The 62,647-nt window shown below is 36.0% G+C and overlaps 1 protein-coding gene across 2 annotated transcripts; it reads left to right on the top strand.

Moving 5' to 3' along the window:
* Positions 1–27,961: 27,961 nt before the first annotated feature.
* Positions 27,962–38,533, top strand: LOC131055449 (uncharacterized). Of its 2 annotated transcripts, XM_057989937.2 has the most exons (6): positions 27,962–28,203; positions 28,288–28,389; positions 28,560–28,867; positions 28,974–29,191; positions 35,620–36,625; positions 36,801–36,935. In XM_057989937.2, exons 1-5 carry the CDS (start codon positions 28,066–28,068, stop codon positions 35,709–35,711), a joined length of 858 nt encoding a protein of 285 aa, XP_057845920.1. In that variant the 5' UTR covers positions 27,962–28,065; the 3' UTR covers positions 35,712–36,625; positions 36,801–36,935. The 2 variants fall into 2 exon arrangements, with proteins under 2 accessions (XP_057845920.1, XP_057845919.1); XM_057989936.2 differs by lacking the exons at positions 27,962–28,203; positions 28,288–28,389; positions 28,560–28,867; positions 28,974–29,191 and adding exons at positions 37,167–37,778; positions 37,870–38,533 and having other exon boundaries at positions 35,710–36,625; positions 36,801–37,047.
* Positions 38,534–62,647: the final 24,114 nt, after the last annotated feature.

Genomic DNA, 62,647 nt, shown 5'->3' with positions numbered 1-62,647 from the left:
TTCTTCTTGTAGGGTTTCCTCATCTATGATACCGCAAATTATAGGAACCAATCGAAAACACTTTCATGCCTTAGGACATCTAAGAGTTTTGTTCCATCCACTAAGCACATTTTTACAATATTGCAACTTATTATTCTCTCTCATTCAATGAAATCAACACTTGTATCTTAATATTCTTTATTATTTAGTTAGTATTTTTCATTATGCACAATATATCCATCAAATTGCTATGACCTCCCCAATCATAAATGACAAACATCCGTTAACATACTATCACAAAACCTCACTATGAAATGAACCTATTTTGAATTTCACCAAACATTATTCTTTTACCAAAATCTCATGTTCTTTTTTTAACCAAGCAATCTTATATGGACAAGGATGTTCTCGCCTTATCAACATTAATTGATCAATTATTTTCTTTTGGAACTAAATTATCTATAGTACTATTATTAATGACAACTTTACAACACTTACCTCTTGATTGGCATATTGTCTTAAACAAATTCTTCATTCTTATTGGTTTTGCTTCATCAAATTTCAACAAAACACTTTTCTAACAATGACTCGTCTTTCTTTGGTTCATTTATTTATTTATATATATATTATCATCTAGATTTTTCATCTACAAATACAATTACTATGCCATCTTCACCTATACATGCTTCCTTGTTTTTGGTAGCATTCAAATGCTTCATGTCCTCTCACACACTCGAGACAAGTTGTTTTCAAAACTTTCCCATTTCTAAACCACCATGTCTTCTTCTATCTCTTTGATATGCATCAATTATATAATTGCAATAGTGAAGTATTGCTTCTTCCTTCATTGTAGCATGTGGTGTGAACTATTGTCATCATAGTTGTTCTTTCAGTCTTGGGGCCTTATACTAGGGTCCTCCTTCACCACATTGAGATATTTTCCCCTTTGGAATCTTCCTCTTCTACCTCTTTGTCAATTTTGACTACTTTGAAGCCTTGTTCAATTTCTCTACCTTTAATGCAAACTAATAATGCTTTTATTGTTGCCAACCATACTGGAGTCCTTTGAAATACTTTTTCTTAGTCCATTGATTCATCTTGCAAGCTTCTCTTTACTTGTTTCATTATGTCAAATTTGTAATAATCATATTGAAAAATTATTCAATATATTCTTTCATGTTACTGTATTTCTATCTCAATTTTTTTATCCTCTTTAATAACTCTAACTCATAGTCAACTAGTATGATTTGATTTTTCAACTTTTCTACCGTCTTATCCCATTTTGTTATCTTTCTTTCCCTCTTCCGTTTCTTCCTAATTTTACTTTTTTCCACCAAACATGTCCTTTATGCTTAGTTTTAGTAAACCCAAGCCTATGAAAATCTACAATTTCCTCATATTTAGAATATTCTTTGACATCATTTAACTAATGAATTGACTATTCATGATTAAAACCACTAGAATAATTAATATTTTTAATTGAAGGTCTCTTATCAATTTACAAAATAACCTTTAACATCTTCCCATGGTTTGGTTCTTCCTTTTGATCTTCATCTTCATCACTTTCATTGCCATTTCTATGATTTCGATATTCACTTTTTCAATTGCCTCATAATTAACACTTTGTTGACAAGATTCTTGAAGATCACCTCAAAGTTGGCAATTTTCTTACAAGTGGAATATCTCCTAAGGATTCAAAAACAAATGAATTATAATCTAATACAATGGGCTTTAGACATACTAGGTTGTAGATATTTAATTATATATGGCCGAATTATAGATTTTGAAAGATATTTGAAGAAAATGATAGTGATGAGCTATCACTATTGAACTACAACAAGGTGCTTATTTATCAATGAACAACAAGGTCTTTGAATGATATTGAGAAATGATTATGTATCAACATCCAACCTTAGGAACAATCTTGGTCAACAACAACAAGGTGCAAATATTAATGCCAAGTGTATCATGTTAATCAAACTCAAAGATGATTCTTCTAGAACAAATGAGATGGTAATAGTTTCATGAAATTTGATGCAACACATACCTTAAGTTCTCTTGGGTCTAAATAATTTTAAAATATGTTCCTTATGTTGTACACCTTAGAAATATTTTCCACACCTCAAATAGTGAGACTTGTTGCTTTATTAGACCAGTAATGAGTTTGGAATTGAATTATACATTTGTGTTGATAAAAAACTCTTAGAATTTGAATGAAATCGTAGATTCTATTGGGATTTAAATCCATTGTGTTAATTTTGCTCGATTCCCTTCCCGAGTTTCTATTTTTTTAGCTCAGGTTTATAACTGATTTGAGATAATTTATGTTGGTATATATGCTTATGTGCCTTTTTCTCTTGTTTTGCCTTTTTTTTTTCACTTCACTCAATAGTCCAAGTATATAAAATAAAAAATGGCTATTTTGTTGAATTTTTTGAGAGGCTTTGAAACATATAAAGATTCAAATAGGTTCTCCTAACCTTGTTAGTACTCATTGTTATTTCTCTAACCTCTTTAGAAAAGTATATGTCTTTTTTATCTTTGTTTCATTGAGGTTTTGAAACCACTATTAGGAGTTGACAAGGTTTTCGCCTTGTTAGATTTTTACAAAGGTTTAATAACTTCTTTACATTACCCCGAAAGTTTAAGTGATGTTGTTTATGTTTTGTTGACATTAAGAAGCCTCTATCTAGAGTCGACAAGGTTTTCACAACCTCATCAGAGTTTGACATTAATTTTCCAACTTCTTTAAGGGGAAAAATGTTTTTAAGTGTTTATTAGCCTTTTGAAGATTATAACCTTTGTTATGAGTCAAAATTATGTTTTGAACCTCATCAAAACTTGAATGTCTTTTTTCTAATTTCTCTTTGTTTGGGAACAATGCTAAAGTGAAGTGCTGACAATAATATGTGATGGTTTGAAACTGGTGTTAACTTTTGACAAGGTTCTTTTAACCTTGTTAAGGCCAATAGTAGTTTTGAAAATTTTGAAGGATCTTGTAAATGTGTTGATGTGTCATCAAGTTGGGGATATTTCAAAACTGTTGTCATCTTTTTAAAAGTCATAACCTTGTTAGTACTTGAAGAACTATTGTAGCTTTTGTGGTAGGCTAGTGAATGAATTGAAGATGTGGGTGTTGGTATATGGAGGAGGTTTAGGAACCTATGTCATCTCCTAACAAGGTTCTCATAACCTTGTTAGAGTCTGACATGCTCTTTGAAACTTGTTAAAAAGCGCTTTTGGAATTTGTTCTTTTGTGACATAATTTTGTGGTGGTTTTAGAATCAATTGATGTTACCGAAATAGTTTTGAATTTTAACTAGGTTTCCTTGACAAGAGAATAAAGAAGGAAAAAATAAAGAGGTATTTTGGTGTAGGTTGGAAGTGGTTTGAGAACCACCCCAGGTTGTTGATGTGGGTTTGATCATGAATGCCAAGCATCATTGAGTAGTTTGAAATGGATAAAAGGCCATGTTTTGGTTTTTGAAGGTTTGGGGTAGTTTCATAATCACTTCCAAATGTTGATAAGGTTCTAAAGTTCCAACTAAGTGTTGAAAATCAAAGAAAAGGCCAAAGAAGTAAAGAGGAGACATGTAGCATGCTTTAGAGACTTGGTTTAAGATGTGAATCTTGTCCATAGTATCAGTGACATAATAAATCAAATCACATGGGTAAAATATTCTAATACTAAAGGATACTTGGAGAAGGGTGTTCCATATCATTTTTGAGAATTTTCAAAAGGGTTTTGAGTGCCAAATGAGGGGGTGTTATACTTTGACTTGTCACATACTTAGCTTAATAGTGACAATTCATTCACCTACTAGAATTCAATGCCATGCCATTGTTGAATTTGAGACACCCATTTTGGGTGGGGGTGCATCTAAATCATGGATTGTGAGGACTTTATAGTGAAGTGATTAGGGTTCGACGTCTTGCAACTATTCACAAATTATTTTGGGAGATTCTTTCAAAGCAGAGGTTGGTTTTTCCATGGTATTCAAAAGCCTATAGGTGTAATATGTTATAGGGTAGCTATGAATGCTAGGTCTAGTTCATTTCTTGGATCATAAAGTTGTAATTTATCATAAGATGTTGATATTGTAGGTAATTTTTGATGTTAGAATGTCAACATGATGCATGCAAATTATACAAAATTTTGTACAACTAGGATTTCTCTTGCCATATTTGTTGGTAGTATTGTAAATATTAAATATGTGAATGTAACAATATTAAAAGCATTATAAGATTTGTAATATAACTTTTGGACACTTTATATGATATTTTCCTATATGTTATTGATGAATAAGTATGCTTTATCATTTAATATTACTATCTATGGTGTATGAAAGCTACTTTGAGACCATACACATGGATTTCCCTTTTGATTATGTACATAGTGTTTTAAATTTATGGATATCTAATATTTTACATTTTTTAGAAGCATTGATTTCATCCAATATTGGTTGGAAGGTTTGGTTTGTAACAAAACATATGGTCTAATATACTACAATCCTTACGTGAAAGAGGTGAAGCCAATATAGAAACAACCCCCTTTCTAACACATTGTTTATTGGTTTGGGATGAATATGTTTTCTTGCTTAGACTCTTCTCTTTTATAACTATAAATACATAAAAACCCCTTTCAATAAGTTTATAAAAAGTGTCTTTGGCCTAGTCTTCAAATTTTGTGATGGTTATGAAATAAATTTTGTCTAATTCGATTAAGTGATTTTGCATATTCTAAATATATAAATTTGAAAGAATTGACACATGTTAAAACAGCTCAAGTTGCATACAACATAATTGCAAATGGGATTTAAACATATTTTTACAAATATATTCCATTCCATTTGTACCTTAGATTCTAATCATCAGTACTTATTGATTCATACCTTCTCATTGTATTATGAAAGATTGACCTCACACTAGAAAAGAATTAGAGAAAACAATAAATTTTAATAAAAAAATATGGTACATTCAACATGTTCATGATATTCCTTAGAAAGTTCCATGATAAGCATCAAGTAACCTCAAGAAAAGATTATCTAGATAGAGTATGTCTGTAGAAAGAGAGGCTTAAAGGTACTAGTGCAAAAAGATCGCACTTATTTGTTACAACTCTTACACAATCAAAATGAATAGAAGATTTTTTTTTTAATCTTGAAATCATGTGCCCCAACTTGGAATGGTTTAGCCTAATTTTGAGCAACCATTTCACATATTTTTCATCTTTATTGGATCCATAAGATGCAATAAAACTACAAGAGATTACATCATTGAAAAATATATTTGGAATGAGTATATCAAAATAAGGATATAAATATTAGGGGCATTTTTGTAGGAGTTGGTTGTGATGGACTTGTAAAGCACTGAGAGGGGGGGGGGGGGTTTGAATCAGTGACACCAAAAATAATGCTACTTTAAACACTGATCGGTAGATAAACTTAACAAGTTTGTTAAACAATATGCATGCAATCCAAAATGATATAACAACGTCCACAATAAGTAAAACATCCACCATAACACAAGTGTTTATACGTGGAAAACCCAAATAGGTAAAAACCATGGTGACATGAGACTCACAAGTTAATTATCTGCAATAATAGATAACTGACCGGTTAAGGTCTACAAAGTGCTTTGCTAGGAGCGAATCCTGTTAAATATCCCAAAGCTTAGTTAAAAGGTAGTACCCTGTAAGGAGTAACCTTGGTGGAGGATTTCTAAATCCAAACTAATGGATTACCTGGTTAGAGGATTTGAACAATGAAGCTTGTTAGAGCTTACTCGGTTAGGGGATTTGACTATTGCAGTGATTAGAAAACAACATATGGGGTGATCTAGTAGTAGCACAACTTGCTTGTATAGATCCTCTTCTGCACACTCAACACTTCTTTACCAACATACTCTGCAACTTAACACTTCTGCCTTCGCACATAACATATCACTTTCGCTCATACAAAATAATTCATTGTGATGTCAATATATAGACATTTAGATTTCATGTCATCCTCAAGAAATCATAACACAATTTCCTAGGTGCACTGTATCTAGTCAAACAATTATAACTCATCACAAAAATACCGCTAAAAATTGTCGATAAGGATAACTCATCACGACTAGTGATAACTCATCACATGATCAATGAGTACTGGTTGGAACAACAATATAAATCATTTATCCTTTGATGCTCCTGTGATAATCTCCGCTGGATCTTAATGTTGATGCCGAGTTATGTATATCCACTGGTTGTCTCCATGTATATACCGGTTATCACCATGTACCGATTAGATATAAATCTCTAGTATACTGGTTGTAGTATAAACAGCTTTAAAGTCACACCGGTAGACAATAAGAACATATGTGTGTGTATGTGTTTCATCAATGACAACATATGATGAAGTTATTCATTACAATCATCATCAAGCCAACAGGTTGGTGACTCCTCAACACCCCCAAAATCCCTACAAGACCAAAACAACTTCCACAAGAGAGAAAAATGAAATAATAGCTTTCTTCATTATATAAGATTAAATGATTAAATATGAAATATACAATGCGTGCTTTACTTATAGAGGATAAAACCGACTGGGACAAAAATCCTCTCCAAAACAAAGAAAATATATAATGAAATGATGATGCATGGAGGAATCAATCATACTCCTCAAGGACTACATCCATCATGAAATTACAATCAATCATCCCCCATAAGAAGGAAATAGAGAGACTATATAGTCCCCACACAATGTGTAATGTTCTTTAAAAATGGTGAGTGTATGAAGAAAAAACATATTCTAATGCCTACAAACAACATTTCTCCCATTGTGAAGAAGATACACTAAGTGTAGATGTAGGAATGCTCCCCATTCCAGATAGAAATTGGTAGGAAGTGAAATCCAAATGTAGGGTGATGTATTTGAAAGCTACTCATGTGTTGCTAAGTCTTTGGTTGATGAAGATGATGTCACAAACCAATTAAGTACATGCCCAATCACAATAGAATGTGAATAAAAATGAACAAATGGGAACTAGTTTTGAACAAGCTCCAAACATAAGGATGAAGTGACAATTTTTCATGAATGTCATCAAATAAGAGAGGTAAACCCTCGAATTGATCTTCAAATATGAAATTTGAGGCTCCAAAAAAAAGAAGCAATGTCTACAAATACGAAGATCAATCAGGAAGACAATGCAATACTTGTTGCAATAAATTATTGGAAGTTCTCAATGAATCGCTAGGAAAATATGAATCCTTGATCTAAATAGGAGAAGTAGGAGTTGTAGGAGAAGCCTCTAGATCATCAAGATGCTCAAGTTTTTCATCATATTCAAACTCCTCTAAGGTATCATCATCAAAGGGAATATTTTTAACATCATCAAGTGTAATGGGGCAATTTGATGCAGGATCATCCAAGAATGGAGGATTGCATGGTTCTTCAAAAATATCCCAAATCTTGGTTGAAACTATGCGTGAGCACTTGATCCCTAAAATATGAGTGTAGGTCTCCCTGAAGATAATTGCACTAAAACTACAACCAATGAATCTTATGATAGGCATCATTCTTATTACCCCAAATAATTTATTCCATTATGATTTTGACTCAAGAATGAGTTCATAAATATGAGTTAATAGATTAAGCGACCTACAATGGGTTAGAATTCCCTTTTGCCAAGACTTGTAGTTGTGCTTAGTCAAAGAGATTACAGAAGGAGTTGCATAACCCATGATTAGAACAATGACAAACTTCTCAAATGACAAAATAAGAGATCAATACATAAAATGGGGCTGAAATGAAATGATTAAATTAAACGCGTCCCCAATTGTCAAAATATCTTAAGTAATCCTCTAGGATAAAAATATAACAAAAATTGAATAACAAATACTCGAGATAGAATCTTAATAAAATGTATGAATTTCTATGACAATCTCTTCAATACCTTTCCAATTTCATAAGAATCATAAACATCGAAGATCTTGGTAAAAAATTATGAACTCATGAACCAAAAAACTAAATCTAACTTCATAATAAAGACAACAAATATCTAGAAATAACCTACACCATTGGAATGTGGTGTAGACAAAAATAGCTTTCTTACAATATCTTTTTTTGAAAATTGATATTGTATGCCTAAGTTATTGAAAGAGAAAAAAGCTCCTTTAGGCACTAGGGGTCCAAAATAGGCTCCTTGGGGGCTTAATCCTAGTTACTCGTGTGACTGTGGGTAGAGAAAGATAAAAACTTAAAAACACTACAGTCGAGCGATGGGCTGGGCCCATAGATTATTATGACAAAATTAAAGAGTGTTGAGCACTTAATAAGCACCAACCATTCAAAATCATCACAAAAAACAAATAATTTGTAATACAATTTTTTATTGAAAAACTTGTAGAAAAAAGGTACTTCGTAGTTGATTGACCATATGATACGTTGACCATCCAACACATTGATACAAGTGCATCTGCAAAGGAGTACAAATATGATTCGGGCATTAGAAATCTATGCCAAAGATGATGTATAATATGCTCAAAATATTTCCAAATTGATGTAGGGGGATGATTTTTTTTTGTAGATTCCTATCTCTATAATATGGACAATACGATCAAGTATGGATTCATATTTTCAAAAAAACCTCTAATGCCCTCTTAAAAAATGTGTTAAAATTTGACAATTTGATAGTTGATGTATAGGTTTTTAGGGAGAGATGGTAGGGTCAAATTTGGTCCAAAGTTCTCTAAAATTTTATCTATCTCATGGATTTGGCAACTTCAAATCCTAATTGAAATTCTGATACATTTGACAAAAAATTACAAAATTTGATGAAATGAAAGGCACTTGGTTTTTTTGACGAATTGAATTCAATTGTGAGGTCCTTGAAACTCTAATCTACACCCAATAAATTATTCAAGCCTAATAATGTCCCTCAAATATTGGAAGGAATTTATAGTACTAAAGCTCTGATACCACATAAGAGTTGATTGGTGACTCCTTAGCACCCCACCCCTAGAATCCTTGCAATACCAAAACAACTTTCATAAGAGAGAAAATGGTAAGAATATCTTGCTTATTATGCACGATTGAATGATTGGATATGAAGTATAAAATGAGATGCCTTGCTTATAAAGGCAATGTGTGATGTAGTATGATTAACTATCATTCAACACAAACATTAATTTCCTAGGTAACTAAAATTAAATAAAAGTCATAACAATTAGATATGATATGCTTTATATAGACAATTGGGATTTCTAGAATGACACCTAGGACCTAAGTAAACTTAAGTCATGTGAACAAGTCCCTTACAAGTTAAAACACCTTAGTAGGTACAAGACCTTATTCACACCAACAATTTTAAAAATTGAGACTAACACTTTATGGCCCGGTTGATTAGAGAGCTTCTAATAGAAAACCATGCAATTTTTTTATTCAATATTTTAAATGACACTCCACGATCTATCATGATGAGAGTAAGATATGGACTGAAGATAAAAGTTAAAATGATTGGGGGTGGGAAAAGGAGACACAACATGAGGGTCCATAGACATACATTGTCTTTTTTTCCAACCCCTATCTTTTAAATTTGTTTTGCAATCCATATATTACTCTTTCCTTGTCTTGATGACAGATCATAAAGTTTGATTCGAAATGTTTATTCAAAAAAATTACACAGTTTTCTACCAAAATCTTTGTACTCAATTCTAATCGAGTATGAAGATATTGCGTCTTAAGCTCTAAGGGGCTTTTGAAGTAGGTCAACTAGCTTTCCAAGGGAAGGGACTCTCTAGGGAACCAAATAGAGAGAATTGTTCCATACTTGGTGATAAAACTTGACATAATTGATCAAGGGGATATCACATGAAAATATCCTAAAGATTGTCTTATTATTATTATTTTTTTTAAAATTAAATGGTGATCAATTTTATTATTGGATATATAATAAGTGTTTACATCTGGGTCATCCTTTCCATATATATTTTCAAAAAATTAGAAAGTAGGGCTGATTATTGAGATGAAATCAGACAAATTTCCATATCTAGGAGAAATGTGAGGAGTGTAGGAACAAAGTTGCTACATTGTATGTTAAAACCAATTAACCATAAAAGGTGGTACCAATTAACCAAGGGGAGTCTAACTAAGCTCTAGGTTATAATGACAAAGAAAATGACAGTTTTTGATTAAGGGTAAAATAGGTTTTGAGGGGACCCAAAACCCCTTACAACAGGTTTGAAGGGACTTGAAACTCTGTACACAAACGAAACACTGCTAATAGATAACACTCAAACAACTAGTAGCCCAAACATAATAGAATAGAAGAATTAATACATTTAGAGAATCATTTACACAAGAAAGAAGGTCAAAGCCACTTAACAACTTATCTCAAGATGCTAGTGGGTTTTGAAGAAGCTCCCCAAACCCTCAATATGCTTCATTTATCTTCCAAAGATTCTATCTCAATAGGAAAGGAATTAAAGAAGCCCAAGAAACATGCATCATTAGCAACCATACAACCAATAGCCTGATAAAGGGCAACAACAACTCCCTTGCAACAACATGAACCTCTCCCACACAAACACTATCCACCTCAATAGGAAAGGTATGAGAGGAATTTGAGTGAAATAGAACCAAAACCTCAACCCATTCCACAAGAAAGAAACCCACCTTCATAGGATAACACTCCACCACAATAGAAGACACATGAGAGGGATCCACGATAAGAACAAAGTAGGCCCTCAACTAAAAATCAACAAGATATAAAAATAGGGTCCTCTGAGAAACAACAAAAGCAAAATTGTGTTCCACAATAACATAAGAGACACTTAACCAAAAACATAAAAACTTGTGGGAAAATCCAAAATCTCCCCTTATTGCAAATCTACAATAAATGAGCACCATAGGGGTAAAGAAAACCCCAATCCTACACCACCAAAAGGAATAAATAGAGGGGATGGGAATAAAGAAAAAATGAACAATAAGGCTCATACCCAACACAACCCAACCACCATATTGAAAAAACTAGTCTAGAGATAGGCACGAAAAGGGACTGCATCCACCTTGAGCCAAACAAGATAGAGGTCCAAAGATTACTACTCAGAAAACCTCTCTAATAGCTCTCTAAAAGAAGTAGGATCCTCAAAAGAAAAAGAAAACACATCAATGGCTAGCAACATCTCCAATAGAGTAGGAACACAATCGAAACTGGGGCAAGAGCATGACTAGTCAACATAAGAGCCAATAGAAGGCACAAATAGAAATAGAGGAACCGAGACACTCAGAGCCCCAAGAGATGATTCTTTTCCCATAGATCTAGATAAACCATCTAAACATGAGACGAGAAAGGAGAAAACAAACCCATAGCTAGAGCCATACCTCTACTCACAACATGACAAACACCTTTGCAAAAGCCAAAAGACTTTAAAACCTCATTGAGAACTCCCATCGTAACTGAGGACAACAACATTAGGATAACCCCATGAAACAAAATCCAAACACAAACAACAAATGAAAGCATGAGCGCTAGCAAAAAAGCACTGCCCAAATACAACAAATTATTTTTCATATAAGGAAAGCCATAAATGGGCAAGACCAATGAACCCACTCAAAATAGGGACAACAAAACCCACCAAGAAATGACACCAACAACATCAAACACCCAACCAACCATCCAATCATCATATGCATTTGCATCCCCCTCTCCATATGTGTCCCCTTCACCAAACAAAACCCTACCACTGCTTCCGCTCTTGCTCCCTCTCATTTCAAAAACTGGTTTGTAGATTTGGTGTTGATCAATGAAGAAAATGATAGTAAAACATGTAAGGAAATTGAATATATTCAATTACTATAGATATTTCATTAGTAATTTACCAATAAGAATCGTTGTAAAATCAACACCTTTATGTTATTTTTTTTTAAAACAAAAAAATTGTGTTAGAAATGATTTGTTTTATTGCCAAAATTATTGAACAATGCTTGAAACATGCAAAAATAAAAGAAGAACTAGAACACTACAAAGAGAGGCAAGGACCTAGATGGGGAGAGAGGGGTGAGATAGATAGAGGGGGATAGAGAGAGGTGGGTAATAAGACATGGATGGAGAGGTATATAATTGGAGAGGGAGGGAGGGAGAAACCTAGAGAGGGTGCAAAGGAAAGGTGACAAGCTTAATAATGGAGAGAGAGAATAAGAGAGGAAGAGAGAATAAGTGAGAGTGGATGAGGGAGATAGATATGGGGGTAAAGAGGAAGGGGGATAGAGATGGAGAGAGGAAGAAAGGGACATAGAGACCTAGATAGTGGAGAGAGAGAGGCAAGAGAAAGAAGAGAGGGAGAGATAGAGGGAAGTATCAATACAAGCAATGTATCCTCAACCTCATGTACCTTAAACCCTGTTCCATCAATTTTGTACCCTAAACCCCATACCAATGCCCTCAGTCCTAAACCATAAACCTTAAACCCTATATCCTACACCCTATTCCCTAAATCCTATATAAGGGAGGATATGTGATGATCAAGGGAGGGGAGGGTGAGATAAAATGAGAGAGAGAAGAACATAGAGAAAGAGAGGGATAAAGGGGGAGGGAGGGAGAGGTAGACATGGATTGACTGAGAGATCTAGAGAGGGGAGATGTAGAGAGCTCAGGGAAAGTGAGGAGGTCACAAGAGAGAAAGAGGGGTAAGGAGGTAGGGAGAGAGTTGGAGAAGGAGGGAAAGAGCTACAGAGGGGAGAGATATAGAGGTGAGAGGCGTATAACCTAGGAGAGAGGGCTGAGATACCTAGTGGTAGAGATATAGTTGAGAGCTAAGTAACTTTAAGTATTAAGAAGGAAAATATGAGTAGAGTGTATGCCCCCACGTTAAAGCGATCGTGCACGCCTTATCGGGAGCAATTTCTTTAAGGTAGGATACACCTAAGAAAGAGAAATAGAGGGAACACGTTATCGCAAGGATTTAGCCCCCAGTCGAGGAATAAACCCAAGGATAATGAACACAAAACACGAGGTAGTTTCGCTTTCCTCGGGGTTAGTATGTTGAATGATAACTCATGTATATCATATATGTATGTGCATATAATAATCGTCATTCCCTAAAGAAAGGAAACTTCCTTGGAAGAAAGGGAACACAAGAGTCTTTTGAGTCAACATGAAAGAGACCAAAAGAGATCTAAATGCTTTGCATCATCCTCAAATAGACATTAAGGGGAAAATAGAAGAACATGGATACAAATAGAAGAATAATCACAAAAGAGAAAGAGAGGAGAGAGGGAGGAGATCTATGACGCTAATGTTGCTAATCTAGCACGACATCCACCTCTCGATCTTGCTGATCAGTATTTCGGGAAGGCGAGAAACATGCCAGAGGAGCAACATAGAGAACATCAGATGGAGCTATCACAAGATCCAAACAAGGACTATGCTCTTGTAGTAAGTCACTTTGTTCGATTCTAGGAGCTAAGATTAGGGTTTTTGAAAATTTAGCTGATAAATGCTTGTCAACATCAACATATTCATAGTCATTGTTAGAAGCATTAGGAGTTATATTACCATCATGAATAACATTTTCACCTATTTCCTCATCAAGATTTATAGAAAGAGGAGCTTGTACATGAATAGAAGCAAAACCATCACATGTTTTTTGCAATTTACGATTTGGAGATTTAGGTTCAACATCTTGTTTAGGAGAAAAGGGAATCATGTCAACTGCTGGAGTTCTAGGAGATTGAATATTTTGAGGAACAACTTCACGAGCTCAATCACGATGTCTTCGGCGGCGTTCTCTCGCACAACGATTTCGTTGAGTCTTGACGGAAGGCTGAGAAGAAAGAGGAACATTTGTTGAAGGAGGGATATTCTCCTCTTTGATAGTTGAAGGTTTAGGTTGAGGTATTTTAGGTTGAACAAGAGGAGAGGCATGCCTCTTCTCTCTATAAGAGGAAGGAGGTGGAACTGCGCCATATAAAGGAGGAATATTGGGTGTAGGAAGGAGACCGGGTCCATCATGAGGAGGAGGCATAAGTATAACCTTAGAAGGAATATTGTTGTTCTTCTTAGGAGAAGGCATAGTCACGTCCATAGGAATAGGTAGAGGATCTTCCTTAGGAGGAAGACTAGTTCTATCCGTTAGGGGAAGAACTTCATCTTCAAGAAGGATAGGAGTGTCAAGTGTTGGGGATCTAGGTTGACTTAAGGATAAGATTATATCTTCCTTCCATTTTTGATAAGATTGGAAAAGAGCATCGCTCCTTGGTGGAAGAGACTGAAATTGTTTAGGCCAAAAGAAATCAATAGGAACACCAGGGCTTCTTTCGGAAGGTCGAAATAAGCTATGGTTCACGGTTATGATTTCTCCATTGTGGGGAAATTTCAAACACTTATGGATTGGAGAATAAATAACCTTCATGGAAGATAGCTTAGGGTATCCCAACTTCACACGGAATTGCTCAGAAGAAGGAATGATAACAAAATTGACATCCATAGATTTAGTGCAAACTTCAACAGGAAGGGTGATAGAACCAATGGTAGGACAAGAGAATCCATCAAATAAATTCACAACCACATTAGCATCATCATAAATTGGTTTATGCAATCGTAAAGTGAAAAGATACTCCTCAGTGATAACATTAACCATGCAAGAGGGATCAACAAGAGCGCCACGACAAGGTATATCCTTAACCTTCACAACTATGTATAAAGGGCCATCGGGTGCTCTAATGGTCTCACTAGGGTCAAATGTAATAAAAGGATCCTTATGTGTCTCTTGTTTCTCAACCATGTCCACCAAATTCGGAGCTGTCGAGATGAAGTCATCAGTAGAAAAGGAGGTATGTTCAATCTCAATCACATTAGAGGTATGAGAAGGCAAAGGATCAGTGAAAATCTTAAGATTTTGATTAGGAGGAGCCACTAATTTATTTCCCTTATCATTCACACCTACCACATATATAGTATTATTATCAATTAAATCTTGAATTGTACTTTTCAATGCAAAACATTTCTCAGTATCATGACCAGGTTGACGATGAAATTGACAAAAGGAATTGTTATCAAAATAAGGGGATGCAATCTTAGAAGGATCAACTGGTTTTATAGGAGGAAGTTTGATAGAATTTCTTTGTAATAATTGAGATATAATACTATGTAAAGATTCATTCAAAGGAGTAAATTATCTTTCTCTTTTAAAGAAGTTAGAAATAGGAGGCACACCTATTGTAGCATTCACATTGTTGTTGTTGACTGTGTCATTGAACTTGATGAAGCCTTTTGTTGGTTTGAACTTCGCAAACGGTTGTTCACTCTCCCACTTATCACTTGGAGCCATAGGAGTAGATTGCTCCATTTGACTCACAACCAGTTGATAATTGTGGAGTGTTGCGCACAACTGCGGAAAGGAAGTAAACTCAAACAAAAGAAGCTTTTCCTTAATATCTTTTTCCAAATCAGAAATGAAAATTATTTGAATATCATTATCAGGTACAAGAAAAGAAATTTGAGCACACAAATGCTTATATCTACCAATGAAATCAGTCACTTTTTCTTTAACACCTTGTTTACAATGCATTAAATCAGTCAAAGTGATTTAAGGACCAATGTTGTTTTGAAATTTTTGAATGAAAGCATTTGATAATTGTTGAAAAGAAGTGATAGAATAAGAAGGCAAAGAGAAATACCATTGTAAAGCCTTATCTCTTAGTGTTCTTGTAAATAGTTTTGCAAGCAATCTTTGATCATAAGCAAAATTAGTACACAAGGTTTGAAATGTTTTAAGATGCGTTAGAGGATAACTTTTTCCATTATAGAGTTCCAATGGAGGGACCTCAACATGTTTAGGTGGGACAAATTTAACAATATCAAGAGAAAGTGGGCTCACAACATCAAATGTAGGCATTCTAAACTTGGATTGACTCATGCAAGCAAGTTGTTGTAAGGAAGACACAGTTTGAGCAAGATTGTAAATGGTCGCTTCGGTAGAGAAATTGATGTTAGACATGTTTGATTGAGAAGGTGGTGTGATATTATTGAAGGAAGGCATGGAATAAGGTGGCGGGACATTATGATAAGTAGGCATAGGTGATGATTGAGTAGGAAATGGGACACTTAAAGGAGGAATAAAATTGTTGAAGAAATTGCCCCTTGTGTCACATTGATTGGCTGAGGGATAATAGGAATGTTTATTGAAGACATAGGTAAAGATGGAGGATTAAATGAAGAAGATGGATTTCCCCCATGAATAATTGTTGTAGGGATGATGTTTTGAGTTGAAGTAGCCATGATGTTCGAGGTAAAAGTAGGAACACTAGTCATAGGAGTAGTCAAAGGAATAGAAGGATTCAATTGTGTAAGAGGTTGTGAATAACCTAGGGTTTCGGCACAACTCTTTATAGGCATGCCATCAGAATCAACAATATGAGAAATGGCATGCAATATATCAATTCCATTCTTCTCACTTTGAATCATGCGCTTAAGGCCTTCAATTAAAGGAAGAGCTTCACTATTAGGGTATTCTTGGGACATCCATTGTTGAAAGTTGTCAAATTGATTGTCCAATTTTGAAAGTTGATCTATGCAAACTCTAGTCAAAGCTTCTTCTTCATCATGGGATTCATCAATTGGATAGATAGGGACATGATTAGGATGGGAAGAATTAGTATTATCCTCATTAAAGAAGTCACCCAAATTAGGCTCCATCTCCTCGGTAATTAAACCTTGGGAAGCCTTAATTCTAATGCTTCGTCTAACGGGGATAGTATAGGTAGGACTAATAGTGGTAAAACTCATGCACTAGAGTGAAAATTTGAATTTTTGAATTTAAATTATAGGAACAAAGTTTACAAAAATGAATAATGCAAAATTTGAGAAAATAATGATTAAACAATTTGAACTTTGTTGAAAGGGGAGAATGACGCAATTTCAAAAAATAATTTTATGATAAATGAAAGGAAATTGGAATTTTAAAATTAGGGCCAAGGGGATACCACTTAATTTTAAAATTGACAAAATCAAAATTTTTAAAATCAGGGCAGAGACTATAGTTAACCACTTAATTTAAAAATTTTCCTTGAAATTTGAAATGTTGAATTTTGGAGGTATTTTGGATTTTCGAGGGATAAAAAATCGACAAAATCAACCAATTTTTTGGATTTAGGCTGTTAATACAGTCATAACAGTCTCTCAAAATTTCGAGAAAAAAGTCGAGGATCGTGTTGAATGTGCACACGGTCCGACCAACTTTTTTCGAAATTTTCAGAGATGAAAGTTACGATGATTTTAAAGCTAACCCTGAAAAATTAGTGGACTTTATGATCTCTAGATAGAAAAAATTAAGGTTTGAAGTTTAAAATAGGACCCTATTAGGGTTTTGAAAAAAATGAGGGATTGAATTGCAAATTTGAAAAGGGTCAAACCTAATGGATAGGGACACCTTGAAATATGGTTAGAAAACCAAAATGGATTGAAACTAATTGAAATTTGCACAAAATCCAATTAAATTTGAAAATTAAGGTTTTATGACCTAACCACTTAATTTTTGAAATTTTTAATTTTGAAAAAGGAGGGAAATAGAAAATTTGAATTTGGAGAAAGAAGACAAGTCTGAAAACAGTCACAAATCTGAAAATTAAATGGAAATTCAAGTTTTGCACAAGTTCAATATGATTTTTGAAAATTAGGGTTTTGACAATTAACCTCTTAATTTTGTGAATTTGATTTGCAATTTGAACAAGACAATGAAGAAATTGAATTTGACAACTTATGCAATTTTCAAATCTAAGATAATAACAAGAAATTTTTCCAAAAACACAAGTTTAATTTCAATTTTAAAAACTAGGGTTTTGAATGAATTAACCACCAAGTTGGCAGAAAAATTAAACTTGTAAATGAAAAATATGCAACGATTTTCAAAGTAAAGCATGCAAGACGTCGGGTTCACCAAAATGTAATGTGGGGAAAAGTGAATGATGAGGAGATCAAGAGGAAAGCTTTTCTTCCCTCCAAGGAGAGACGGAAGTTTCACTATGGATTTCCCTTCAAACACTTTCTCCACATTACATTTAAAAGAGGGGGGAGAATTCACTAGATCTAATCTCTAAGGAGAGAGATTGAATAATAAATGAATTGATAGTGGTGTGAAAATGACAAGTTAACCCCTTTTTTAGAATGGAAGATGGTTGAAGTGTGTGTATTTTGAGACTAAGCGTAAAAGTGGCAAAGAACTGATTATAACTCGAGATAGAAGCATGGGATAAAGCTGTGCACCTGGATCTGGATATAATATGTTGAGACAAATCCACCCTGTGAATTTGAGGAAAAGTTACTGTTAGACACAATGCACCACTGAGAGGGGGAGGGGGTGAATCAGTGGTTCTCAAATCTCTTTCCCTTTTGCAATCCTATGTGAGCATACCGGTTGATAGATTTAACTCAATGTAGACTTACCGGTTAAGGAGGAGACTAACTTAAATGCAAACACACTCTCAAGGGGACATCACATAACACCAGCATATACGAGGAAAACCCAAGATGGGAAAAACCTCGATGAGCAATGTTGCTAGAGTCTATTGCTTGAATCCAACCTCACAATAAAACATAGTTACAAAGTTTAGGGCACCAACCCAAGGAGCACCAACCCCTGACTTTAGGGCACCAACCCAAGGAGCTACAACCCCTGCACCGAGCTACAACTCAATGTTCACAATGTAAGCATCAAATATATAAGTAGTTATCTTGTTACAAGTGAATCTTCCAGCCATTATATATATATCTTACTCTATCGGTGAGATTCTTTCTCTGCTTCACCGACTCACTTCTCTACTGCTCTTCACCTGCTGCTTCAATGCTGGTAAGCCCTACCAGTTTATCTCTCTTCTGTACTGCTCTCACTGAATCTTCTCCTCACTGCTCTACTCTTCACCGATTCTACTCTTTGTTGGTTGCTTGTTTATCTTCTCTGCAACCTCCTTCACTTCTGTTCTGCCGGTATGAACACTACTAATTCTTCTCTCCAATCGGTTGAATGCTTCAACCAGGTTATCTCTCACTCCCACTCTCTTCACAGATGCTCGTTGAGCACTTGGCTGATTTGCTCTTACTTGCAGAAGTCTTTCACTTCGCAATCGCACAATATTCTTCTATTTAGCAGCAACAAATAATCTCTTTGGCCTTCACACTTATACCCCAGACTTCCCCCCAAAAATCAATTCAAAATCTGGGCGGTTAGGGTTTCCTCACCATCCTTGAGGCAAACCAAATCCAATCAGATTATATTAGATCTTGTCAGATCCGATCTTTCAGACTGTCAATCTGCACGACTCTGCCATTTACGTATCTCCTAGATCACGCCTTTCGTCTTTGGCAACTTTCTTTTTACCCTAATAGCTGATCTCTTGGTCAAACATGAAACACCTGTCATGCTATTTCCTCCATTGCCTCGATCTTCTCAATTGCTCTTAGCTGACTCGTAGCTATCTTCCAGACCTCGAGCCTCAAATCCCTGCAATTGCTCTGCAAGATGTCCCGTGATTTGTGTGACCTTTCATTAAAGTCGACCGACCCTATAGCAACCCTGTCGATGTACATTCCATCTTTATCCAAATGCATTTTCGCCACGTTGACTCCATGTGGCATTCATATCGACCAACTACCAGCTTGGCACTTCATGTTGGTCTAAATAGGATCACCGACCAACCACTTTACTGGCTCCTCTTTCTTGCCAGTTTGCTAACCCTGTCGGTATCACACACTGTACCGGTAACCTCATCATGTCTGCATTCTACTGAACTGTGGGTGGAACACCTTGACCGGTCGTCAGACATGTCTTTCTTGAGAAATCTCATTTGCTCATTTTACCAAGGTGGAGAGTCGTCTGCATCTGCACCTTGCTCATATTATCGGTGGGCTTACGCATCGGTTATCACTCATGATGACATCAGTCATCAACCTTCACTAGACTCCTTCATTGGTCAGACCATTCTCCTCTGACTATATCTGCTCAGCTGGTTTGTCTGAATGAAAAACACATCACTCTTCTTCAGCATGCCTTCTCTGTCGGTCCAGTGCATAACCTTGATCTTATGCAATTAAGGCATTCCCTCAATTCACTGGTGGATCTAGTGTGATCCTTCAAGTCCTTACCTTTACCTCTTCACTCTTATCTCACAAAAATATAATGTACTCAATGCATATAGGAGATAAGCCCCACTTACTTGGTGGAGTAACATCTTGTCATCTGCTCATGTGAGTTCCCTGTTTGTGCAGCATATCTTCAAACAGGCACATGTGAACCGGTGTGGACACACTCACTGTTGGTCATTGCTTCTGAAGATGACTGCATCTTCATCCGGTGGGAGTCCTGTTCAATCTTCTCTTCCGGTGTGGATGTGATTCAGATAACATTCTGCCTCTTCATCACAAACAACCTCTCAAACACCTCTCTATCTCATCACACAAGTCAAGCACTAACTTGTGTACTGATGACTCCTGAGGTCATCTTCCTTACCTTTACCGGTGTTCTGCAACACAAGATGATAACCAAGATATCACATCCTGTACTCCTTCACAACAGTGTTGCACATACATCTCTTCTACCGGTGGTCATCCAATACCAGTTGACATCAATGACAACACAATGCCAACAATCTCCCCCTTTGGCATTGATGTCAACACATGTAGTATCCGGCATACTACATAGTCTTTCTTCCCCTTATTGTGATCCATGGATTCACACAAATGTTGTATGCTGTATACTACAAAATCCTTCTCCCCCTTTGACAACAATGGCAAAGGGCACTGTCAGGATGCCATTCCTCCTTGTCTTTACGAACACCGACCGAATACTTTCTCCCCCTTTGTCTTCATTGGATGTAACACTTCCTTTGATACCACTTGTTATCTTGTCACCGGTTGTTACATCTTCTCAAGTCACAACACTTGAGATGGGGAACTTAACCATCAACTCTAATACCAATTGTTGATGTGTTAGTGAATACTAATCACCTGCCGGTCATCTTGCAACACCTCTGCAATTTCCATCTCCTGCAGTTTGGGCAGTCAGTATCCTTGCAAGTTCAAGCAAGCCAGCTCTTCATCATGAGCACTTGAACTCCCCCTGAGTCATACATCTCAGATTCTTATCTTTGGTCAGGTGCAATACCGGGACTCCAATCTTCTCCATATACCGGTTTAGCTATGCATATGTGATCATCTGATGATCCTTCAATTCCATTGTGTCCACCACAGCCTATGACAGGATCTTGAAATTTCCCAATGCCATACAATGACATCATCATGCCAAGAGACAAACCGGTTAGCCCAAAAAAATGCAAGCCTGCAAGATCAACAACTGGGGCCAACATATGTCTTTCAAGTCTTCATCAACACCTCCTGAGACATAATTTCACTCCACACTACTGGGGCTAATGCAATTCTCTCCAACCACATTGTCTTACATAACTTGCAAGTACCTGTTAGCATACATGCTGGTAACATCCTACACATACCGGTTAACATTTGATGCCAATTGTTAACCTTCACTCTTTGAAACATGAAGTGGTGATCCATCATTGATCTGCAGATGTGTAGTCAAGGCAGCATTTACACACACTTATCTTTACATTTTCATCCTTAATACCAACAACAACATGTTCTTCCATGTTGCCTTCTTCACTGAGGGGGTGAATAATAAATTCAATGTGCCACTCCCCCTGAGGTCCAACATCTCCTTTAGGCCTTGGGAGATATCATCTGTGCATTGAGTGGACAGTGCCAGTCAATGGTCTTCTTCCTCCATACCTGCTTGGTCTTATTCTTCTTCTCATTTTCAGGCTTGGGAGCAAGTCTTTCCTTGTTCTGCAGATAGGTCTTTCCATCTCCTAATTTCCTATCACAGCCAGAAGTAGTGCTATAGTAGCACACAACATCCATCCCAACTTCATGATTTGGGAATCTCTTGATATACCGGTTTGACCATCTTCTCCTGGTCATGTTGCTTTGACTAGCAACTGGAACCGGTGGACCTCTTACTCCTGTAGGGACATTTCTCCTTTGGTTCCATGTAGGTCTGTTCCTTCCATATGCTCTATTTTCACTTATCTGCAGAGTATGGCCATTTTGTCGGCCTCCATGTGACTGTAGGTTCCTCTTCCTGCATTCAAACTCTCTATGGCCAGATCCATTGTAGTTATGGCAAACAATCTTTGCATAACCGGGAGAAAGGTCATGCATGTATCTACTTCTGGATACATCCTTCCCATAAGCATGATTTCTATGAGATCCTACATTATCCTTTCTAGATCTCTTTCTACATTCCCTTACCTTATGGCCATTATCATTACATGTAAAGCAGTAACCGATAAATGACGACATATGACTTACATATTTACTTTTCCATGCGCGAGGAGATCTTGCCGGTTTTGCATCCCTATCTTTTCCTTTTTGAGAATGGATCCTTGGTTGTCCATTCTAAGAACCTCTTTCATTTGATCTCTTCTTCTTCTCCCACACTTGCTTCCCCCTGTGGGTGGTAGAATTTTTCTATCCTCTGCCGATGGAGGGTCTCCTTTGCTGCTTCCTCAGCTTCTTGCTTCCGGTGAAGTTTTCTTCTCCCATCTTCCCCTTATCTTTGGGATCTGCATGATTCTTCCTTTTTGCAACATGGATCTTCACCCTTGTCTGCAAGTCCACACGAGTTGTGGTCAGATCAACTTTCTTTTGAGGAGCATATCTAACTGGGAAGGTATGGCCTTTGTTCTCTCCAAGCAACCACTGAAGTTTTTTGTCTTTTATCTCTAGTTGAGAGGCTATATCTTCACACTGATATTTCTTAGTGTCTTCTACCTGAGTCTTCAACTTTGAGATGCATTTCTCAGATTCTTCAAGGCTCTTGACTAACCAGTTCTGCTCCACAATAGAAGCATTCTTGAATAGCTTCTATTCCCTTCTAACTCTATTGAGTTCTTCAAGTGCATTTACAAGCTCTCCTTCAAGGTCAACTTTTGCTTCTTCTTTATTATCAAGAGGGTCTTGATGGCTAGATCTATCTACCATGACTTCCTCTTCATCATCATCAATAGCCAACACATCTTGTTGAGGGGAACTGTTTTCCTAGCCACTTTCAGTTTCTTGAGCCACACACAGTTGAGATCCTTCTTCATCACTGCTACAGCTGCTAGCAGATCTATCTTCATCATCCAGACAAATATAAGAGGTATTTCTCATATTTGCTTCAAAATCTGGTTCTATAGTTGAGGGTTCATTTCCATAGAGCTTCTTCAATCTTTCCCATAAGCTCTTTGCTATTTTACACCTATCCACCTGTGAGGAGACATCACTGGTGAGTCCACTAAATATAGCCTTCATGGATTCTTCATTGCACTGGTTTCTTCTTTCTTCTACAAATCCGGTAGGGAGACCATCAACTACTGACATCCATACATATAACCCTAAAGAGGATAGGAAAACTTCCATTTTGCAACTCCAAATAGAAAAGTTTGAACCATCAAATACAGGAGCATAGATTAACACTAAACAAACCATTGTGTCCTTAAGCCAGAATCTACCCAAGTTGGAGAACACTCTTCTAACTGGGAACCTAGGCTCTAATATCGATTGTTAGACACAATGCACCACTGAGAGGGGGAGGGGGTGAATCAGTGGTTCTCAAATCTCTTTCCCTTTTGCAATCCTATGTGAGCATATCGGTTGATAGATTTAACTCAATGCAGACTTACCAGTTAAGGAGGAGACTAACTTAAATGTAAACACACTCTCAAGGGGACATCACATAACACCAACATATATGAGGAAAAGCCAAGATGGGAAAAACCTCAGTGAGCAATGTTGTTGGAGTCTACTGCTCCAATCCAACCTCACAATAAAACACAGTTACAAAGTTTAGGGCACCAACCCAAGGAGCACCAACCCCTGACTTTAGGGAACCAACCCAAGGAGCATGAACCCCTAAATTTAGGGCACCAACCCAAGGAGCTACAACCCCTGCACCAAGCTACAACTCAGTGTTCACAATGTAAGCATCAAATACATAAGTAGTTATCTTGTTATGAGTGAATCTTGCAACCATTATATATATATATCTTACTCTGTCGGTGATATACCTTCTCTGCTTCACCGACTCACTTCTCTGCTGCTCTTCACCTGTTGCTTCAATGCTGGTAAGCCCTACCAATTTATCTCTCTTCTGTACTGCTCTCATTGAATCTTCTCCTCTCTTCTCTGCTCTTCACCGATTCTACTCTTTGCCGGTTGCCTATTTATCTTCTCTGCAGCCTCCTTCACTTCTGTTCTGTCGGTATGAACACAACCGATTCTTCTCTCCAATCGGTTGAATGCTTCAACCAGGTTATCTCTCACTCCCACTCTCTTCACAGATGCTCGTTGAGCACTTGGTTGATTTGCTCTTACTTGTAGAAGTCTTTCACTTTGCAATCACATAATATTCTTCTATTCAGCAACAACAGATAATCTCTTTGGCCTTCACACTTATACCCTAGACTTCCCCCCAAACATCAATTCAAAATCAGAGCGGTTAGGGTTTCCTCACCATCCTCGAGGCAAACCAAATCCAATAAGATTTTATCAGATCTTGTCTGATCCGATCTTTCAGACTGTCAATCTGCATGACTTCACCATTTACGCATCTTCTAGATCACGCCTTTTGTCTCTGGTGACTTTCTTTTTACCCTAATAGCTGATCTCTTGGTTAAACACGAAAGACTTGTCATGCTATTTCCTCCATTGCCTAGATCTTCTCAATCTCTCTTAGCTGACTCATAGCTGTCTTCCAGACCTCGAGCCTCAAACCCCTGCAATCGCTCTGCAACATGTCCCGTGATTTGTGTGACCTTTCATTAAAGTCGACCAACCTTGCAGCAACCCTGTCGATGTACATTCCATCTTTATCCAAACGCATGTTCGCCACGTTGAATCTATGTGGTATTCATATCGACCAACTGCCAGCTTGGCACTTCATGTTGGTCCAGATAGGATCACTGACCAACCACTTTATCAATTCCTCTTTCCTGCTAGTTTGCTAACCCTGCTGATATCACACACTATACCAGTAACCTCATCATGTCTGCATTCTACTGAACTGTGGGTGGAACAGCTTGACCGGTCGTCACACATGTCTTTCTTGAGCAAGCTCATTTGCTCATTTTCCCAAGGTGGAGAGTCATCTGCATCTGCACCTTGCTCATATTACCAGTGGGCTTATGCACTGGTTATCACTCATGATGACACTAGTCATCAACCTTCACTAAACTCCTTCATCGGTTAGACCATTCTCCTCTGACTGTATCTGCTTAGCCAGTTTGTTTGAATGACAAACACATCACTCTTCTTCAGTATGCCTTCTCTGTCGATCCAATGCATAACCCTAATCTCATGCATTTAAGGCATTCCCTCAATTCACCAATGGATCTAGTGTGATCCTTCAAGTCCATTCCTTTACCTCTTCACTCTTATCTCACAAAACTATAATGCACTCAATGCATATAGGAGATAAGCCCCACTTACTTGGTGGAGTAACACCTTGTCATCTGCTCATGTGAGTTCCCTGTTTGTGCAACATATCTTCAAACAGGCACATGTGAACCGGTGTGGACACACTCATTGTTGGTCATTGTTTCTGAAGATGACTGCATCTTCATCTAGTGGGAGTCCTGTTCAATCTTATTTTTTGGTGTGGATGTGATTTAGATAACATTCTGCCTCTTCATCACAAACAACCGCTTAAACACCTCTCTATCTCATCACACAAGTCAAGCACTAACTTGTGTACTGATGACTCCTGAGGTCATCTTCCTTACCTTTACCAGTGTTCTGCAACACAAGATGATATCCAAGATATAACATCATGTACTCCTTCACAATAGTGTTGCACATACATCTCTTCTACCGGTGGTCATCCCATACCGATTGACATCAATGACAAAACAATGCCAACAGTTACCGTGACCGTGTTTAAAGTGCACACGGTCCTCCGAAAAATCCGCGAAATGAAAAGGGTTTTTTTGCCTCTGTGAATGGAGTCCAAATCTGCAAATACAGCTGCGCACCTGCAACCTACACACAAAAAAGAGAGGAAAAGGGGTTGGGATTGGGGGTTTTTCTTCAGGTCAAACCCCACTTTTGGAATTAACCAAATGATGAATGAAAGTACTTTCAAGTAAATGTAAATGAAAGACTAAAATGTAAATCACCTCAAGAGAGGTTGTAATAGGAATGTAGATAGAATTGCTTGTGTGTAGTTGAATGTTGAAAGGGATTTCCTCTTCAATGGTTGAATCCTTGACTTGAATGCAACACCTAGCCTTGAAGGGAGAATCGAGATGCTCAATACTTGAAAGGGATGCTTGAATGCTTAACCTCATGTATCTGAATCTATCACTTGTTCAACTTCTACAAATGAGAGGAAAAAAGCAACTTATATATTCGTCACTTAGGGTTATTGGATTAATTTTTCGTCATAGGCTGACAGAGGGAAGGTTTTCGCGCCTTAAGCACAAAGTTCAATGAATTGTTTGAATGAAGGGGCCCTGAAATAGGGCAAGGACAGGGGCACCACGTCCCTGTCCTGTCATTTTCTTATGACAGGAAGTAGGTTCAGGGCATGGGGGGGGCATAAAAGGTGCAGTTTCGGGGATGAGCAACTCTTGGGTCTCAGATCAGGCTTGAGAATTCAGTTCACCAACGTGAGGACCCTAATGTGGTCGAAAATCGCAAGAGTCGCAATTTTATGACACTACAAAAATTAATCCCACAAGTGTAGATCTAGACCAAACTTTACTAAATTTATGATGCCTTGATGTTCTTAGTTTGATCTTTGCATAATTTTTTTACTTGTGTGCTTGATATTTTGCACATGATAAGGACAATTGACTCCATATCTCAAATTCTTGTAAGGATGTCAAGTTAGTGACTTTTTGAATAAGATTAGGCATAATAAGCAACTTGCATAATTCCTTGGGATGCCAATTTGGTATCATGAAATGAGGATTTTTAAATCTTTGTGACTATATGCTAGGAGTTTAATTTGGATAGATACACATATTAAGATTTGGCTATAAATACAACACCCTATTATGCAATTCAATTTACATCTTGTAACAATCACTTAAGAGGAAAATACCAAGATCATTTTTTAATTTTAATTTCAGAATTGAAAATTTATTTTTACAAGTGCATAAATGATTTAGGTTACTTTCATAATTATAAAATAAAGTCAAAAATAAAAAAATAATAATCTAATACAAATTTAAAACTTAAAAATAAAATTAAATCAAAACAATCTAAATTTGTATTATTTACTAGAATGTAAAAATTATCATATTTGCACACTAATTATTACATTAAAAATCTATAAATCAAAGTAAATGGAAAAAGAAAACTATTGCATAATAAAGATATGTATTGAGAGGTCAAATTTGTTATCATAAAAGATAAGTAACGAAAGATGTTGATATTCTCGATGTCTTCAACTGTAGCTCTCTTTTTAGAAAGAGATTTGATGGGAAGCATAAATAAATCTTACGTTTGGCATCTGTTTTTAAGAGATCCAAATAGTTTAAAATAATTTAATTCCTATGTTTAAGTTTTCCACAATTTCCTTAGATTGAAAGTAGCTTGCTTTTCAAATAGAGATTTGATGGATGGCATAAATAAAATCTTACGCTTCGAATATCCATATAAAAAAAACAACATTAATTCCAATTCAATCTGTTTTTTAGATGCTTGTCTTCAAAAGATTTGTCTGCCTAATTATTACCACTCACAGTGAAAGTGCAGAAGACGAGAGCTGCTTTTTCTTTACAGCCTAGCAGAATAATGTAACGTACCAAAAGAAGAAAACATATTCCCAGCTTCTTTTCTTTACAGCTTGCGCGCACAAAAAGAAACGAATGAAGTCCCATTTGATTTTCTTTTTGACTGTACCCATTTCTACATTCCAAAGCAATTCTCATTATAAGGAGACAAGGCTACCAATCTCGAAACACGCACACATTCTGAGCAATCTGTTCTGAGTCATATCTGTTCAATATCTTTTACCCGCTTAATTCCCTCTTTCAGAAGTTCAGTAACAGAATAATGGCCACCACTTCTTGCTGTCGCTCATCTTCTTCTTCCCAAGAAGATTATCAAAATATTATGAGTAATATAGTTGCGGTGGAAGCGATGAACCACATTGATGAATTGATTTCTTACATTGATCAGTTCTTAAAAGAGGTAATTAAGCACTAATTGAATCGCCCTTTGTTAAATTTAGTATTCTCTTACAGATTTACATCAATAGCAAATTGTTGAAAGCAGGAAAGAAAAGTTGGCAAGGTGGTTGCGGTGGATTCTTCTATCAAGTCTGCTGGTGTTTTACTGAACAAGGGCTTGAAGCGATCTAACAGACATCTATGCAAGGTGCTCAACAAATTGTTATTTTTTTAAATTTAATTGATGCAGCACATTTACTTATTAATGATCTTCTTGATCCAGGCATTTCAAGTATTATTAGAAAGAAAGTATTATTAATCGTGGAATGAACTTCTTGTTCCAATTCTGAAAGTATCTCTCAATGTTTTTGTCTGCAGAGTCACTTTAAGCGAAATCTTAACCGTGAAACCCGCAAATTAATTATTGATGTAACAAATCAAGCAGCTCAGATTAAGTGGCTGGGCGTAGCTCTGTCAGTTGTAGCTTTTGTGTTGGAACGAATTGAACAAGTCTCTTCCAACACAAAGGAATGCATTCCGCTTCTCAAATACATGTGTGAACTCGCAAAACACATCAAGCAGTTGGACGAGCATTTCCCTCAGGGGAAGTTGAATAGGGTTCTTCAATTCATTGTAGAAGGCTCCGCTCTCTGCATAACGCACATCAAATCTGATAGGTTTTCCAGGTAAAACAAATTCATGCAATTTGATTTTTTCTCTAGTCATGTGATATTCGTATTTCAAATCTTTGTTTAATGCTAAATCTTTATTTATTTTTTGATGGGTGAATAGATGTTTGGCTGCTCCGGTTACGGCTGGAGATTTGCTGAGCTTACGAGGAAACCTTGAACTGGAGTACGCAGATCTGTCATTGGTAGCGATCAACGCTGTTGCGAATAGGACTGAAGAAATTGCGAATAGGACTGAAGAAATTGTGAATAGGACTGAAGAAATATCTAGTAATATTCCAGTTGTGCTGCCTCCCTCGCAAGGAATACCTCCTCAAGCAGGTACTAATATTTCTTTTATTTGGAGTTTTGTTTATGCCAACAGGAAAATCTTGAAGTGAATTCAATTGGCTTGTTGTAGAAAAAGAAAGTCCAGTAGCTAGTTACCTTGAACGAAACTAGTAAGATTTGTCAAATCTTGATTTGAGAAGGCGCTTTTTTTCAGATGAATAAATTTAAGGATGATAAATTTGTAGTCAAACCGTACATCCAAATCTTGTTTCTCTCCCTCTATCACTTATATAATAGCATGGGCCGACTCCAAAGATTTACATAGGATATATTGCAAATTACATGACCACTCATTATGTGGCATTCACTACCATATCATATTCATGATGTGAAAATGGTCAAAATAGGTGCTTCAAATGTTATTATAAATTTTTAATGTTTTTATAAAAAATAGGTAATTTGTATAAATATTTTAAAATAAAATGTGTATTAGGAAATATATTATTTATAGGAAGGTTGAAATTAAAATAGAAGTACAATAATTTAGTATTTTATGTACAAATATGATAGGTCGTAGATATATGTATACTAAATTCTTTATGTCAATTATCAACTATGAACGCGCAAATAAAATATTTTTCTAGCCAAATGCTTACTCAAACTAATGTTGGACTCCAACTATTAGTTTATTAGGTTATGTTGTCATTTCTTTGAATAACCATACCAAAAAGATCAATACATAGGATATCTTATGTAGCTTGGTGGGGCTAATTAGACAAAATAGTGGATTAATTACTTAATCCTCAGGATTGATTATGCAACCACTAGGATTCATTCCACAACTTGAAGTCTGGTGACCCAATTTATTAGAGATAAGTGGAACAATATGCATATTTAAAATAGTTGCAAAACACACAAAACATGTAAGGTATATGTATTTTAGGCTTTTTCAACTCTCAATATTTCACATCCATAAGCTTTAATTTATTTTCATGTATGAATATATATCTACCTAAATAGGTATAGAATAATATACATATATACAAATTTATTTCAAATTAAATAGCCATACCAATAGTCTATCCATAATAAGTAGTAATCTACCATGATGCCTTCACATCTAAATATTATTCCCATATTCTATTTATTTTTATAATTTAATGTAATAACCAAACTAGTTTTGATTAATAAAAAATAGGTTAGGCCAGTACCATTACATATCCATATAGAAGCGCCACCTAGGGCACATGAGAAATGCACACCTAGTTAAAGACAAAACACCAAAAAATAGAAAGGAACCACAATGCAACTAGACAAAGACTAGGGACAAAACCAACAAACAAAAATAAAAAGAAAAACAGCCAACTGCCAAAGCCACAAAGAGATGGACTACTAGGCAAAGGCATTAACCTCTTGCTAATCTTTACATAGACCTAAACATTTATTAGAGAAAGAGATTTTTTTGTTGGAGTCCTTAGAAGAGTTCAAAATATCATAACCCAGAGTATCTTTAACCATAGAGGCAGTGGGCTCCATTGAAATAGAAGGGAACAAAACATGTCTCTTTTACTTAGCTTTCCTATGGACTATTACCTCCTGAATAGCTTGTAGGGAAGCTGAATTCTTCAAGACCATATCCTGGCTTCTCTTGGAAATCTCCTCAATTTTATGCTTAAGGATCTCTTGGATTTCCTTTAGCTCCATTACAACCTTGTTATCATTTCTTTGAGACACATTCTCATTAAAGTCATTCAACATGCCCTCAATTTTTATCTCAATTCTCTAACTACCAAACATGTTGCTCACAACTTCGTAGACTCGTTCGTCCTTCTCCTCCATCGCCCATTTTCCTGCCCTAGCATTGGCCTTAGCCACAACCTCGAGTTTTCTAATCTTCCTTATAGCCTCATTGAACTAAGAAAAAATCTATTTTATAACCAAATCCTGTAGCTCAACATTTCCTCTAGCTTTAATACCTTCGAGTCTAAATTATGAGAGCTAGTCATGGTGTTGGGAATCTTAGGTGACTAGGGGGAAAGGGGGCAATGCCCTCAGAAGTTGTAGGGGACTAGTATGATTTTGAATCATAGGAGGACTCAAAATCCTCGTACACTTCCTCTTTATCTAACTCTGACACCTGCACATCCTCAGGAGGGAGATTAGGAGAGGTCTTCTTTTTTCGTTTCTTTGATGAGATTAAAGAGGGTAGAAACAAGATTAGGTTTAGAAGAGGAGCCAATAGTGGGGTTGGGTTTTTCTATGGGGGCACTAGAAAGCTCAACCACCAAATTTGGGTCAAGCAAGGGGATAGGGGGATTTAACAAGGACCCACTAGAAGGGGTTAAAGCAAGGTGAAATTTATAGAGACAAAGAATTAACCCTTGATGGATGGAGAGGGAATTTTAAGACTTAGCTAGATAGAAAAAGATTGAGATAATGAAGAACAAACCTAGTAAGAAAAAATCATCCTTATACCATACCTAAGGTGTTTTAGCATCAAGAAAAGTTGGGAATGAAATATTTTGAATCAGCCATCTAGAGTGAATAATTTTATCAGTAAAATGGCAACAACTTTATAGATACCATGTAGCTCTTTTTTGTTATACCCACTTTTAAACCTAGAAACCCCTTCACCTGACTTGAAAAATCAATTAAATTCCTTTTTATAGGACCTTTTCGATTTATTGGGGAAGATTATTCCATCCCATGAAAGCCCAGTGATGGTAGAAATCAAATATAGAGTGACTCTAAAGGAAACCTTTCTAATTTTCACCTCCCCCTTCTGCTTGGCTTGGCCAAAATTCTTGGAGAGCTTCGGGTCAAAACCCTGCACCCCTTCAACATAGCTATGTAGGATCCCTTTAACCACTTTCTGCCATAACTTAGCATTACTTTTGAATTTCTCACATGAATCAAGTCCAATTTGTATTAGGTCTCCTCCCATCTCAATCACAAAGAGGTTCAGAGTAAGAACCAAGTGGTGAGAGAAAAATCCATTAGTTTGAGAACGTCAACACTTAAAAGAAAAGGGTGAAGTGACATTGCTTTTTGAAAGAGATGTCCACCACCAGACCAGAAAAGGACTAGCCAAAAGGGTAGCAAAAATAATGAAAAATTTGATCCTAGGATTATACTCCATCAATAATATTTATTACATGAATCTTCTCCTTTACGCAAATCATAATAGATAAGCCCTTAAGTACATCACAATGAATAAGAGAAATGTTAGTGCATCCTATACTATACCTTGGTTTCTATCCCTTTTACCAATTCATTATCATTTGTGATATCAATAAATCATTCTGAATTGCTTATTTTTGTCACTAGCAAGGGTATAAATTTAACAAAAAATAATACATAAGGTTATTTTTATAGAAGTACATAGTGATTAACACACAAATACATAGTGACCAATTAGCAATAGAAAACTTAGTTCACTAGCATTTACCCTTCAAGTACATCCCAACTAGAAAAATAATACTAACATGTTCCATATTATAGATCATGAGTCACATCATTTTCCTACTATGATAACAAGCAGACGTCTTGTACTACTTATGATCATCACCAAATAAGGTGTAAAGGTAAAAAGATATTTCATATGAGGCCATTAATTAGATTTATATGTACCTTGTTGAACCTTTCAATTTGATGGATCCCAATGCATCTATAACCCCCATGCCATTAGTCAATGTCAAACCAACTTTGTATGGGGTAGCTCCTAGCATCCGTCCCTTGCATGTTACTAGTGAAATCTAGTTAAGAATGATGATACACTAGGTAACTCCTAACATCTATCATATCCATTCTACAAGTGATAATTGACTCAATGATAGTAAATGGTGGATAACATTTAACTCATTTCAGTTGTACAATACTAGTAACATCTAGATAAAACACTTCTATATTCATATAGATTGATATATCTCCTAGCATCCTTCACCTCCATTCTAGTAGTGAAAGCTACAAAATCCTTTTAACACATGGTAGATTGCACTTCACATCTATCACATGAATGGTATTGGTGATAGTCAACTAGTGAAAATTTTCTTATATTTAGCTCTAACATGTGGGTCATCTTATAACTAGGAATGCAAATAATCTAGATATCCCAAGGGTCCCCAAACACAAGGTGGATTGACCGGGTTAGCTATAAGATAGAGTGATCCATAAGACAATACACATGGTCATGTAGGTCTTGAAGTCAAATTATCAACACACAAATAATACATTAAACCCATATGAGCTAGTCTCTATCCATGTTCACACACATATATAAATAAATACCACTCATAAAGGAACACATTCCATTTAGTTAATTCAATTATTATTCAAAAAAAATATTGGAAAGAAACTAAACCCATATATATAATATTCTTGTTTGGGTACATAACATTCTTCTATATTATTAATCATTAAGGTAATCATATATTTATCAGCCAAATAGATATGAAGGAAAAAAATCCATCTTAAGCAATATTGCTTAGATTTATTTATCATTTTTGGAAACTTTGGTCATAATCAAATTTGTTCTAAACTCAACACAAATCTAAGTGCATGTTTAGATTAGATAGACCATTCATGCTTAATAGTGTTGTTCACGCCGTTAGATCATAATGGCTAATACAACGTCAACATTATATACCAAGTTAGTAGGTTTCCTTAGCTTATTTATGGTTATCCCAAGGCTATTTTATCATGTCATTATTTCCTAGAAGAATAAACCTCACTAGTGTCTAGAGGATGACCTATACCTTTCTATACTTGTCATTGAGCCAAGACCAAAGTCACGATGTCACCTACAAAGTTGTTATTATTTTAGTTCCAAAAAGTCTAGAGGCATTATTTTAGTTCCTTCTTTCTTACATAATTTCATGTCTCCATCTCTAGCTTCCCTAGGAAAATAAATAGGATGATGTGATTGTAATAGAAATGCCATTAGAAGATCCACTAACAGTAGCAAAAAATACTTTGATTCAAAATTCTTATGTAGGATACTTGTAGACATTTCTATCAAGAGTAGCACCTATAAGAAATCCTTGTAGCATAGTGGTTTTTTTGTCCCAAAATAGAGACAACATCATGCAATGCTCACAATAAGGCATATTAAACTCTACCAACACACGTTTCTCAATGCTCAATCAACCTTAGAATTAAAATTGGAGGGACAAAGCAAAAGAACATTGCATGAGATCCCACATAAATATTATTTTCATATAGACCTCTATCACTTAGACCATTACCCACATCCATCTCCACTCCCATTGCGCTCTACAATTACCATTATTAGTCTTATTACTAGTGTTTTGGATTGGTGAGAGAAAATGGCATTATATATTTGTACTTCATAATGGAATGCAAACATATCAACTTGAGATTGTTTCAATCTTACACGTGCTCAAATATTTTATGTCTCCCACTATTCTCTCTCATTCCATGCTTCAAAAGAACTACCAATATGTATCTACAATCCCTCACCAAATGTTTTTCATTTCATTTCACGCAATAATGGATGTCTTTACCCTATTTTGGATCTCTCCATTTGTCACAACGTACTCCCTTCTCCTCCTACATTCCCTTCTTGCTACTTTCGATTTACTTTAAATGCTCCCATATCCCCTTAGTTTGTTGAGCAACAAATGTCTTTACTTCTTGCAACACCATCTTGATTGATATGCTAACACCCAACTAAATAAATTCCTCCCTTGTTTATGCTTTTATGGATAGTCATATGTTTGCTTGCCCCCACCAAACTTATGTTTGTCCAAAATAAGTATTACAAGTGACGATGCTTCTTGCAAATGGACACTATATACTTCTTCAGTGATGTTGCAAGTGATCCCTCTCTTTGACATGACATCCATACCTACAATATAGATGTTTTTAACTCTCCCCTAATTGTTGCCTCCTTTATCCCATACTCCTATTCAACTCCTATTATTATTATTTATATATGTTTATATTTATTTTAGAGTTCAAGTTAACTATTTATATTTGTTAAAATATATTATTTGAAATTTTTATTATCGTTAAATATTAATAATTTTAAGTAAGGTATTCTTTCACAATGTCATTTATATTTTCAATAAACTACCAAATTAGTACTATGTACAACTTTCCATTGACTAATCAATAAACATATTAATTAACAATACGATTTAATGAATACCCTAAAAAAATGTGACATTTACATTAAGAATATTTAATTATTTTATAAAAAATTAAATTCACAACATTTATATTAATCTTAATTAGAAAGAATAAGAAACAAATAAACTACTTTAATGAATTTTTCTTTAAAATAAAAAGTTTAATGTTAAATTAAGCTGAAAGAAACATGCCAAAATTTTGTAAAGTTGGAAATAAGATACATTTCACACAGTAAACTTAAAAAAAATACTGCAATCGTTATCTATTTTCTATAATGTTAAAGATGTGCATAAATCTGAATGTCTAATCTATTTATATTGGGCTTGTAGTTGGTACGGAGGGACCGAGAATGCGTGTGACTCAACTCCTCGACATGAAAAGCACATCAGAGTGGTGGTTATTTACGGGCAAGGTGGGATAGGAAAGACCACATTAGCCACTGCGGTCTTCAATAAACTTGACCTTCAAAACTACAAATTTTGTAGAGTCGATATGCAACAGGATTGTTCAGAGACTGATCTCAAATTGCTGCAACACCAAATTCTAAGAGATCTTTTTAGCCACAATGTTGACTTGAGGAGTTTGAATGAAGGTCGAGAAGAACTGTCGAAAAAATTTAAAGAACCCTCTTCTCGACCTCTCTTCATTTTCATTGACAACGCATTGAAAGGAAGTGACTTTGAAAAGCTTTTCCCCATAAATGACCTGGCTTCCCTTCCAGCCCAGAGCAAGATTCTTGTGACGACCAGAAATCTGAACGAGACTCGTATAATTTTGTAGGCAGGAATTGAACGCTGTTATTATCAGGTGCCTTTTCTTCCACCAGAAGAGGCACAAAAACTTTTGTGTGAGTTCGCTTTAGGCAGTCGCAAGGCAAGTTTTGACCCCACCATAGATATTGGTCACCTCCTCGAAATATGCCAAGGAGTTCCACTGGTTCTAAAATTGGGTGGAGCCAGATTACGTGAACATGCACAGAACGTTCCAGCTTGCAGGGAAGCAGTTGAATATCTCAAGACGTGGTTGGTAGCAGGAGAGGAGGGCGAATTGAGCGAACGTATGGTGGACTTTGTTTATAAACGCTTGGAACCCTCTTGTAAAGAGGCATTTCTGGATACAGTTTTCTTCTTTTGTAATTGGGAGCGGTGCAGAGTGGCCTATAGTGTCGGAGAGACAGAGCTTCAAGAGCTTGAAAGGGCTGCACTTGTAAATATCACGGATGAAGGCAGAGTGAATGTTCACGATATAGTGCAGGCTCGAGGGAGAAAGCTGTCGTCAGATGGGGATAGAATTATCGACCAACAGTCTCTCACTGATGTTCTGCAAAATGAAGAGGTATATGTTTTTTGTCCCGCCTTTACGAGAATTCTAGATTTTTATCTCAAATATATATAAACTCACTCTTTCAATTTTTTTTGAGATTCATGTGTAACCGGTTATAGGAAAATTTTGAAAATTGAACCAATGCTTTGTATTTGAATGCACATTTGAGCGATAGAAATTTTTGCAGAGGATTAAGAAAACGAAGGGGATTGCTCTTCCTGAAGATTTCAAGCTCGAAGCTCGTCATCTCAACTATGAACAGATGTTTAAGAGTCTTGATAACACCGGAAGATACAGGAATAGTAAACGGAGAATGCAAAGGAGCCTTCGAAAATCTAAGGTTGCTCAGCCTCAACAGTCATAATCACTCGCTGATGGAGCTCAGTAAACATCCGAGATTAGCAGTATTCATTGGGGAATTCAAAACTTTTAACGTAAACTTTACAAGCTTTGTCTGATTATCTATTTTATTTTTTCGAAAATTTTCTTTGCTTAATTTATAAATATTTTCCCGAGGACCTCGCTAATTCGAAACAGTGAAATTGTTTTGCAGTTGTCGGGGCTCGCATCTTCATCGAAATATCTTGCTTTACGATGGGCTACATTAGCTGAGCTTAGCACCACCTTTTCGCAACTTCAGTCTTTGCGTTTTCTAAAATTGTGGCATTGTGATGGGTTTGATAGCCTACCAGAAACCATTGTAAACCTATCTGCTTTAGAAAAGTTGGATATAAGTGATAGGAGTTCGGTGAGCCTCCCTGACAGCTTTGGCCAACTTCGTTCTTTACGCTATTTGACGTCAGAGTGCATATCTGCGTTGCCAGAAAGTTTCGGAAACCTCGCTTCTTTGGAGCTGCTAACGTTGAATTTCTGCAGAAGACTATCGAATCTACCTCAAAATTTTGGTCAGCTGAATCGTTTGAAATATTTGAACATATATTGTTGCGAAGGATTACAGAGCCTCTCTGGTGATTTTGAATGTTTGAGTTCGCTGCTTGCAATTAAGGCTTCAGGATGTTCTCGACTGGAGGGAAACACAATGGACAAGTTAGGGAAGATGAAGGGATTGCTGATTGTGGATATATATAAAAGTCCCTTTTTGCAAGAGCGGTGGGAACAAGTGAAGGGGCAATATTCTTTAGCAGTACTGCCGTACATATTTACGGTAATTCGCTTTGACTCACACTCTTGTATTTAACTAAGAATTTAATTTCACTCGTTATGCTCATCGTTGTTCTTAATTCGTTGCATTGCAGCTTCGAAGCGGTACTGGAGTGTACCCACATGCAGATGTAATGTGTAGAGCATTTTTCCACAGTGAGTCAAAATTCCTACATGTTGATGAAAATGGGCAGTTTGGGGAGTCGTCCTGTCCAGTAGGCGGCGTAAAGCTGTCTCTCTTGTTAACGATGTGCGATCTGTCAGCAGCAGCAAATAGAAGATATTTGGAAGCAGTGAGGAAGAGATGGGAGGAGGTTGGAGGTGGGGAGATGATGATGATGGTGTTTGTGGATATGGGAGGGTCATGCAGGGAGGAAAGCGAAAGACGTGTGAGGGGAATCCTCCCGTATTTACCGAGGGGCAGCACTGCCTGGATTGCTCCTGACAACAGGGCCAGGCTACTCTTCGCCCACTCTCTTTTCAAGGCTAATTCGCTTCCTGAATATGAGCCAACTGTTATCGTCAGCATATCGACAAGTATGGATGAAGAGGGAAAGAGGAATATGATGTTTCACGACTTCATAATTCCTGACTATACATCTGATTTTGAGTACGCGCGCATTTTCGACCAATTATTCTCCCCTATTTTGCAAGCCCATGCATCCCTCCAATTCCATCCCGTATGGGATAATTTCCGAGAGTTCTAAATTCTTTGAATTATGATATATATTGAAAAGGATTTCAAGTATTAAAATATAAGTTCATTTTAATATTTTTAATATAGTAACATGAAAATTTATTTTATATTAAATTATTTTATTAATTATTTGTAATTTTAAAAATGTTTTTTTGGATCATTATAAATTTACAATTAAATAGAATGATAAATAATTATATTATAATTATGAAACAAACATATAAAGAAAATCAACATTTGAATACATAAACAAAACAATGCTTAAATATTAGAAGGGATATTTGTGAACCAAAAGGAAAAATGAGATTTTAGTTGGAAGCTTGCTTAATAGCTAGAAAGTGGCATCACTAAGAAAGAATTTGATAGAACTAAAAAAAAGTATTTGGTACCTACCATTTTCAACCTATCTTAAGCTTAAAATAATGTTCTATTCAATTATTGACATTATTTATAAAGAATCATGATATTGATAGTAAATTTTAATTGTGAAACTTCATTTTTATTTTCACACCATAAAACAATTTTTAAATTTAATTTTTTAATATCTATTTAACAGATTTCTGAAATTGAATTTTGTTATAATTAATGAAGGCTACAATGGTCCAACAAACCTTTATTGGAACCTTTTCCTTAATTGCATTTGTTGGATATCATAGCCAAGTCATATGGCTTAGAAGTAGAAGAGAGAAGAAAGAGAGATTTATTCTCCACTACTGAAAGGTGGGTATTAAAGAATAAAATGTCAAAGGTTAATAGTGAAATAAGAGATGTGTAAACTAGTCAATTGGGTAGAAAATAAATTGTGTATAATACAAACTTTTACAACAAAAGAACTGGGTAGAGAATTAAAATTCTAAGTATGGGCTAGGTTGTAATTGAACATCCTTTGTTGAGAAAATAGTGGGCAGAGGATGTAGAGAGTTGTTTTCTATCTTATATAGATGGTTAAAGAATAAGAAGTGAAAGAAATATGGGTCATGAAAATTTAATTTTTCTCAAAGGGCTAGTAGGTAGTAGAGTACTAATGGGAGACCTAATAGAGAATTATTGAGGAGATAGGAGGCTTTGCATGCTACAATTCCACACGATGAATCTAAGGATAAAGTAGAGGTACAACGGAAGCTCTAATTAGGACTTATGATTCCATATACATTTTTATGTAAACTATAAATAAGGAGTAAATGTCAAGTCAAATGTATCAATATTTATAGAGAAATTAAAAATCAATCAATACTAGTTTACTAGTCTATTAGGAATTTATAATTTAATCCTTAAATTATAGATAAATTTTAATATCATTATTTGATCTAGTGAAAGTTCATAATTGTGTCACACTTTAATAAAGAAAATGGATAACACAAATATAAACTTTTAACTTGAACTGAACTTAAACATGAATATTTATGTTTTGAATTTTAGAATGTTACAAACTAATGAAATGTAGAACTGTTAGTTTCGAGTACATATGTTTATAATTTTCATTTTAATGGATATGTGTTTTTTATAAGTTTAATAGAATTATTTCAATTATTTAAAAAATTAAAAAATTCTAGTTTGATATATGTTCATTAATAAAAATTGGGTGAGGCTTGTACCATTACATATATATAGAAAAATGCCACCTAAGGGGCATGAGAAATGCACACCTAGATAAGAACAAAACACCAAAAAATAGCAAGGAACCACCAAGCACTAGACCAAGACTAGAGAAAAAAATAGCAAACAAAAACCAAAACTTAACCAACCAACCACCAAAAACATAGAAAGATAGTCTATTGGGTGGAGGTGTTATCCTCTTGCTAATCCTTACACAGACCTAAAATTTTATTAGAGGAGGAGATTTTTTTGTTAGAGTCCTTACTAGAGTTTGGCATACCAGTATCCAGAGTATCTTTAACAATAGAGGCAGGAGGCTCCATCGAAGTAGAGGGGGACAAAGCATGTCTCTTTTTCCTAGCTTTCTTGTGGTCGATTTCCTCTTGAATAGCCTTTAAGGAAGCCTAATTATTTAGAACCATCTCCTAGATCCTCTTGGACATCTCCTCGATTTTACTCTTAAGGAACCTTTGGCTTTCCTTGAGCTTCATAACAATCTTGTTCTCAATTCTTTGAGACACCTTCTCACTAAGATCTTTAAGCATCCCCTCAACTTTATCCCAGTTCCTCTAATTTACTAGCCATATTACTTGCAACTTGTCAGACCCATTCATCCTTCTCCTCCATAACCCATTTGTCTGCTCTAACATTGGCCTCAGCCGCAACCTCAAGTTTATTGATCTTCCTAATAGCCACATTGAATTGTAATAAAGGCCATATGAACACCAAGTCTTGCCACTCAACATTATCTTCCAACTTTAATACCTTTGATTCCAAATCAAGAGGGCCAACCTTGGTGTTAGGAATCTCCTATACAAGAGGAAAGGAGACAACCTCCTTAGAGACTACAAGGGACCAATTCGATTCTAAATCATATGAGGACTCATAAACCTCGTATGTGCTTCCTCTTCATAAAACTCCAGCACCTCAACGTCTTTTAGAGGTGGATCAAGGGAGATATTTTGTTTCACTTATCTGAATGGATTAAAGTGGGTTGGAACAAGCTTAGGTTTAGAAGAGGAACTGGTACAGTGGGGTTGGTTTTCACCATGGGGGAACCAAAGAGCTCAAACACTAAATTAGGGTGTGACAGGGGGCCAAGAGGACTTAATAGGGACCCATTAGGAGGGGTTAAAAGAAGGTAAAAGTTATATACTCTAATAATTAACCCTTGATGGAAGGGAAGAGAATTTTAGACTTAGTTGTTGTAATAGATTAAGATAATGAAGAACAAATCCAATAAGAGAAGTTCATTGGAATAACATACCTTGGGTGGTTTAACATTGAGAAAAGTTGGGTATTAATTCTTTTGTAGCCCTCATCAAGAGTGAGTAATTTCTTTGAAATAAGGGTAACGACTATCCAAATACTAGTTAAATCTTCTCTATTATACCCACTTTGTAGCCTAAAAACCCCTTCTCTTGCCTTGAAAAAATGCTTAAATTCCTCTTTATAAGACCCTTTCGACTTCTTGGGGAAATTTATTCCATTGTGCGGAAGCCCACTAATGGTGGAAATCAAATCTAGAGTGTCTCTAAAGGCAACCTTTCCAATTTTCATCTCCCCCTTCTACCATGCCCAGGCAAAAATCTTGGAGAGATCTAGGTCAAAACCTTGCAAAAGTTCAACATAACTATCTAGGTTCCCTTTAATCACTTTATGTGATAGCTTAGATTTACTTTTGAATTTGTCACATGAATCCAATTTATTTTGTAATAAGTCCCCTCCCATCTCAATCATAAAGAGCTTAAGAGTAAAAACCAAGTGGGTAGAACAAAAACCAAAAATTTGAACATGAGAACACTTTTGAGAAAAGGGGGAAGTGACATTATTTTCTAAAAGAGACATCCACCACCAAAGTATAAAATGAATAGCCAATAGGACAATAAAAATAATGAAAAATGTGATCCTTGGATTATACTCCATCATTAAACTTTATGTTCTTAGAAATTGAAACATGAATAAAATCTAGAATATCACAGATATTCCTCCGGATTTTTAAATTCTTGGAAAATAGTCCTAATGGGGCATTTTTAAATTCTTGGAAAATAGTCCTAATGGGGCTAGCATGTCCACAAATTTTCTACCTTCCCTTCTTGTATGACAAAGGTAGACATGGCTAATACCATGATTGTTGACAAGGTCTTCACACTACTAGTCTCGACTAGGTTTGTTCTTGAGGAAGATAATGTTTTTTGAAACATCTTCTATGAGGATTAAATTGTACCTTCTTTCATTAATAATAGAAAGGCCGTAATAAATATCTTGGACCACCTCCATAAAAATCAAATTTTGCATACCCAAATTGGCCATGTAGGCTAGAATAAAATTACCTCGATGGTCGTGGATGACACCACCCCCACCCGCTGGACCTAGGCTTCCTTTGAACGAGTTGTTGAAGTTCAAATTCAACCAAATAGTGTTGACGGGGTGGAGGGGAATTTGATATAGCTTTTGAAGCCAATAGGTGGGGACGTGAATGTGGCTAGAGAATCAGATAAGAACCAACTTTTAGCTACCTCTCAGTGCAGAGTCAAGGGAGGACTAGAGTGCTTGCATTTTTCAAAATTGATCATATTTTTCTTGACATTAATCATAATAGCCATTACCAGAGCCTCCCAACTATTCTTCTTGTCCCTAAAAATTTTATGGTTCCTTTCTTTCCATAGGCACCATCCAAAATTGAAAAATGCCCACCACCATAGTTCTTTAATAAGGGGATGATTTGAAGGGATAAACTATCTTGAAACACAATCCTTTAAGTCTCCATTCCAAACCCAATTAGCAAGGAAAAATGGGCATTTTTCATGTATTCCGAGAGTACTTGCAATGAAACATAATATGGTTGATACTTTCTTCTTCATTCTCACACAAAATGCATCTATTGACAAATTGAAAATCACATCTCCTGATATCTGAAATAGTGAGGATCTTACCATGGAAATCCATCCACTAGAAGCAAAAACCTTTGGAACCATGCTCATTCTCAAAATGATCAACCAATTAAATTAAGGGGGAGGGGATGGATAATCCACCTCAAACCTAGAAGAAATTGAATACTTTCCACCCAAATCAAGCTATCCTTAGCATCTACCATGGAGAACCTAAAATTGTTAAGTATCTTGAGGAGTTCCTCCACTACTATTTTCAAATGAGTATCAAAGTTAGATGCTTTAAATTTTCCATTTTTATAGGAAAGAGCTAGGAATCCAATGTTCACTTGCAAGAACTCTAAATCTTGTCGAAAGGATACCTTCAATGGTAGAACATACCGGATGGGAATCCAAAGGGACAAAAGACACCCAAGGATCTTTCTTGAACCTAACCTTATGACCATTACCAATTTACCATTGAATACCTTTCAAAAGGATGTCTTTAGTTCTTATCAAATTATTCCGGACATGAGATCTCCTAAGAAGGACCTCAGAGGACACAAGGGTATAGTTGTCTCTTATCTAAAGATACTTATAGTTCAAGGACTAGCAATCTTTGGTTGCATGCACAACCTGTTATTGGTAGTGTCATAACTTTCTTCATAGTTATCATAAACTAGGATTCATAAAAAATAAATCCTCTCTAAATAAATTACTTATATACAATCAAATAAAATATTTAATATTTAATTAATCCTAAAAAATATAAGCCCCTAATTTGTGAGAAAATAATTAAAATATTTAATTAATAAAATATATATTTTATTTTTTTTGAATTGTATATCAATTACAAATATCTTTATCATACAAGCATCAAAATGATATGAATAAATTATCCTTACAAAAACACACACTACAAATCACGTATGGAAGATCAAGAGTCACCACTTAGAAATCCAATTTTATTTAGAAACCCCCTACATATTAGAATTCAACTATGGAAATACACAACCCACAACTTATAATTTTACAATAGATATCCCAATGGAGAATTAAATTGGTCTCCACAATGAAAACCCAACATTTATAAACCCCTTGGACAAATATTTTTCTATTATTTTTCTTAGCTTGAAAAATAGGAATGGAATATTAAATATTTCAAATTAAATTTATTTGATAAGGGAGATGACAAGTTGCTTAGAATATTCAAAAATAAATTATTATATAAAACTATAGAAATAATTTATTCTCTTAAAATTTAGCACTACTGATACAATTTTATTTAGAAGATGGATAAATAATTTATTAAAATTGTAGATAACTTGTTTTCAATACATCTGTCTAAAAATCACCAAACATCAAGATATCATCATCTTTTAGACCAACATAGTGTTGGATTATTGGCATTGACAAAACCGGTCAATCCAGAGAACCAATATATGCGCTAAGATTTGTCATTGATGTCTAACACTAATTGGTGAAGACACTAACTGGTGTAGTGGTATTGGTAGAGTGATGTTTTCTCAGTAAGCAAAGGTGATGAATTACAAACACATGGAAACAACATTGGTAACAAATCACCAAAAGTTCAATCAGCTCAAGGAAAGATAGACTAAGCCAACCGGTCTGTCATTCAAGAAGATCAGTCACTTTGATGATGATGAAGGTGACTCGGGCAAGAAAACTTGAAGTTGTATACAAACTGGAACCTCATTGGAAAATAGGGAAAGAGACTTGATGCTAGCACAACAAACCGGCAATCAAAGGATGAACCGATAATATAGAAGTACAGTGGCATACCGGTACAACAGAAGGAAGACAAGTGATCACCATAAATCTCAGAGCGGTGATCAATTATTCTATTGCGGTGGTAAAAGATGAGTTGGTGAGCTTGTGTCTATGCCAAATCACATGTTGGTAAAGTCAACTTCAGTTATCATGTAGTCAAGCATGATTACCTACAGATTTTCTCGTTTGTACTTAATTGACTGAACACGACCCATAAGTTACTATCTTTGGGAGATGAGGTGGAAGAATTTGTTGAACACTTGACAAAATTGTTGTAAGGTGCACAGAGAAAGAGTGGGAGATTTTGAATAGGAAATCTTCCAAAATCCATGATTGCTTTGATTGAGGGAACACCTGAAAGTGCCAGTAGAAAATGTATAGAGTGCTTTTGAGTTCATTCAGAAAGATTTGATCGTGAACTTGCAACAAGCAAATCTTGTTGAAGGCAATCCAAAGTGAAGAGTAGAGCTCGACAGGTAGTGCTAAAAGGATTTAGCAGAGTAGAGGATGTTTGAGGTAGACCGACAGAGTGCATAGATGAGAGACAGAGAACCGATAGAGTGCAAAGCCAAAGGTCAAAGGATCGACAAAGTGCAGAGCCGAGAGATAGAGGACCGACTGAGTGAAGAGCCGAAGGTGGAAGAAGAAAACCAGTGCTGTGCAGAGTAGACACAACCGGTGTGGATAGAGTGTGATTCATATTGAGATCTAATCAAGCTATCAGTAGCTAATTCAATAGATCATCTATTTGTTGCTTTCTAACCATTGCAACTTAAATCCCTTAACCAGGTGGACTTTAACAGGTCCCTTTTGTAAAATCCCTTAACCGGGTGACATCTTAATTGATGTTCTTAAGTCCTTTAATCAGGATACCTTTAACAAGGTAAAGGCACTAACCGGCCTTAAAAAAAATCCCTTAATAGGGTGGCACCTAACAGTGTCTTTGTAATATCTAAATAGGGATGGCTCCTCATAGGGCGTGCTCCAGAAGAGTACAAATTTTGTGAGTTCCTACTCACACCGTGGTTTTCTCCCATTTGGGTTTCCACGAGATAAATCTTGGTGTCACTGTCAACTTTTCATGCTTGCATATTTTACTTCAGTGATTAAGTATATTGATGAATATTAGATAAATGCAGATTAGAGTTAAAAGTTCTAACTGTGAAAAATTGATCAAGTGTTGATTCACCCCTCCCCTCTCAGCACGAATTGGGACTAATACATAGTATAGTTAATTTTGTTTATTAAAATAAAAAATAAAACTAACAAATTGTAGAAACATAATTATAACTTAAAACTAGAAATATATGATATTTACAAGTAATGATAAAAACAAAAATGTTATTGGAATAAGGTATGGTGGTTTGTTTAAAATAAAATAGTTCTTTTTAAAAATGTTAAAAAATAAAATAACTCTAAATAAAACACTCTTAAAATAAATAAAAATAGTCTTAATAATGTAAAAACTATTTTTTCAAAATGGGTTTAAAGTAAAATTAGAACTTTTGAGCAGATAAAATAAAATTTCTTTCAGAAAAATGAATTTTAAAATAAAACAATTCAAGATTGATATCAATTAGGGATTCTTAAATAGATTAATTTGATTTATTATTATGTTCAAGGTATATTAACAAAAAATGTTGAATAAAATAATCAATAATCGATAAATAAAAATAAAATAAAAACTATTAAATAAAGAAATAAAGTCTACAAATACAACATCAAAATTGATGAATTACGAAAGAAAAAGAAATAAAAAATTAAAATCAAAATGTATGAATTTAACAAGAAAATATTAAAATCTCAAATTTGAATTTAAATATTGTGAGTAACAATGAAAATAATTTTTTTTTTTTTTTCCAGCTTGAATATTTTTTATTTGTAAAGTAAAATTAAAATGTAGGTTTTTTTCACTTTTATTTAATATTTATCCAATTAATACGTGTTTTATAATAATAATAAATCATGAAATTTTAGTGTGACCAATAGAAAATATAATATTGATATAGATATATATGTTTAAATTAAGATTATAAAGTTAAAATATAATTGAAATAATTGAATATAAAAATAAAATATCATATAAAATAAATATATATTTTTAAAAATATTTTTATTTTCTTCTTTTCCTATCTCAGATAAGATTGTTTGTACTCCACCTTGCTCTTCTATTGGTGTTAAATGTCAAGTTCATTTTGAGTAGGATTCTAGATCCCCTCTTGTTTGAAGGATTTAGTTTTTGTTAATGACTATCCTTAGATAGTGGTATAAACGAGGAAGAAATGTCCTCCTAAGATGGACTTTGTCTCACATGCAAAGCATTTTGATGCTAAGTTGCCTCAATTGTGATCAAGCTCTAGTTTGGCTTGAGTTGCTCCAACCTCGTTTTGTTATTTTCTAATGTTTTCGTGCTTCTAATATTTTGCACTATTAGTTCAAGGTTGTAAGTCCTTTCAAAACCATTCTTACTTATTTCCAGTACTTTCAAAACCTTGGTTACTAATTTCTTGGCAATTTCTTGGCAATTTCATGCCTTGTGAAACCATATATGTTTCCTCTATGACTATTATGTTTTAAAGTTTCATATTGTTTGCCACTTTACCTAATCAAAACAATAAAAAAAATTAATTAGTTTACTATATTTAATAAAATAGCATAAGTATCTTAAATACATCTATTTACAAGATTTTGAAAGATATCATTCTCAAGACATCTACATTGAAATTGTTATTAAGAGTAGGAGGGTGTTTCTATGGCCTTAATAGATCATGGAATGTAATGACATGAACATGTTAATAGAATTTTCATATTTAATTTTTTTTCTTTTTTAGACTGTAGGAATTGGGTATAGCACAATTTCCATATTTAAACTTGATGATAATTTACATGTCAAAATATTAATATTAATAATAAGCATAATATTTAATAATAAGGATCATGCGAAATGGCTCGACAAATTTTTTCGCGAAAATATCCAAACATCGAGCGATAGAAATGGTTCTTTGGGCAAACAAAATATGCGGTTTCGGTTTGCAATTCGGGGAAATGGGCTCCCCTTCCTCAGATGAAATCAAAATGGCAGATGGTGAAATCTAGGAGATATCAAAGGGCGGTGAGGAAGGGCTTATTGTTTTCTAGGGCTGGAAGAAGTTTCAATGGTAAATAGAATACCCTTCACCTGGAAGGCTCTTTTAGGCCGACCATCTCCAATAGATTCACCCATTTGAAGAATCTCGAGGGAGGTTTTTCCAAAACCGGTTCCCCAGAACAAGCCAAAAAAAAAAATTGTGAACTTGGATAGCTGGAGATCGGGTGTTAATAATGCTAGACCTAAGATATCTGAGGAGGGATGTAAGAAACCCAGATCTCTGCTTCCTTCCAAATCCATGGAGGTGAAGTCGAATTTGGAAACAAACCCTAAATCAGAAAAGAAAAATGTATTGGAAATCAATGATAGTCTAGTTGAAAGGATTCAACAAACATGCAAAACATTTGGGGTTTTTGCTAGATGGTGTGGACTTGGAGTCCCGATAGAGGTAATTGCAGACTGGTTCAAATCTTCCTTCAACTGAATAGCGAGTATTGTTATCTTGTCTAAGGGTTTTATTTATATTGATTGCGGAAATGCTAAGCACAAGAATGAATTCTTAACAGGTAAATCTCTGATTTTTAAAGGCTTTGGTTTTAAATTTTTAGATTGGCAACTTGCTTTCAATCCAAGTAAATTGGAATCATTAAAGTAGATAGACCGGTTTTGATCCCTAACTTACTAGTAGAATTAATGGATAAAGAAATTATTAGGAAAATAAGTAATCATTTATGAACATTCGTAGAGATTAGTGACAAAGGCCTGATGTATTCAAAATGTGTATTGATAGTTAATATGGATATTAATTTTAATTCACTTAGCCCTATTGAAATTAGAACTAGGGAGTCGACTTTCCTAATTTACCCTGAAATTTATAGAGTAATTTTAGATCTAGATTTGCGTTCAAACATGTTTCAGGGGTTTTACCCTTTCAAAAAAACCCTAGGGAAGACCCTAAGCTGGATATTTGTTTCAATATGGAAAAAGGGAGAGTTTGTGATCAAGGATGGTGGTGCAGGGGCACCTAGTTGAGTAAAACTCCCATTTTTCGAGTTTTTAATACTTTCATGTTTGTAATGTCTTGTGATAGGTTTTTTATGTTGTAATAGATTGTTATGAGTCATGTGTAGTGGTTTTGATCTCATTTTGGGCTTAAGAGATCAAATCTTGCATTTTAGGCTTTGAGTTGACAATTTTTGGCAAAAATGTGCAAAATTGCCAAAAAGGTCTTCTAATGCTTTCCAAAGCATTGGAACAAGTTTTTTAGGTGTTTTTAGGCATGTATAAGTTTATTAGACAAGTTGACAAGGTTAGATTGTCAAAAATGCCTTTTTGAGCAAGAAATATTGTCATTTGGCTCAAAAAGTTGTCAAAATTGTCAATTTTTTGTGTTTTCTTGCAAAACGTGGTTATGGCAGCTTCGAGTCCATAATGATCTTGATAAAAGACTTGGTGGACTATAAAAACACCTCTCTTTTCTTTGAAAAGGGTTGGTGATTGTTAAAACCAAAGTTTCTTCAATAAAATCATAAAACAATGGCGTTATGACTGGTTTTTTGTATCTTTTAGCGAAATGGTCCATATTGTACCTTCTTAATCCATACTATACCTTTGGGAAAGTGTTCATGGTACTTGTATAATTCTTTTTAGTTTTTTGTGGCATTGGCTTCTTCAAAAAGTTTGATTTTACAAAATTATTTCTAAAACTGGGTGCTTGTTGCCCTGTCAAGGGTTTGAAGCTCCAAAAATGACTCCACTTGACTAATCCATGCTTGGGATCCCACAATATGGATTCGTTCAAGTTGGAATTCATGTATATACCATAAATATGCTCTATTTTGTGCCAAGAGTGTGGTTGGAAGAAGAACTTGAGTGAATACTAGGCAAATATTGGTTATTTGGCTAGTAGCATGAACAAAAACTCAAGATTTGCACCCAAAAGCAATTTGGAGTGAATGAATGAATGAGGTAGAGCTTTGGACATGTGACCAAGGGTGTTGAGAATCATTTTTTTTGGTTAGAGTAGCTTGTTCCTTTTAAAAATATTCTCAATTTGTAAGCAAACAGTGAGTTCACTATTTTTGCAACTATGTTTGTCAAAATCCTAAATGGAATGCTTAAAAAGCATTATCCAAGCCTTGTAAATCTCAAGGAAATGTAATAGGAAGATTGATTATTTTTTTTCAGACCTCATTGAGGTATATCTCTAGTACAAACTCCTTGATATGCAGGTCTAAAGAAGTGGCAGCAACAGACTGGTAAAAGGGCAGTTTTTTACAGTGAAAGTGTCATTTTTTTTCTACTTCCTCAAAGGTTTGCCAAGTGTTTGGAAAAATGACAAAAGGAAAGGAATTGTATAGTGGTCTCTAGGTTGGGGTAGACCTACTTAGTCAATTTTAGGCCTTGATACATCAAGGAGTTGGCAACACAAGCCTTACATCCTCAAAACCCTCATGAAACCCTATGCTTATGCCTAAAATAGTGGACAATCACTAAAATAGGTTGAGGAAGCCTAAAACCACAAAAATATCTTAGCCTAGACTTATTCCACACCATCCAAATCATCTCCCATGGTCAAGAAGCCCATTGTTGTGGCAGGGTGAGCAAAACTAGGCTAATTAGGCCTCTACGGGCTAGTAGCCCTTTTTGTTGCATAACACACATTTTTCTAGAACCCGATTGCAAAGAGGAGTTTGGGCTCTTGAGACTTGGTGTGAACTTTTTAAAATAGTAAATCAAATGACCAATAGGACCTTGGAGAGTACATGGCCTCAGTTGGAGTTTTGACCCTTGGTTGTTGAGTTGAGTAGGCTAAGGCTATGGGCCTTCAACTGAATTGTGAACATCTAAACTTGAACAAAATTTTGCTGCCCCTACATGTACATGTAAAAGAATCCTAAAGAACTTTGAAATAGAGGGTTGCATGCCAAAGAACAGAGATTGAGGGTGTGTATATGGATGGAGTGAGCAATTTTGAGTAGATTTGGAGCATGGGTGTGAGCCAACACCAATAGGGGAGTTTGTTAGTGAAGACTTGGAGAGAGACCTATCAAGTAGGACTAAACTAGATGTTTGCAAACATAAGGAGAAGACACAAACTATACATCTTGTTTCCTTTTATGGACTATTGAGCAAATTGGCCTTTTGAGCACTTTCCTAGCAATCTCCCTATCATAGTGGTATCAGAGCCAACAAAAGATTCAGGAGGAAAGGAACATTAGGAAAACATAGTGACTAATGCAGAATTGGCCAAGAAGGTTGAAGATCAAGAAGAGGAAAATAGGGATCTCAGAGAGAGATTAGATCAACTAGTAATGAAACTAGTTGAAGTAGAAGTCAAAATTGAAGAAGTCCATGATAAGGTTGGAGATCGGGGTAAAATGATGGCAATAGAGGATGAAGTCCCCATGCCTGACCCTGTCATTGAGCAAGAAACATTCTTGAAAGCCTTGAGAGCTATGAGTGGTAAGACCTTAGAAGGAGTGGCTATTTTCATTGGGAAGATGGATCCAGATGCTCTAATAGAGTGGATTGAAGGGCTAGAAAACCATTTTGAATGTGATGGAGTGACCGAAGCACAAAAGGTTAAGGTGGCAAAATCAAGGCTGAGAGGGGCAACCTTAACATGGTGGAAATTCATCCAAGAGGAAAGGGTGAAAGAAGGTAAGCAACAACTACCCACCTGGAAAGAAATGGTAGCCAAAATCAAAGAGACCTACCTTCCTAAAGACTATGAGATACAACTTCACAAGAAAAGACAAAACTTGAGATAAAAAGACCTAGATGTCAGTAGCTACACTGAAGAGTTTCAGAAACTGTGCATGAGATCCAGCGTAGTAGAGGATGAGAGCATAAAAGTGTCAAGGTACTTGAATGGGTTAGGATGGAACATCCAGGAAGAGATGAGCTTGTTATGCCCACAAACAATACACAAGTGCTATCAATTGGCACTTAAGGTGGAAGAGAAAGGTAGGAGGATGCAAGAACAAAACAATAGGGGAAGAGGTAGGGGAAGAGATGGTAGAGGCCATAGAGGCAGTTTTGGGGGAAGAAACATAGATCAACGATCCCAAGGAGAGTCTAAACTTCTAGAGAAAAGTGGGAACTCTCAGAGAAAACCCAACTATAGGGGTAGGGGATCAAGCAACCCAAGTAGGGGTAGATCTAATGGACCAGGGAGAGGGTCCTACTTCTCAACCATGAAGTGCTATAACTGCCAAAAGTTGAGCCACCCTGCCTATAGATGCCCATAGAAGCCTAGTTCATCTTATGGTGGTGAAAAGAGAGTAAACTATGTTCAAGAAGATGGAGGTAATACCAGAACTTCAGCATTGAACAACCTAGCTTCAGAAGATTGTGAGAGTTTAATGATCAAGAGAGTGTTAATGAAGAAGCCACATAGTACAGAGGCCTCATAGAGAAGAGCATTGTTTAGGATCAAGTGTAAAATCATGGGAAAGGTGTGTAAGGTGATCATAGATTTAGGATCCACAGATAACATCATATAAGAGGAAGCAATAAGCAAACTGAGACTACCTAGGATACAACACAAGGAGCCATATAAAGTCACATGGTTGAATAAGGGACAACATGTGTTAGTAAATGAGCAAGCCTGGGTAGATTTCCACATTGGGGGATATGTAGATAGGATCCTATGTGACATCCTTCCTATGGATGCTTGCCACCTGCTGTTGGGTAGACCATGGCAGTTTGACCGAAAAGCACAACATGATGGGGAAAGAAACTCCTATTCATTTTAGAAAGATGGAGTAGCCTATCAGATTCAGTCCCTCACTAAAGAAGGAGAGAGCAGCAATAAGGTGCCTAACATCTTGTTAGCGAATGAGAAAGAGTTCATAAAAACACTAGAAGAAGGTGAAGGAGTAGGATTTGCACTCATAGTGAAGCCTAAGGAAGAAAAGGTAGAAAAGAAAGTTGAGATACCATGTGAGGTGCATCAAATTCTTGATAACTTCAAATAAAATAATCAGTGATGGTACACCTACAGCCTTACCACCTCCTAGAGCCATTAGCCATCAAATTGACTTCATTCCTGGAGCCTCTTTGCCCAATAAGGCAGCCTACAAGATGACCCCTGAACAAAACAAAGAGGTAGCAAGACAAATACAAGAACTCTTAGACCAAGGGCTGATTAGGAAGAGCATTAGTCCTTGTGCAGTTGGCACCTAAGAAGGGTGGAACATGGAGACTTTGTACAGATTCCAGGGCCATAAACAAGATCACCATCAGATACAGATTCCCCATACCTAGGATAGAGGACTTGATGGATTGTTTGGGGGGTGCACAATATTTCAGTAAGATTGATTTGAAGAGTGGTTACCATCAGATAAGAATCAAAGAGGGGGATGAGTGGAAGAAAAATTTCAAAACAAATGAGGGTCTCTATGAGTGTCTTGTCATGCTATTTGGACTCTCAAATGCTCCCAGCACATTCATGAGACTCATGAATGAAGTTTTACATAATTTCATAGGCAAATTTGTTGCTGTGTATTTACATGATATAGTCATTTTCAGTAAGACTAAAGAAGAGCATCTAAAACATTTAGCCATTGTTTTGAGAAAGTTATCTGATGAACAACTAACCATTAATCTTGAAAAATGTGATTTCTTGAAGCAAGAATTGGTCTAAAGTTGCAGCAATAACCAGTTGGCCAACTCCTAAGGCAGCAAGTGATGTCAGAAGCTTCCATGGTTCGACACAATTTTACAGAAAGTTCATCAGGGGATTCAGTGAGATTTGTGCTCCAATGTTAGACACCATCAAAGGGGGTGTAAAGGTAAAATTTCAATGGACAAGTGCAGCCAATAAGGGGTTTGAGTTATTGAAAACTAAAGTAGCTACTCAACTAGTGCTCATTTTACCTAGTTTTGATAAGCTTTTTACTATTGAATGTGATGCTAGCAATATTGCAGTAGGAGCTGTTTTAAGTCAAGAAAATAGACCAGTTGCATTCTTTAGTGAAAAGTTAAATGATGCAAAGAAAAAGTACTCTTCCTATGATTTAGAACTATATGCATTAGCTTAAGCACTTAGGAAATGGAGACACTATCTTCTTCCTAAGGAATTTGTTGTTTACACAGATAATTAGGCACTCAGTTTCTTGAACTCACAGGATAAACTGAATCATAGGCATGTTAAATGGGTAGAATACTTACAAGCTTACACTTTTACTCTTAAGCATAAGAAGGGTCAGTTGAATAAAGTAGAAGATGCTTTGAGTAGAAGGTTGTTAACTATTCATGAGATTCAAGTTCAGAGCATTGGTATTGATAGTTTCAAAGACATGTATCCTACTGATGATGATTTTGCTGAAGCTTATAGAGTTTGTCAAGATTTTGAGAATAATTTCCGTGGTACATATGCTGATTTCACTTTGTAGGATGGTTTGTTATTTAGGGGTGGACAATTATGTGTTCCAAAGGGTTCTATGAGAGAGAACCTCATTCAAGAGAAGCACAATGGGTGCTTAAGTGGACATTTCGTTCTCAATAAGACCTTAGAGCTGGTTCAAAGGTTCTATTATTGGCCTATGATGCAGAGAGACATAAGGAGGTATGTTGAGTAGTGCTTGGTATGTCAGAAAGACAAAGGTAATTCCTCTAATGGTGGTTTATATCAGCCTCTTCCCATTCCACATAGGCCTTGGGATTGCCTAGTATGGATTTTGTGGTAGGATTACCTAGAACTCAAGCAAGATTTGATAGCATTTTTATAGTGGTTGATAGATTTAGCAAAATGGCTCATTTTATTCCTTGTAAAACAACACATGATGCAAGTCATATTGCTTATTTATTTTTCAAGGAAGTTGTTAGAATACATGGATTGCCTACTAGCATTGTTTTAGATAGGGATGTTAAGTTTCTTGGACATTTCTGGAAAACATTGTGGAAGAGATTGGGTACTAATCTCTCTTTTGGTTCAGCTTATCATTCACAAACTGATGGCCAAATAGAAGTTGTGAACAGGTCTCTTGGAAACATGCTTAGGTGCTTGACAAAGGAATATGGGCAGAGTTGGGATCAGCTCATTCATCAAGCAGAATATGCCTACAATGATAGTGTTAACCGGTCTACAAGTAAAAGTCCATTTGAAGTTGTTTATGTTATGCATCCAAGGGGTATAATGGAGTTGAGGGATATAAATAACTTGCAGCATAAGAGTGGAACAACAGATGACATGGCTCACTCCATGAAGGAGGTTCATGAGCAAGTGAGACAAGCTCTCCAAGATACCTCTCAAAAAGTAAAGGCAAGAGTGGATGCTACAAAGAGAGATGTTAAGTTCTCCATAGGTGTTTATGTGATGGCTCATTTGAACAAGGAAAGGCTACAAAAGGGAGTTCCAAGAAAACTTCGGATGAGGAGGATAGGCCCTTGCAAGATCTTGACTAAGTATGGGTCTGATGATTACAAAGTTGATTTGCCTACTAATGTTTCTTTGTCCCCCATTTTTAATGTTGTAGATCTGATTGCTTTCAAACAAAAGCCACTTGAGGAGATTCATAGAGTTTTAGATGTTTCCAAATCCCTTTCTGATCTATCTCTCCCTTCTCTTTCTTTTCCCCAAGCTGAACAGTTTCTAGACTCCAAAATTCTCAAAAAGACAAGGCATCACACCTACATGGAGCATCTCATAAAATGGAAAGAGCAGCCAATCTCAGAGGCCACATGGATACCTAAATATAACTTTCAAAAAGTTGGCATTCCTTCTTTTCTGCCTCAAGGAGTCACATGACTTCTTTGTTTTTGGGGGAGTATGGTGCAGGAGCACCTAGTTGAGTAAAACTCCCATTTTTTGAGTTTTTAATACTTTCATGTTTCTAATATCTTGTGATAGGTTTTTTATGTTTTTTTAGGTTGTTATGAGTCATGTGTAGTGGTTTTGATCTCATTTTGGGCTTAAGAGATCAAATCATGCATTTCAGGCTTTGAGTTGACATTTTTTGGCAAAAATGTGCAAAATTGCCAAAAAGGTCTTCTAATGCTTTCCAAAGCATTGGAACATGTTTGTTAGGTTTTTTTAGGAATGTCTAAGTTGATTAGACAAGTTGACAAGGTTAGATTGTCAAAAATGCCTTTTTGAGCAAGAAATATTGTCATTTGGCTCAAAAAGTTGTCAAAATTATCAATTTTTTGTGTTTTCTTGCAAAACATGGTTATGGAAGCTTCCAATCCATACTAAGCTTGATAAAAAACTTTTTGGACTATAAAAACACCTCTCTTTTCTTTGAAAAGAGTTGGTGATTGTTAAAACCAAATTTTCTTCAATAAAATCAGAAAATAATGGCTTTATGACTGGTTTTTTGTATCTTTTAGCGAAATGGTCCGTACTGCACCTTCTTAATCCATATTGTACCTTTGGGAAAGTTTTCATGGTACTTATATAATTATTTTTAGTTGATTGTGGCATTGGTTTCTTCAAAAAGTTTGATTTTACAAAATTATTTCTAAAACTGGGTGCTTGTTGCCCTGTCAAGGGTTTGAAGCTCCAAAATGACTCCACTTGACTAATCCATACTTGGGATCCCACAATATGGATTCAGTCAAGTTGGAATTCATGTATATACCATACATATTCTCTATTTTGTGCCAAGAGTGTGGTTGGAAGAAGAACTTGAGTGAATACTAGGCAAATATTGGTTATTTGGCTAGTAGCATGAACAAAAACTCAAGATTTGCACCCAAAAGCAATTTGGAGTGAACAAATGAATGAGGTAAAGGTCTGTAAATGTGACCAAGGGTGTTGAGAATAATTTTGGTTTGTTAGAGTAGCTTGTTACTTTTAAAAATATTCTCAATTTGTAAGCAAAGAGTGAGTTCACTCTTTTTGCAACTATGTTTGTCAAAATGCCAAATGGAATGCTTCAAAAGCATTATCCAAGCCTTGTAAATATAAAGGAAATATAATAGAAAGATTGATTTTTGTTTTTCAGACCTCATTGAGGTATATCTCTAGTACAAACTCCTTGATATGCAGGTCTAAAGAAGTGGCAGTAGCAGACTAGTAAAAGGGCAGTTTTTGACAGTGAAAGTGTCAATTTTTTGCTACTTCCTCAAAGGTTTGCCAAGTGTTTGGAAAAATGACAAAAGGAAAGGCATTTTATAGTGGTCTCTAGGTTGGAGCAGACCTACTCAGTCAGTGTTAGGCCTTGATACATCAAGGAGTTGGCAACACAAGCTTTACATCCTCAAAACCCTCATGAAACCCTATGCTTATGCCTAAAATAGTGGACAATCACTAAACCAGGTTGAGGAAGCCTAAAACCACAAAAATATCTTAGCCTAGACTTATTCCACACCATCCAAATCATCTCCCATGGTCAAGAAGCCCATCGTTGTGGCAGGGTGAGCAAAACTAGGCCAATTAGGCCTCTACGGGCTAGTAGCCCTTTTTGTTGCATAACACACATTTTTCTAGAACCCGATTGCAAAGAGGAGTTTGGGGATCTTGAGAATTGGTGTGAAATTTTTAAAATAGTAAATCAAATGAACAATAGGACCTTGGAGAGTGCATGGCCTCAATTGGAGTTTTGACCCTTGGTTGTTGAGTTGAGTAGGCTAAGGCTATGGGCCTTCAACTGAATTGTGAATATCTAAACTTGAACAAAAATTTGCTGCCCCTACATTTACATGTAAAAGACTCCTAAAGAACTTTGAAACAGAGGGTTGAATGCCAAAGAACAAAGATTGAGGGTGTGTAGATGGATGGAGTGAGCAATTTGAGTAGATTTGGAGCATGGGTGTGAGCCAACACCAATAGGGGAGTTTGTTAGTGAAGACTTGGAGAGAGACCTATCAAGTAGGACTAAACTATATTTTTGTAAACATAAGGAGTAGACACAAACTATACATCTTGTTTCCTTTTATGGCCTATTGAGAAAATTGGCCTTTTGAGCACTTTCCTAGCAATCTCCCTATCAGATAGCTTTCCGCCGACAGGATAGTTTGATGAGGTAGAACAAGGGGAAATTGTGGGTCATCAGAGCATGGTTGATGGAGTGAATCAATCTCCCTTTCTATCCCATAAGGCTATTTTCATGGATTGGGAGGGTAGGGATACTGACACAAAGAAGGAGAAGAGCCGTTGTGCCCATGAAGAGGTAGGAATGGGAAAATTTTAAAAATTATCTAATGATAATAAGGATGAAATCAATCTTGACGTTCATTGTCGGATTGCGGGTGAGGTGGGGGATTTTAATCGTATCCCTGAACAGGATGTTGGTGTGAAAGTCTGGGGTAGTTTGGAAGGAAACGGTTCTCCCCAATTGTTGGAGGCTCTTGACAGATTGGAAAAGGATGAACAAGAGGATAATTTGGTTCGTAAAGAAGAGGAGGTGAATTGCATTATCAACTATTTATGTGATTCAATTACTGAGGACATCCTAGAGAATTTATTGGATGAAATAGTAGATAGAGAAGAGTTAGAATTACAAAAAAGGCTATTGATGAAAGGGATTACAAATTTTATCAATCCTCCAAAGGTCACGGATACAGAGGCCCTTATAAAGAAGTTAAATGACAAAGAAAATGGTGAAACTTTTGAAGCATTAGGAATTGAACAATGGGTTGGGGAGAAGGTTACACCACATTGTGCAAAACATTGTAAGAAGAGAGGCACAAAATCTCTATCGGAGTTGAGAGCTAATGATGGAATAGTTGAAGGTCAGGTTAAACTTACGGATATGTTTCACGCAGGGAAGGGGAAGGTCCTTCCCACAACACCATGAAAGTATTATCATGGAATGTTAGTGGTTTAAATGCACCTAACAAGAAGCAAATTGTTAAACGTTGTCTGTCTACCTATAGGTCTGATTTAGTTATGTTATAGGAAACCAAACTAGAGAAAGATGACTTAGCCTCTTTTGGTAAACGATTAGGCTTTAGACATATTACAGGAGTACCAACCATTGGAGCCTCTGGAGGTTTGGCCATGATTTGGGATCCTCACAATATTGGGTTCTCATTATTAGAAACTCATGGCAATTGGATCAGTGGCAGAGTTACCACTTTTAAACATAAAATAGATTTTCTCATTTTAATATTTATGGACCGACACTAAATGAGGACAAAAGAAGGGTTTGGAAGGAAATTGAGGAATTCATAAGTAGTACCTAGGAACAAACTTGCATCATAGGAGGTGACTTCAATGCTATTATTAATCAATCTGAGAAATAAGGAGGCAAAGACAAAACCTCTAGAGCTGCTTTAGACTTTGCAGATTGGATCCATCACAATGGCTTGGTAGAGATTAGCATGGTTAAGGATGCCTTTACTTGGAATAATAGAAGGTTAGGTTTTAGTAATATTGTAGAAAAATTAGATAGGTTCTTTGTATTAGGCAGTTTCATCAACTTTTTGTATACCTTAGAAGCATCAATATTACCCTTCTCGAGCTCAGATCATTTTCTGATTCAACTTAACATTCTTGTGGATTCAGGACCAAGAAGATGTCCTTTCAAATTTGAACAGATGTGGTTGAGAGATGATAATATTCTTAGGATTTTAGAGGAATGGTGGAAGGAGGCAGAGGTCTTTGGATCCGGGATCTTTAAGGTAGTCAATAAGATTAAGATAATAAAGTAGAAGCTCATACTGTGGAATAGGGAACACTTTGGTAATATATTTGACAAGAAGGCACAGGTGGAAGCAGAGTTAGTGGAAGTAAACGAAGTTTTCATGTTGAAAGGGATGGATGAATCTCTATTTCTTAGAGAAAAGAAACTCCTTGAACAAGAAAATATTCTTGCAAAAGAGGAGGTCTTTTGGAAACAAAAATATAGGGAAACATGGTTGGATGAGGGGGATAAGAAAACTAAATTCTTTCACAATAGTGTCAAACTTAGGAGAGTCATTAACAAAATCTCTAAGATTAAGATTAGTAACATCTCTGAGGTGGTAGATCCTAAGCTCATCTCCAGGGAGGTGGTAGATATTTTTTCCAACATTCTCAACACAGATTTGAGTCCTCATCGCTCAGACCAAGACAAGTTTCTAAAATTTATACCCAAATTACTAAGTAAGGAACAAACTTATAGTTTGACTGCAAAATTATCTTTATCAGAAGTAGAATCAACTCTAATGCAGATGAATCCAGATAAGTCCCTCGGTCTAGATGGCTTCCCGACTAGTTTTTTTCAGAAGTGCCGACACTTCATAGGGGAGGAGGTGGTAGGTGGTCTTGAGGGCATGGGGAATTTAGGTAATATTCTCAAAGAAATCAATAATACTTTCTTGGCCCTCATCCCAAAGAACCAAAAGCCTGAATATTTTGATGAGTTCAGGCCAATTTCACTGTGTAACACCATCTATAAGCTTTTTACTAAGACATTAGCTAATACGCTTCAAAAACTCCTTCCTCTTTTGATTAGTGATGAATAAACGAGTTTTGTTCCTGGAAGGTCTATTTATGATGGGGTTATTATAGCACAGGAGGCCATACATTTTGTCCAGAAGAATGGAACCCCTAGCATTGTCTTAAAACTAGACATTAGAAAAGCCTACGACAAGGTGGACTAGAGATTATTGTGCAAATGCCTACAAGCCTTTGGATTCCCCTCTTCATGGATTAACTTGATATTTGAATGCATTTCGACACCTAAATTCTCAGTGTTAGTTAATCGAACTCTAGAGGGCTTTTTTAGCTCTTCCAGGGGTCTAAGACAAGGAGATCCTTTATCCCCTTTCTTTTTCATCATCATGGTAGAATCACTGGGTAGAGCTATTTCTAGAGAAAGGAAAAGCAGTTAGATCTCAGGAATTAGAATTACTAGCAACTTAGATCCTACCACACACCAACAATTTGTGGATGATACTATGTTATATGGGCTCAGTGATATAGGAGAAGCGAGAGCTTATAAGTAGATCCTAGACTCTTACTCTAAGGATTCTGAACAAGAAATTAGCCCAACTAAAACTGAAGTCTTGTTTTTTAACACTAAGGTATGCTTACAAAAAGACATCTACAAAGTTTTGAATTTTAATTTGGGTAGGCTCCCCTGCAAATATCTAGCTTTTCCCTTAGATAAGGGCAATGGATCTTCAAAGTTGTGGGATTCAATGATAGATAGGATTAAGAAGAAGTTAGCAACCTGGAAAGGTAAGTGGCTATCCTCTACAGGTAGATCGACAATGGTTAAATCGGTTTTGACATCAATGCCAATCTATCAGTTATCATGTATTAACCTTCCATAGTCCAAAAAGGAAGAATTGAGTAAACGTACAAGATTTTTTTTTCTAGTAGGGTATTGGGGATAAGAGGAAGATCTCCCTCATGGCTGGGGATAAGATTTGCAGGCCAAAGTCAAAAGGTGGTATAGGGATTAAGAATATTAAGAAGCAGAGTAGAGTGCTAGGGGCAATATTAGTCTGGAGAATGTTTAGATCCCACCACCTCAAGTGGGCTTAGATCTTATCCCACAAATATCTTAATGGTATGGACCATACTAGTCTCTTTAGGGAAATTTATCCTCCTAAAGGATCTTGCATTTGGAATTTTATGTTGGATTGTAGGAAAATAATCTTAGATAAATTATCTTGGAACTTGGACAATGGTGAGGAAGCCCTTTTTTGGATGAATTCTTGGGGAGGACTCAAGGCATTACATTAGAGTGCTAATCTAGAGACATCTAGAGTAGTGCAAGAACCCACATGGGGTAGGCATGTCAGGGACTACATAACGCCAATTGACAAGGACCTAGCTAAGGGTTGGGAATTGAAATCTCTAGATCATGTGGATATCCCAGAAATGGAGAAACAGGAGCTCCAAGACATTCTTAAGAATAGAATGGTCTCCTTCAACTTGGGGTCAAATACTCTTGTTTGGGATAGATCAAAATTGGGAGAATACACCTCTAAAGATGGTTATAGTCTCCTCCTTAGTTAGCAACTCTCCTTACGCACTTTTTTCCCCTTAGTCTTGTGTTGGGACAAGATGTGTTTGCCAAAGGCAGGGCTGTTCTCGTGGTTTTCTCTCCATAATAAGATTCTTATTGCGGATAGATTCAGTAAAATGGGCTTTGAGGGACCCATTAGATGCCATTTATGTGAAAAGGCAGAAGAAGATAAGGATCATATCCTCCTAAATTGCAATTATGCCTCCGAATGTTGGATTTGGTTATGTAACAAATTAGGATGAAGCTTAGCTCTCCCTAATTCCATTCTAGATATGTTTTAGGCATGGCCCATTCTTCATCAACGTTCCCTCTTTGGAGGTCTATGGAAATTGGCCCCTTTGGTAATTTGGGAACTTTGGAAGGAACACAATAGGATACTCTTTAAGGAAAAGAAAATGGAATGGCTCCAACTAGTGAATAAAATTGAGGCCCTTGTAGTAGAAACTCTTAATAGCATGACATATAAATTTCCTAGTAAAATTTCTGAGATGACATACTGGGATGAGAAAATGAGAGGTAGGTGGTTAGGTCTAAAGATCCCTCCCTTCATAGGAGTGAGAAACTCCAATAAAAAGGAGCTAAGAGAATCTTGCAAATGGAAGGTCCCAAAAAAAGGGTAGGATGAGCTTAACTTCGATGGAGCATCTCATGGAAATCCGAGTCCTGCAGGGATCAGATGTTATCTGCATGATGATGCTGGTAGGGAATTAGCTAAGTTGGCCAAGCCTATAGGTATTGAATCCAATAATAAAGCATAAATTTTAGCTTTAGTTGAAGGCCTCCTCTTATGACAAAACATGGGTATAAGTAAGCTCGCCATAGAAGGAGATTCGGCGGCTATTATTATCAATGGCCTTAGAAAAGGTTTTCTTCCTAATTGGACGCTAAATACAATCTTATCAAGGGCTCTAAGCCTTC

Source organism: Cryptomeria japonica, chromosome 10, assembly GCF_030272615.1.
Source record: "Cryptomeria japonica chromosome 10, Sugi_1.0, whole genome shotgun sequence".
NCBI lineage: Eukaryota > Viridiplantae > Streptophyta > Pinopsida > Cupressales > Cupressaceae > Cryptomeria > Cryptomeria japonica.
Note: the sequence above shows the minus strand (reverse complement) of the source record. Positions and strands in the feature narration are given on the sequence as shown.

Excerpts from the sequence above, each read along its gene's own strand:
- LOC131055449 (XM_057989936.2), top strand. The coding sequence starts at position 36,570 with ATGGGGATAGAATTATCGACCAACAGTCTCTCACTGATGTTCTGCAAA. Across the intron at positions 36,626-36,800 it reads ATGTTCTGCAAAATGAAGAG|AGGATTAAGAAAACGAAGGG; the intron begins GTATATGTTTTT and ends AAATTTTTGCAG. Across the intron at positions 37,048-37,166 it reads GGGAATTCAAAACTTTTAAC|TTGTCGGGGCTCGCATCTTC; the intron begins GTAAACTTTACA and ends ATTGTTTTGCAG.